The sequence below is a fragment of the Leptopilina boulardi genome, unplaced genomic scaffold (genome assembly GCF_019393585.1).
Source record: "Leptopilina boulardi isolate dan_hultmark-lab unplaced genomic scaffold, ZJU_Lbou_2.1 LbouV2_121, whole genome shotgun sequence".
Taxonomy (NCBI): domain Eukaryota; kingdom Metazoa; phylum Arthropoda; class Insecta; order Hymenoptera; family Figitidae; genus Leptopilina; species Leptopilina boulardi.
The window spans coordinates 924046-996134 of record NW_026137665.1 but is presented as its reverse complement, the minus strand read 5'-3'; the positions used below and the strand labels follow the sequence as shown (position 1 = coordinate 996134).

The 72089-nt window shown below is 28.7% G+C and overlaps 2 protein-coding genes and 1 long non-coding RNA gene across 4 annotated transcripts; 2 read left to right on the top strand and 1 right to left on the bottom strand.

The window, feature by feature from the left end:
* Positions 1-28388: 28388 nt before the first annotated feature.
* LOC127285790 (uncharacterized) lies at positions 28389-31027 on the bottom strand. The gene is made up of 2 exons (XM_051311967.1): positions 30733-31027; positions 28389-30657 (listed from the first exon to the last, which is right to left on the bottom strand). Exon 2 carries the CDS (start codon positions 29818-29820, stop codon positions 28510-28512), a length of 1311 nt encoding a protein of 436 aa, XP_051167924.1. The 5' UTR covers positions 29821-30657; positions 30733-31027; the 3' UTR covers positions 28389-28509.
* Positions 31028-41515: 10488 nt separating this feature from the next.
* On the top strand, positions 41516-47106 carry LOC127285813 (endocuticle structural glycoprotein SgAbd-2-like). Its single transcript, XM_051312002.1, has 4 exons — positions 41516-41630; positions 42866-43002; positions 44582-44726; positions 46400-47106. Exons 1-4 carry the CDS (start codon positions 41619-41621, stop codon positions 46664-46666), a joined length of 561 nt encoding a protein of 186 aa, XP_051167959.1. The 5' UTR covers positions 41516-41618; the 3' UTR covers positions 46667-47106.
* Positions 47107-69008: 21902 nt separating this feature from the next.
* LOC127285893 (uncharacterized) lies at positions 69009-71742 on the top strand. Of its 2 annotated transcripts, none has more exons than XR_007843676.1 (3): positions 69009-69239; positions 69404-69493; positions 71644-71742. It is a non-coding gene; the product is annotated as an uncharacterized LOC127285893 (long non-coding RNA). The 2 variants fall into 2 exon arrangements; XR_007843675.1 differs by lacking the exon at positions 71644-71742 and adding an exon at positions 70323-70435.
* Positions 71743-72089: the final 347 nt, after the last annotated feature.

Below are 72089 nucleotides of genomic sequence, written 5' to 3'. Positions count from 1 at the left end.
GAAAGAATAATGTTTTTATAACAATATTTTGTAACAAGTTTATATTTTGAAAATTTGTACATTAGAATAAATGACGTTTAGAAGAAAAAATAGGATAAAAAATAATTTGAAATTTTTAAAATTAAAATTATGTACGATTAGATGAAATTCAGATATAATGTGATTTAGTAATTTTTGTTTTAGGGTCAGTTGGGGTAAATTGAAACAAAATTTTTTATTTAACTGAAACAACTACCCAGTGTGCACGTTATGAAACAACTGTTCTAGAACAAAAAGTGTAACTTGTTCTAGAGCAAGTGTTACAATTTTGTTATAGAATAGTTCTGGAACTGTGTTCTACACCTGTTCTGCAACAGTTCTTCTATCTCTGTTCTATAAGGAAGATAACATTTGTTCTAGAACATTTGTGCTTAATAAGTTTTAAAATTTTTAAGTAACGTTGTTACTGCAGCGTTCTAGAACAGGGTTACAAAAATGTAACATAATAGTTCTATCACTGTATTTTATATTTGTTCCACTGTATATCACAGGAATATTCTAAAAAATATTCTAATGATATTTAGCTGACTTACAGTGCTATTTGGGCACGGTCACTTTTTTTAAGTCAGGGAAATTTTACTCAAATAAACTACAAATTAGAAATCATAATTTTACTTTTATTAAAACTGGATATATAAAAAAAAGTTCTGTAATTCTAGAATATTGTTATAGATCGGTTACAGAATTGTTATAGAATTAAAATTTTAAAAAATTTATTTTGTTATCTAATTGTTACATATTTTTTCTAAAACAATGATCTAGAACATTGTTCTAGAATTGTTACAAATCCTGTTACAGTTTTGTGCCCTCAGGGGGACGACATTTTTCTGACCTGTTCCTCACCAGTTCTAGAACTTGTTCTTTTTTTGTTATAGAACAGTTACAGAACTGTTCTGTAACTTTGCACACTGGGATACTGTTTCGATTTACCCCAACTGACTTCCATATATATATATGTATATATTGAATTGAAATTTTTAACAAAAGTTTTTTTTTAAAGTAATTCTCTTTATATAAATCCTACCTTATTTACATTTAGGCCCCAAAAAATTGATTTTAATTACAAATTATATTATTTAAAATTAGGGTACGTAATAATTAGGTTAAATAAAAATTGGGAGAAATAAATTTTAGATTATACAAACATTTCACTAATTAAAGTTTTGAAGAAACTAAATTGGAGTAATTAAAAATTCTAATCAATAAAAATTATATGAAAGCAGGAAAGAAATATTTGCTGAAAATTTTTTTCAGTAATTAATCATTTTAAGTAATAAAAATTATAATAGTAAACTCACATTCCAATAAACAAATTTTCATGTCGTTTGACATTTGAATTTTGTAAATTTGATTAAATGACTTTTAGTTCGATGCTAATCATGCGTCTCAAAAATGTTTTATTAAATTTATTAATAATTGATATTTATATTTCAACTAACATTGACAACATTTTAGTAAAGTGAAAGCAGCCGGGCGGATTATCAGAGAATTTATATTTATATCTATAAATTTTTATAATGATCTCCGAACGTTACACAAAAAATAACTTTTTAGTTTAAGAATCATGTCAAAATGTTATTGACAAAGTAAATAGAAAATAATTAGTGGAACATTCGAATTGTGCGACACAATGCAAGGAATGGTAGCTTTTTTCGATACATGGCGGGGAACCAAAATTTATAGAGAAAACTAGGGTTTGGATCATAATATTATATTCATATTATCATTAAAAGAAATACTATTATTTCTCTGTGAACCAATTTTTTTGTTAAATTAAGAATTCTTTTTTCGAATAATTCTAGAAAAATGAAAATGTTTCATTTATTACTACCCTCATAACAAAAGGATATCCCTAGGATATCCATAGGATATCCATATCAAAGGTCGATATCCTAGAATGGTCCCCAGGATATCTTGGGATATCCCTAGGATATCCAAACCACCGGTATGTGGGACATCAACAGGACATCCATAGGATATCCCTAAGACATCCACAAAATATCTATTGGATATTATATCGCAGGATATCCATGTGATATCCTCAGGATGTCCGTGGGATATTCTTAGGATATTCACGGGATATTTAATATCTCAACATATATTTTTTTAAAGATTAAAATTGTTAAGCTAATATAATGAATAATAATATAATAAAAACAAAAATCTTACGAGCTTCTAATTTATTTTAAATGAAGATTTGAAACGCATTTTTCAAAGTTTTTAAATAAACTCATGCACTTAATGTATAATTAATATTAATAGTTATTCGTTATTTGCGGGGACGAATTTATATTGTTTAAAGCCAATTTATTTTCTGACAATATTAAGCATATGAATAAAGGAATGAATCACGAATGAGAAAAAAAATTAGTTAATAATTTTTCAAATTAAACAACTTTCTCGAAAAACAAGTTGCATTTTATTTTATTTATATAAAATTTAATTCACAGAATATTCTCACTCGTAGTCTCATAATGACTTTAAAAATAGTATCCTGAGAATATCTTCTTGACATCCAGAAGATATACTGAGAATATCCTGACGATATCTATGGGATATCCTGATGATATCTGTGGGATATCCTGACGATATATCTATGGGATATCCTGATGATATCTGTGGGATATCCTGACGATATCTATGGGATATCTGGAGGACATTTATGAAAGTCTATAGAGATATCCAGAAGATATCCAAAGGATATCCAAACCGCCGATTTTTTGGATATCCTTAAGAGATTCTTTTGATATCCCTAGGATATATGCGGGATATTATCAATATATCCCAAGATATCTTGTGTTATTAGGGTATCCATTAGAAGGTGAATTGTGTGACATGTGTATACGAAATAAATCAGAATACGCGGTCAGTGAATGAGAAAAAAGTAAATATAATAGCATAATTTTCTTTATAATTTGCAAATAAATTATATATTACCATCTCTTGGTCGTATACTGGATTAGAATTCAATTAAAAAATTTCTAAATACCAAATTTTATGATAGGGTGGTAGTTATAGTTGGAGTTTACGATATTAGTAACGAGACGCGAACAAGTATAATTATAATAGTGCAGTAGTTGTAAATTCATGCGTGTAAAAACTTTTGCACGCCTTGTTACTTAATCCGCTGACTATAATTTACTTATTGGTCGAACACATCTTCAATATATATATATATACGCTTTTTCCCTGAGGCCAAATTATTGCTGGATGCCACCTTAAAGGGTCACTTGGATGAAATGAAATGTTGCGAATTTTTGTCGCTGACGCTTATTCAACGTTATATATGTATGAGACATATACCTATTCGTATCTGTAATTTGCATATACGGCGTGTAATGCTCTTGGAAGCAAATCCAATCTATTTATCAACGGGGGTCTTTTACTATATATCTCTTCGTTGCTTTTTAAACCTTTAAAATACATTTATATATTTATTAAAAAAAGTTTTATAATGATTTCTCAACTTTATAATTTATTTTACAGAATTTGTTGCATATTTAAGAATCATTTTATAATACGAAAATATTTATAATAAGCGTGATGTGGATATAATATATATATAAAATTCGATGAATATTTCTATATAAAAAAGGCCATTGCAATTTTTTAAAAGTCAATTTAAATTTATAATAAATATATATATATATATATATATATATATATATATATATAAGAACCCAGATAAATTTTTTTATTCGAACCGAATATAATGAACCATATTTATCAATCATATTTATTATAAATAAAATATAATTAAAATTAAAATTTCATTGACGCTTTTTTAAAAATGTATTTCTGTTTCATTTTCATTTCTATTAAATTTTATTCTTTGAAAGTTTCTTTTTATATAGACACAAATATAAAAATCAATTTCTATATATTTTTTTTAGTCATCAATCAAGAAAAAAAAGTAAATACTATTATTTGAAATCTATTAAAATTTCACCAATTCAAGTTTAAGATGAAAATTAATTGCCAAATTTAAGATTGATTATCTCTTCGGTAATATTATTGATTGATTGCTAATGAATGGTTGACTCAAACATATATTATTATTTGTAGATTTTAATTTTAATTTCCTGTATACATTAGTCAATTGATGAATATTTTATATTCGCAAGAAACAAAATAGTTATTTTTTTTTTTTTACATAATCGCAAATTTTTACTTTCTGATAGTTTTGCAAACTGGACTAATGTTTAAATATATAAAAATAAATTATTTGCTTTTTATTTTCAAGTAAAAATGATTTTAACTATAAATAATATAGAGTTTGAGGTTAATTTACTTAACAGTAATTTTGAGGTTAGGTTTGAGGTTTATTTTTAATCAAGCACAAAAAGCATGTAAATTAACACGAACTTGTACTTATTCGCCAAAGCGTTTAGTGTTACCGATATTGAACACTAGATGCCAACGAGCGTCACCAAACGCAACTGCGCTTGCGCTGCCACAACTCTTTTATTGGTAGAAAAAGGCGCTCTTACTTTAAATACTTCAATATATAAAAAATTGAATAGAAAACAATAAAAAAAAAATTGTAAGAGTTAATTGTATTGTGATAATTAATTAGTGAATTAATGTACTTTAATTTAAAAATTGATTTTTACAGAAAAAAGCCACTTTAAAAATTAGCAAAATTATTATTCCTACTGAAACATTATGTTTTGAAAAAGAAAATTATAAGTAACAATTAAAGGGATTTTTTATACATAGTATTTTAATAAGTTTTTTATTTTAGAGGGCCATTCAAGTATTACGTAAGCATATTTTCAAGGGTTTTGGACCCCCCCCTCCCCAAAATAAGCATATTGTAAAAAATGGAAAAAATAAGAATTTTGTATGGTGCGTAAGCAACTGAGAAACCCCTCCCTTTCCCTTTGATGCTAACTTGAACGACCCCTAGGGATTTGACTAGAATTACCGGGCGAAACACAAAAAAGAGTGTTTATTAAATTAAAATGATTTTTAAGAAAATTTATTTTAAGATTATTTAAATAAATTATTTAAAAGGATTTTTAAACTATTATTAGATGTAAAAATTTAAAAAGAATGTAGTTATTTTGTTATCACAAACAGAAGGTAGTTAATGTTCAAGATGAAGCGTTATGATAAAATATTTGTCAGTTAACCTATGGCTGCGTGGTCAGAGTACACGGCTCGCGTCCCAAGGGTCCTGGGTTCGATTCCCCATGCGAGCGAGATTTTTCAAAATTATTTTTAAGTGTTTTATAAACTTTATAAATGCAATAATCTTAATTAAAATGTAAGTTACGAATAAAAAAATGTCAAAAATTATCTACTTTAAAAAATGAAAATAATCTCACAAAATAGGTGGATTTAAAGAAAAACTGACAAGGTCCTGATAAATATCTCCTAAGTAGAGTATTGGTTGGAAATAGTTTTGTAGGGCACTCGAGAGGGCACTCGACGCATTTCAATTTCGACACAAGATATTATTTAGAGTGGAAAATGAAGTGTTAAAAAAAATTTGTAATAAGTCTATATTGAAAATTAGGATAAATATTAAATGGTAAATGGGGTCATGTATTGTGACGGTTATTACAGCACAAGATCCATAACGGTTATATTGTAAGGTGGCAGTAAAGGTGAGTCAGTGAAAGTAAATCATTAACTCTCATCTCACTTGCATAACATCAAAATATGAGGTCAAAAAGATTTTAAACAACAGATAGTACATGCATCATATGAGAAATTATCGAGTTCACTGAACGTTCCTGCCTCTGTGAGTGCAATTAACATGTTCATAGTAACCTTGACCTAGGATATTGAATTTCGTCAATTTCATCTTCCACCAGTACAAATCAGATATAATTCTCATATATATATATTTATATAAATGAGTCCATAATAACGATTCATGAACTTTGAAATTGAAACAAGAAATAATGTCCTTAAGCATTTTTTGAAAAATTTCCGCAGATAAATAATTTAATTGAAAATCCAAAAAAAGAGAAATAGGTAGTATCTGGAGTCAGAATTGCAATTATAATTAATAAAAATATACAAAAGTAATTAATAACATTAAAAATAAAAATATAATTTTGTATAATAATATAAAATGCTTGGTCTGTCCTTCTGTCCTAACTTGAAGTTGGCCTTTTCTGATTTCATGTGTTTTTTTGAATAGTAATATTATGACGTGTCAAATTTTGACAATTCTTTTTCTCATTTTTTCCCAAGTTGTATAATAATTGTGTTTCCAAATTTCGGAATAAGTTTCTTTAAAATTCCAAATTCGAAAATTCAATTCACGAAGATGAAGTACACAACCTTTACCAACGAAATTTTTTTTAAAGTTGTATATTGATTCAAAAATTGTATACAAATACAAAAAATTTATGAAGAGAAAAAAAAGCGCCAGGACATTTCGTACAAGATAGTAATTTGAAAAAAATTTATTTTTAAAAATTAATTTTTAAGGTACCAGGGGCCAACGAATACCTATTAAATATTTATTATAAAAACACAGGTCTCGAATCAACTTAAAGACACAAAAAAGTCGTTTTAGTCGATTTATATTCCAAAAAAAAGTGGATTTTTTTTTATTTTAACAAAAATATTTTACAGATTTTTAAATAAAAAAATTTTTTTTAATAATAATACTTTACGAAGGGTTAAAGTTGAAATTTTTAGAAATAATTAAATTTCAAAAGATATTGTTAATTTTCAAACAATTATTAAATTTTACAGAATTAAAAATAATTTATAAAACAATTTTTGGAAAACATTTTTTAAATTTAATTGAATTTTCAAAGATTTAAAATTGAGATTTTTGAAATTAAGTGAAACTTTAAGTGTTTTGTAATTAAAATTTTAGATGATTTCACCAAAAATTTATTAGAAAATGCGGACAAAATACACCCTAATAACACAAGATATCTTGGGATATATTGATAATATCCCGCAGATATCCTAGGGATGCCCTATGGATATCAAAAGGATCTCTTAAGGATATCCAAAAAATCGGCGGTTTGGATATCCTTCGGATATTCCATGGATATCCTTTGGATATTCCATGGATATCTGAGGATATCCACAGAATATCTTCTGGATATCCACAGAATATCTTCTGGATATCTCTATAGACTTTCATAAATGTCCTCCAGATATCCCATGGATATCGTCAGGATATCCCACAGATATCATCAGGATATCTCATAGATATCGTCAGGATATCCCACAGATATTTTCAGGATATTCTCAGTATATCTTCTGGATGTCAGGAAGATATTCTCAGGATACTGTTTTTAAAGTTATTATGAGACTACGAGTGAGAATATTCTGTGAATTAAATTTTATGTAAATAAAATAAAATGCAACTTGTTTTTCGAGAAAGTTGTTTAATTTGAAAAATTATTAACTAATTTTTTTCTCATTCGTGATTCATTCCTTTATTCATATGCTTAATATTGTCAGAAAATAAATTGGCTTTAAACAATATAAATTCTTCCCCGCAAATAACGAATAACTATTAATATTAATTATACATTAAGTGCATGAGTTTATTTAAAAACTTTGAAAAATGCGTTTCAAATCTTCATTTAAAATAAATTATAGAAGCTCATAAGATTTTTGTTTTTATTATATTATTATTCATTATATTGGCTTAACAATTTTTACCTTTAAAAATATATGTTGAGATATTAAATATCCCGTGAATATCCTAAGAATATCCCACGGACATCCTGAGGATATCCCATGGATATCCTGCGATATAATATCCAATAGATAATTTGTGGATGTCTTAGGGATATCCTGTGGATATCCTATGGATGTCCTGTTGATGTCTCACAGACCGGGGGTTTGGATATCCTAGGGATATCATATGGATATCCCAAGATATCCGAGGGATATCTTATGGATATCCCAAGATATTCTGGGGACCATTCTAGGATATCGACCATTGATATGGATATCCTATGGATATCCTAGGGATATCCTTTTGTTATGAGGGCAATAATTTGAAAATCATTTTTAATTGAAAAATGGTTTCAGATAGTTGAAATTTCAAAGAATATTATTAAAATAGTTAAAAATAATTGAATTTCCTTAGAGTTATAATTGAAATTATTGAAATTCAAAAAAAAAAATTTTCGATGGAAAATTTTAGAAATAATTAAATTTTAGATGCTTTTAAATTCAAATTATTAAAAATTCAATTAATTTTGAATTCAAATTTTTGAGAATAATGAAATTTTATTTGATTTTAAATTTGGAAAATAATTGAATTTCAGTTCATTTTGAATTAAAAATTTGGATAATTAATTTTGAATAGAAATTTTAGAAAATAATTGAATTTTATTTCATTTTAAATTGAAAACTTGGTAAATAATTAAATTTTAAATTGAAAATTTTTGATAATTATTGGATTTTTAATTGATTTTGAATTAAAATTTTGGGTAATAATTGAATTTTAGTTTATTTAGAATTGAAATTTTTAAAAAATAATTCAATTTTATTGTGATATTTTTTTTTTAAATTATAAACAATTGTTAAATTTCATAAAAATTTTAATTGAAAAATAATTTTGATATAATTGAATTTGTGATGTATTTCATTAAAATTATTAAAAATAATTAATTTAATGAAGAATCATTTTAGTTCAAAATTTGTTAAATAATTGAATCGAAGAAGATTTGAAGAAGATCTACATTTTATACTAAAAAAATGTATTTTATTTACATTTTCTTTTCAAATGTAAAAAAAATGTCGCATTTTATTAAAATAAGTCGATAAAAGTCGTATTTTTGAAAAAAAAAGTCGGAAAAAGTCATATAATCCGAGGCCAGTAAACATATAATTTTCATTATTATCATTTAACATGTAATAATATTCTAATAAATTAAATTATTATTGATAATATTAATCTTTAATTTCTTTATATCAAACAACTAAATACTCAATTTGGCGCGCTTGCGCGCGTTTAATTTTACTAGTTAAAAAATAAATGACATATTAAATTAAGTAAAATAAATAAATGATAATTAAAATAAAATAAAAATAGAAGGAAATTTTATATTAAAAAATCCTTTTGTCCGAATATTATCGTTTTGTTATTTAATCTATTCTAATATATTCTACTCGTAAGTTAAAGATTTGATAATTATTAACAAAAAATTTAATTCACGTATTTTTAAGAAACTTATGAAAATTCAAAAAGATAAATTTTTTAAAAATTCATATCTCGTAAACGGTTTATTAAAAAAAATTCATGTTGGAATGGCGTGGAGAGCCCCCGCACATATATAAAAATTGTGTAATATTCAACAAAGCGGTTACTATGCTAATTTTTTTTTACATTTTCTCACTTTTAAAACAAAATATATTATTTATTTCTTAGAGTTCTTTACGTTGGTGTTTATAATAGTTTTTGAAATCTTCAGTAAAATAAAATTTAATTAATCGATTTATTTCAATTAAATATATAGTGAGGTAATAAATATTTAATTTTGCCTAATATTTTTTATTGAAATTAAAAAAAAAATAAAATTTGTATACAAAAATAATTGATTAATAATATTCAGTATATTCAAAATTCCCTTGTCCTATTTTTTTTTAATAAAAATTATATTTGATTTTGTATGACACACAAATTGAAAAAATAAAGAAAGGAAGTATGTATTTTATAAAACGGGAAAAACAATAATATAAAAGTGATGAAAATAATTTGTCTTGTGTATTTCAAAGAAAATTACTTCATGGGATTGAGAAGACGCCCTATCTAGTTTTCTCACACCTTCAAAGTGATAGCAATCTTTCTCTGATGGATCTTTCATCTTTAGAAGATGTACAATATAGTCGTGCGCACACTCTTGATATTTGAATATCATTTTTCTCATCACCTTGCAATTTTTCTATTTATTTATATTTCTGGATTAAAATGCCAAAAAGAAATTTTTCACATTTTACTATAAATACACAGAAAATTAAAAGTCATTAAAATAAGCTGCAACGCTTATTATTTTAATCCAATTTTGCTTATTTTAATACCAAAATAAAAAAAAAATTTAATACCAATTTTGCTTATTTTAATCCATTTTGGTATTAAAATAAGCAAAATTGGATTAAAATAATAAGCGTTGCTGCTTATTTTAATGCCTTTTAATTTTCTGTGTATTTTTCATTTCATCACTTATATTAAATTTTCAAATGTTTTTATATAAATCAATTATAACAAAATTATTTTAAAGGTAGAATTAAAATTTTTTAAAATTTTACTTATGTTTAGAAAATTTAAATCTTTAAATTTCAATTAAATTAAAATTTCAATCTTTCGAAATTAAGGTTGCTTAATGTTGTGATAACCTTTTTCTGACAATATTGAGTATTTAAAACTGGTAATATACTATGGGAAATTGAAAAACAATTAATTCGTTAATAATTTTTTAAATAAAACTCTAAATTTTTAAAAACTAAAAATTTAAACTTTCTCTCTAAATTTGAATTAGTGAAAAGTGAGACTATTAATTCACATTAGTAACAATGTTTACTAATTTTTAGTAAAATATTACTATTTGATTTCAAAAGTTCAAAATTTTTTTTACTACAGTTTTAGAAAAAAGTAACTAAAAATCAGTAAAAATTCTTATTAATTTAAATTAGTAGCTCTTCACTAATTCAAATTTAAAGAGTTTGTAGAATTTTTATTATTTTTCATCATTCATTTTTTTATACACTTTTTTCATCATTCTGAACAATATCAATCGTATGGATTAAAAAAAATTCAATTTTTTCAAAAAATAAAATTTCTGCTGAAAGACAAAAAAAATTGTTAAAGAATAATTTAACCCTCATAACAAAAGGATATCCCTAGGATATCCATAGGATATCCATATAAATGGTCGATATCCTAGAATGGTCCCCAGGATATTTTGGGATATCCATAGGATATCCCTAGGATATCCCTAGGATATCCAAACCGCCGGTCTGTGGGACATCAACAGGACATCCCTAGGATATCCAAACCGCCGGTCTGTGGGACATCAACAGGACATCCATAGGATATCCACAGGATATCCCTAAGACATCCACAAAATATCTATTGGATATTATATCGCAGGATATCCATGGGATATCCTCAGGATGTCCGTGGGATATCCTGATGATATCTATGGGATATCTGGAGGACATTTATGAAAGTCTATAGAGATATCCAGAAGATATCCAAAGGATATCCAAACCGCCGATTTTTTGGATATCCTTAAGAGATCCTTTTAATATCCATAGGACATCCCTAGGATATCTGCGGGATATTATAAATATATCCCAAGATGTCTTGCGTTATTAGGGTTCATTTTTTTATACACTTTTTTCATCATTCTAAACAATATCAATAGTATGGATTAAAAAAAATTCAATTTTTTCAAAAAATTCTGCTGAAAGACAAAAAAAATTGTTAAAGAATAATTTAATTCATTAATTTACAAAGTTAATTTAAGGTTATGTGATTGTTGTGATTTTTCATCTAAATATTCTCCGCAGATTTTTGCGCGAAATATTTAATAGAATGAGTTAAAATTTTGTGAAGAACTTAAAAATAGTACATAATAATTTGATTTCATGTACGAGATTTTATTAAAATTTTTTCAAAAAAATGTATTTTTGAAAAATTGCATGTATTTGAGAAATTGACTATAATTGTAGTGCCGGCATATTAAATTTTCCTTAAATATGTAATTTTTTTAAAAATAAAGTTCATTGAAAAAATTTTTATAAACTCTGGGCACATGGCAACGAATCCCTTATACTATCCTCACAACAAAAGAATATCCTGAGGATATCCTCAGGATATCCTAAACTAAAGTAGGATATCCTGAAAACGTCCATAGGATATCCTAGGATAATCTGAGGATATCCTCAGAACATTCAAAGCGCCGTTACGTAGGGTATTTTTGGGATATCTTGGGGATATACTGAGGATATCCTGAGGATATTCTAGGGATACCCTGAGGATATTCCAGGGATATCCTAGTGATATCGTGGAGATATTCTTGGGATAAACTTGGTATATCGTTAAAATATTCTAGAAATATCGCTAAGATCTCCCTAGGATATCATTATGATTCAAATTTTGACTATTTGAGATAGCAATTTTTTTGATACAAATAGGTTTCCCGTGATTGTCAATCATCTTTCAAATCTGGGCCTTAAAGTTGATAATTAGATCATATATTTAAGTCAAAAATGCGATTTTCGACACTTTAAATTCTTTTTTTTAAGGGACTGACGAAATGAAAATTTTTTGTTCTAACACACGCACCGAAAGTACACCATTTCTTACCTGTGTAGCGGGAGAAAAGTATGTCTTTTCCGACGAGCGGGAGGGAAATGATTAGGATATCCCTGGGACGTCCTAGGGACATCCTCAGATATCCCTGGGATATCCTAACCGCCGCTACTTTGGATATCCTTAAAGTATCCTTAGGATATCCCTGGGGTATCCCTAGGATATCCAAGGGATATTTTTTGAATATCCTAGGATATCTGGTGCTGTGAGGGATATTTTTGAGTTCTCCATAAAACTTTAATTAATTAACAATTATATAATTTTAATTAATCGATTAAATTTTATAAACAAAAATTTCAAGAATTATAATTCACAAAGTTGAAAAAAAAAATTAATTTTTATCCTGACACAATAATGAAATGACAAGATGTAATTACGTTGAAAAAAAAAAAAATAATAATAAATACATGTTCAATGATCACAATATTCAGGCCACGGGGGCATTAAGTATTGTGTGAGGCAATTTTTGAAGATGCGAGAAGATGAGAAGGGATCCATGTATCATTCTTCTTATAAAATCAGGCGATGCACGAAATAAACATTTTGCATACAATCGAGCAACGTTTTAGCCGTCACGCGTCAAAGATTAGAGGTAGCTAAACATTAGGATAACACCTCTCACGAAAAAAGTATAGTAAATTTGCTCCGCTTCTTTTTTTTTTTTTTTTATTGCGATAATATGCATTCGACTGGAAGAAAACACGAAATTCATGTATATGATGAAAATCGTCAATCTAAAATCAAGATTATGTTGACCCTCAAGAATGAAATTAAAAATTCTTTCATTCTTTTATTTGATTCAGAAAAAAAGATTAAATATTTAAATTAATTATTAAATTGAAAGCCTCTGCCACTGAAGTGGTTATTAAGTAAAAATTAAATTTATAAAAAAAAAATACAATACATTTAAATTAATTCAAAATAATTATATAAATTATAATTAATTAAATTTATTACTTTCAATTAATTAATTAAATTTCTATTTTAAAAGTAATTAACAAAAGTTGAATTAATTTTATTTACATTCGTTAAGGTTTTTTTTTCAAAATTTTTTTTTAAAGATAAATAAATGTTAGGGTGTGATCATTATATATACGCAAATGTCAATTAATTTACGGTAGAGTTAAAAAAAATTCGAAAGGTCCTTTATATATATATATATATATTACTTTAAAACTAATAAGCTGTCAATCGAATAAACATTTATTGAAACACTAAATAACACAATAAACCAATATAACAATGATGCATTTCATCATATTGAATTTATATACAATTTTATTCCGGGATCACTAAGATCGCTTGAATGATTGTGCACCTCGCGAACATCTTCACGTTTATTGTTTATGTAACTCCAGTTTACTATTATCGAACAATAAAACTTGTATTCCAGAGCAATTTGATGACTTTGCAGATCATTGTTAAAAAAAAATTGTTTTGTATATAAATAGCATTTCATTTAGCGTACACTGTAATGTATATATATATACGATTGAAATATCAATTTAAAAAGACAAACTAAGTCATGAAATTATTGATGAGGTAATGATCAAAAGGAAACCAAAAAAGAAATTAGGCCAATGAATTCTGGTTTAATATCAAGGATTTCAAGATGATCCCTTTTTCTTTTTTATACTTCATCTTTCTTTATATATATGTATTACTTAAATATATAAAATAAATTATAAAAAAATGTAAATATAAAATTGTAATATTTGAAAATAAAAAAAAAATAAAATTTGATTTTTTTCATATTAATTATTTATTTAGATCAATTTTCAATTTCTTTTTAAATTTTCATTTGTCGTTTAATTAGACCTGATTTACTTGAATGATTTCATAAAATTCGAGATAAAGACACAAATTTTTTTTAATAAATAAACAATCTATGTAAATCCCTTTTTTTTTTAAATTTTATGCACCCAATCAAAAATTTACTAATGGCGCAGTACTGGCATCCAGTATTGGCGCCAGAGTTGGCGTAACTTTGGGATGATAACATTTTACCAGTATTGGCTACCAGAGTTGGCACCAGTACTGGTAACCACTACTGGTTCAGTACTGGCCGAGTACTGGCAGTTTGGTAATTTATTGTATACGAAAAGAAAGCTTTAACTGTAACAGAGATAAGTTTCACTGCAATAGTGAAATCTCTGCTCCAGGTAATACTTTTTTTTTAGGAAAAAGTGTGTGGAATTTTTAGTAACCCAACACAAATTAAATATTAATTAAATTAGTCAACTAACTAATTAATATTTTATTATATATAAAATCGAAAACACCAAGAGTTTTTATTTTTTATTAAGTATAATATATATTGCAAATTATTATTTAAAAAAATCAAAAAATAAATATAAAAATATGTTTATTATAAAACCAAAGTTTTTTTATAATATATAAAAACAGTTCAGTAAAAATAAAAATGTTTATAAAATAATTATAATGTATATAATTATATACAATTAGCTATTTAATTATTTTATTATTCACTTTAATTATTTGCATCAAAATAAATTTTTGAAAAACTTTTTTAAGAAAATAAAAGTTGTTTTTTAATGTTTAACAATTGTGTTGTCAAGAAATTTTTTTTGAATTTTTATTTTAAAAATTATTAATTTTTTTATAAAAAAATTTATTTATTTTTAGTTTGATCGTTTAAAATTTTTTTTGGTTTTATTGCATATCTGAAAACAATAAAAAAAAAACTTGCAAAATGTTTTGGAATTAGTCTCAGGAAACTTTTTGTTTAAATAATTTTACCCACAAAAAAGCAAAATAAAATACCTTTTAATTTTCAAAAATAAAATCAAAGTGAAAAAATTTTTATAAAGAAAATATTTAAACAAAAAGATTTATTAGGTTCACTCTAGAACTTTTTGTAAACTAGTATTAATCAAAAAAAAAAACTAATTGAGCCAGTACTGGCTCATTATCGGCTCAGTTCTGGTTTGCCAGGGTGGTACTACACCAGTACTGATACAATGAAAATACCAGTACTGGTTCAGTACAGACTGCCCAGCCTCGGCAGCCAATACTGAACCAGTACTGCGCCAGTAGTTAACTTTGGTATAATTCTGAAATTTTTGGTTGGGCTTAATTCTTTTATTTCTTCATTTTTCAAACTTTGGGAAGCCAAGTTGGGCCCAGATTGGCGCCCAGTCTCACTTTGGGCGACTTTGGGAAGATTTCCACACGGGATCTAAAAAGTGAATATTAAAAAAGAATTTTATTTCTTAATTGCTCTTATCAATAAACAAAATTTTCAATTTTTTTGATAAATTTTATTTTTTTAATAATTAATAATAAAAATAATTTTTCCAGGGCGTGAATAAAAAATCATTTATGTAATTAATTATAATTTTAAGTTAATCTTTTTAGAATAAAAAAAAGATCTTTTTTTATTATATACCATAACTATATATTTCACCACGCAAAGGAATCCGAATTACTGTTTATTATATTTCAAAATTGAAATCATTTTCATTTTTTATGTCTCACCGATTAAATGTTGATTTCATCAACTCTCAGGTATTTTATATGCTCTCATCACTTTCACATGTGTGTTCAACTAATACGTTCATTTGTATAATCTATGAAATGGTGATAATGTTTATTTTCAATAACTATTATAATAAAACAAAAAGAAAAAGTATTAACGATATTACCTTTTGCGCGTCCATAATCTAAATTCATTCACATAACATATTCAAAGTATTGTGTTATCTTAATAATTTTTTTTTTTCAAAAGTTTCAAACAATACTTTCACTTTTCTATTGATATCTTTAGCAGAAATATATCATCTATTTGTCAATCATAATAATTGTCTCGAATATTTGATTTAATTTTCAATTAATAAATTCAAGGAATCATTCATGTTATAAGTAATCAATTATTTCATCATTATAATATACACTCATGGTGTTTGATTGCTTTCATTCATTATTAAAATTATTTAATTTACTTTTACTTTCTTATAAGTTATAACAAAATTGATTTTAATATACATCGTCATTTTCTATTATAACATACAATGTAATAATAGGTGATATGACATGATTTTTTCGTTTTGATGCAATTTAAAACCTATATATAATAATTTAAGCAATAAAATTAAATTAACAAAATGAAAAATCAATAATTTTAATTGATAATTGTAAAATAAAAAATGAAGATAAAATCTTTTATAATTTTTTTTTTTTACTTGCTAAAGCTCATAATGGGCAATATATTTATTTAAAGAATGTAATTTAAAATATCAGTTAAAAAAAAATTAATTGCAATAATAATGAAAGTGATGTTAAAAGGGCATCAGAGGAAAAATATTAGCCTAGCCTAACAATTACTTTTGTTTGTATGCATTTTCATAATGACAAGTTGATGCAGCTCACATTGCAATGTAAGAACGTCATATCTTCTTTTTCAGAAGTCTTTTTCTTTTCTCTTCACTTAACAAAAAAAAAAAAAAAAAACGAATATATAAATACTTATAAAAAAAAAGAAACACGCCTTCTTCGGCGTGGTCGATTGATGACGAAACTAGATGTTCTTCATAGAATTTCTCTATAGACCATAATTCTATATAGCACACTTTATAGCTAAGGGGCGGATGCGCGACTGTTGCAAAATCAGAATACCGCGCGCTCTCGCTTATCCTTTCTTTGTTACTCGCGCCCTTTTGCAATGAATCGTTTAAATATTCGCACCCAATAATCGCTTTTTATCTTGATTAAAGTTTTCTTCATTCATCAAATATTTTCATTCAATATATATATAGATATATATAATAACTGAATTTTATTTTTATCGGTCAAATATCAAAGTTTATGCCACAGAAAGAAGAAATAGTAGCTTCAAAAAAATTAAGAAACATTTACTGCGACTGCAATTAATCTTAAACAAAATTAGGAAAAAAAGCAGGCGCAAAGCGCCTACATCTAGGGTTTCATGGCTTTTTAAATTCAGATCAAATGTTACTTATATTTATAATAAATAATTTATAATTACATTATTTGTGAATTAATTTCGCTCCCATGTTATGGATTTTTTACTATAAATTTATTCATAAATTAATTTCTATAAATAAGTTCTTCTCCAATGAATAAAGTAACTTTTACTACACAGAAAAAAAAACTGAGTTCATTTTTGTTGCAGTTCATTCTGAATTCGGTATCATAATGAACAACAACTAACTTCAAGTTACTCAAAATGAACCGGACCCGGATCAAATGTCAGGTTATGTTAGTTTCTGTTGAAATTCAAGATTTTAAGATTATTATGTTGGCAACAACTGCAACTTATGTATGCAGCGCCACACTGGCGGAATATTCAAATTGAAATAGTAGAAATATTTTTTACTTTAATTTAACAATAAATTTGAATATTTATAGTTAATGTATAATATAAATTATTATTATATATTATATTTATAATATTCATTTACAAACTATTATATGTATTATATTTTAAAATAGTATAATATAAATATAATAATAGATAATATATAATAATTGTAAAATATACAAGAATTACAATTAAAAAAATGGTATGGGATAAATTTATTAAAATAAGTTTAAATAAAAATTTATATATATATATATATTTATATATTACATTAATTATATTAATATTTATTTAATATTAATAATATTAATTAATATTAAAACTTTTATATTATTTGATTAGAATTATTTATATTTATATATTACAAAACTGGACTGTGGATGTAAAATAATTAAATTATACATAAAGTAGTAATTATAATCTGTCACATATTAATATTCTTAAATTAATTATTTGATTATTTTTAAAATTAAAAATATTACATAATTTAAAAATATTTAAACGTGTCAGAAAAAATTTAATTTAATTTAACAATCTAATGTGAAAAATATTATCTGAATAGGAAAAAATTGTTTTTCTGAATAAGAGTTCAAGAAAACGAATAAATATACTGTTTTCGAATTTTTCTCTTTATTAAAATATACTATTGCATTTCATGAAAATTTAAAACAGACATTCATTAATATTTATTTTATAATTATTATTATTATTATTATTATTATTATTATTATTATTAATATATGTTATAACAATCATTACATTATTATAATGAATAACACTTTATTTTTGGTTATAGTTTCAAGTTTAAATTTGGCGCCATTATCTTTGGTTTTTAGACAGTGGCGCCGTTAAATTTCATGTTTCGTGTTGCATGGTTGGTATTTATTTCTGTCAATTCAGAAGTTTCTAACCTAAAAATAATTTACTTTGTTTTCTATAAATTTTGATGCTTTTTGCCTGAAATTCAAAATGAGTTTCTCGAGGTTCATTTTTGTTGCAGTTTAAAATGAGTCGGTGGACCGACTCATTTTTTTTCTCATTGAATAAAAACTCAGTTCTGTTCTGACAATTTTTACTCCAGAAATAATAAAATTTACTATTTCAGGAGTAAATTTTACTATTTCTAGAGTAAAAATTGTCAGAAATGCGCAGAAACTGCGGACAGTTCCGGTTTTACTTTTAAATTAGTAAAAGTTACTTTATTCATTTTTCAATTTTTCTCCGTATACATATACAATAAAAGTTAATATTGACTTCCGGTTTGTAACGCCAAAGCGAAACGGTGGAGGCTTTGGGGCCTGCTAAGGTAACGTTTACTACCATGATAACGGTTGCTATGGAAACAGTTGCTATGGTAACGGTTGTCATGGTAACGGTTGCCATGGTAACTGTTGTTACGGTAACGGTTGCTATGGTAATTGTTACGAAACCCTAAAAACCGAGTTTTTAAAAATATTTTTTCTTATTTGGCATTCAGTAGAACGCGTCCAAAATACGCAATATCTTTATATTTTTCACACCTGCCTCACCCTGCTTTTCTTTATTAGGATAGTTCGTTTCCATTGTCTTCACTCGCCATTTGTCATAATTCTCGTCAACTACCGCACCCTGTTTTAGTAAAAATTTAGTGACTTTATTGTTAAAATTAACAGTTACTATAAAATTACTAAATTTTTACTAGAGCAGGGTGCGGTAGTTGACGAGAATTATGATAAATGGCGAATGGGGTCTAAACACCAGACTACTCCCTTAATATATTTCGTTTTTAAAAAATAAAAACGACCCCCACAGCACCGAAACATTCCTAAAGATTTATTTGAAATGTTCGGAACATTTAATTGCAATGTTTAGTGGAAATTGTATAAAGATTTAAATATCCCACTTGAATAAGTGTTCAGGAAAGTTTCACAAAGTTTCACACTAAACGCATTTATTTAATCGTGACATTTAAATTTTAACACAATTTGCACTAAACATTGCAATTAAATATTCCGAACATTTCAAAATTTAGAAAAGTTTCGGTAATAGTAGCTTTTAATTTACTTCTATAAAAAATTTGGCAAGTTTTTAGGCTATGTAGTGAGATGTCAATGACTGCACTGTAAAAAAATCTCCTTTCAAAGCTTTTAATAATTTTCAAAAATTATAACAGAAATTATTTTTTGCAGTGTGAGACCTGCTATAGGTACCCAATAATAAAAAAAATTAATATAAATTATATAAAAATAAGAAATAATAAAATGAAGTTGTCGAAATAAATATCGGCCTTCTTCTTCTTCTTCTGTCTGAACTTGCTTCATTTCCAAATCGATGATTCCAGAACACACAATATTCAAGGCCAAACCAGAAGTAATTTCTTCGAAAGGCAGTTATTTTTGATGCATTCATTGACCTAGTTTGAGATTACAATTTCCGCGAGAGAGGGACATTTTGGGTGGTAGATTGTATAATATATATGTATATAATAATTATTGATGAAGAACACGACACCTTTACTGACCTTAGGAGGGAATATTGAGTTTTGCTTTCTGTCCAGTATTCCAGATCGTTACATGAACCAGACCTGACCTTTCTAGTTTTATTAACCACATCGGTTAAGACAGGTATGCCTCATCATCATCTTTGCGCGCACAGTCTCTCACAGAGTCGCGAATCGCATACCTTCGGGGTCCTCCTCCCAAGTCTCTCCCTCGAAGGAATTGTGCAAACTTCTCTTTCTATCTCATGCTCTTGTAATTTCTTAAATATGAATATTATATAAATACACACATTTCTTAGAAATGTGTTTCTAACTTTTCTTTGTCTTCTCTTTCTTCTTTATATTATTATTATAAGCACTATTGTTACTTTTTTTTTATTATATATATGATTATAATATAATTTCTCTATAATATTGATATAATTATAATGTATAATTAGAATAATTAATACAATATTCTGTTATGATTTTTTATGCAAATATTTTAATTTTTATTTAAAGTTTAAAAAACACATTAAAAAAATTTTCTAAGATTAAAATTTCAATTTATTTAAGAATTTAAAATTGTGTTTTATAAGTTTGGTTCAATATTTTATATATCAACAACAAAATAATAATTATAAACGAAATTTATTTTAAATGTTTTAAAATTGGTTTTCAATATTTGGAAATAACCTTTGAATCGTTAAGGGCGCACTCACATCTTTTTGGCTGCCTGCCTACCTGCAGGAGTTGTCATGGCAACGTGTAGGAATAATAGAGATAGTATATTTGAATTTTCTCTCTCTCTCTTACTCCTGCACGTTGCCATGACAACTCCTGCAGGCACGCTGGCAGCATGAAGTAGTATAAGGAGGACTCACTCTATAGGCCGTTTTTGAAAATTCTTCCCCAGCCTTTCCAAATTTAATAGAAGCATTTACATATCCCCGATACTAACAACCCTAGCGGAAAAGCGAGGGAATTACAGGTCACGTCGTACATTGTTATATAAGTGTTTGTGTATAACTGTCAGTTGGCGTTTTTTTTTTTTTTGAAATGTGTTTGATGCGAGTTAATTTTGTGTAATTATACATAAAAAAGTGAAAAATGAGGCTGCTAAATTGATCAATGAATCAGCATTAAGGGGGGAACACCAGTTGTAACTTTCGAAAAATCGATTTTTTTTTGTGAATTTTCTTAAAGTATACATATTTAGAAATGTGTCTGTAAATTTCAAAGTTGATCAGGTGAAAAATAAATGAGATTTACAGAACACTGCAGCGGCGCGTCCCGTGGCTTCATACAAGGTGGCCAGCCATACCTGACCCTAACGACAGATGGCAGAAAATTGGCATTTTTGAATCGACAACCACTGCGGAAGAGTTATTATATGGTCCAGGAATCGATGACTCTTTGTAACTTGGAAACAAAATTTCTTCTGAACAAAAAAAAGTAAGTTGAAACTTTGAATGCGTTTTTCTCAAAATGACATTTTCCAAGTCGGTGACCACGATTACTCGAATACCATTAAACCGATTTATTTAAAATTTAGTGTTCTTCATTTACACATATAAGTCTAGTTCGTGATCGAAGGATTTTTTTTTATGCAAAACTTTTTTTTCTATAGCTGAAAATCGACTGTATTTTTTAACGAAAATCATACTTTTGACTTTGACAGGTCGCCATTTTGTCAAATTTTTTTTTTAAATCCTTCGATCACGAACTAGATAATCTTATAATAAATGTAAATCAATTTCATTTTTGTATTTCAGACGAAGTATACTTGCAGAATGCTGGTCACCGCAATTCGCCTTTTTTCTTAAGGCGCCACTTCAATGGCTCATATCTCCAAAAGTTTTTGTTAAAAAATTTTTTTTTTCTTTTAAATTACAGCTTTTTACATGTACTTTTAACTAATAAATGGTATTCTTTAAAAAGATTCATTGTGCTTTTGGAAAATATTCTTGTAAAAAGCATTATTTGTTGAGTTACAACTGGTGTTCCCCCCTTAACACAGGCAACTTTACTTGATACAAATTATTTTGTATGTATTTGAATGTTAACAAAATACTTGCTGAACTTGTCACTATATTTTGTTTGTTTACATGTAAATATAACCTAAAAATAAAAATAATTAAGAAATTTCGTTTGAAATATATACGGCTACAATGAAAAAAAATTAATTATATTTTTATTATTTTTATATAACTTACAACAAATTATTGCAATAATTCCTTTATTATTTCATTATAAAACATAATTGAAAACAAATATTTTAAAAATCTAAATTATAAATTCGTATATAAATAAGCAAAAACTTAACAATTTTCAAAGAATTTATGTTTTATTTAAAATTTTTGTGTGTAACTTTTTTCTTTCTTTAGACTTTTTCTAAAATTATTATATATATCACTTTAAGGCCTAAGCAGAATAGATTCTTGAACGGGAACGCAATCGTAAACGGAAACGTAAGAATGTGTAAGAGAAGGATAGCAAATATCTTTATTCTTTTCTCACCCATTCTTACGTTTCCGTTCACGATTGCGTTCCCGTTCAAGAATCTATTCTGCTTAGGCCTTTAGACTGTTTACTATATGAAATACAGCTGTCACTAGGCGCAGACATATTTTAAAAACTTCTAAGTACACCGCTTTTCCGCTAGATGCATCATAATCGGAGATATGTAATTTCGGATTTATTCTCATGCAGAGGGCCTATAACCTTAACAAGCAGTGAGTGCTTCTTATACTACTTCATGGCTGGCAGCCAAGACGTGAGAGTGCGCCCTAAATCTAAAGAGGTTAATTTGAAAAATTCAAAATGGTGGTTTCAATATGGCGGAAATTTTTTAAATTGATGCGTCTCGTTTGAAACTTGTTAATTAGAGGTTTTCGGAATTGTTGAATATATAATTGTAGCGGCTAACATATACACACTAAGTAATAAATATTATTTAATTTGTTATTAAACAATTCACCTTTTAAATATTTTACTAAATATAATATTCACTGTCAAATATAATTTCAATATGAGTATAGTTTGAAGAAAATCATGTACCTTTGGTCTCTGCTACACTCAGGTAGGCCGCCAGGCGACCGCAATAAAAGTCGGTACATTCAGGTTGTCGCAAACATTAGAATTTGAGCATTTTGTAGTTGAAATAATAAAGTAAAATAATTTCGAAATATTCATCGACCAGTGTTGCCGATTCTACGGAAAATGCATTTTCAGTAATTATATAAATGACCACGGCAACATTGCCCTTTTTGGGTACGAAATGTACAAGCCCTTCTGGCGGAGTCAGTACTCTGCTGACTACAAGCTACTCGCTACATTTTCTTAAACTCTCTCTCGTGTTCAGCACTTTATAAATTTATTGAACTTTTAATAAATATCGTTTGTTTTTAGTGTAACCTTACTTTGAATTCTTTCTCCTTCTTTATTTATTTAATAAGCAAACCGTAGGATAAATACCTACAATAATAATAATAATAAGAAAATTAAATTAATTTAAAAAATACAAAATGTCAAATCTAGTATGGTGACCAAAAATTTGAAAAAATCACCTTATTTCCTTGAAACTTGTTACTCGGGGTTATTTTTTAAGTAAATTGAAAGCATTTTTCAAAAAGAACTAAAATAATTTTTGTTTTGTAATTATTTTTTATGGATATAATTATTATAATATTCTAAAAAAAAATCAGCCAATAAAGATTAAAATTTATTGCATTCCATAAAAAGATACTCTTTCTGTAAGGATATATTTGATTTGATATAAGAAAGTTTCATAAATTAATTTAATTATCAATACTTTGATAATTAATCGGTTAAAATAGACTCTCCCTTTACTTTAAAGTTAAAATATTTAAATATAATAAACGTGTATGTTACAATATATTATTAATGTCGGAAGGAGATTAATAATGAAAAAAGAATTGGACAATAAATTTCTGGTAATCTGAATTTAATAAATAAATCGTCTGGTTATAAAACAATAAAAAAGTTGAACGTGATTATGATTTTAACAAATAGTATGCTCTAATCTTTTATCAATGCAAAGTCACTCCACATGAGACACATACAATTTAAATAAACGATATCTGTTGAGGTACATTACCAGATATAGAAATACCCTTTCGCATTAAACGAACAATGTTCGGTTTCGCACACCCTGAGAACGTGATGTTCCGGTGAGAGGTAGAGAGAGAGACTCTTCAACCAAGTTGACAAAGTGGTGTAAAAGAAATCGTGCAAATGGATCCGGATCCCAAGATCCAGAGGCCCGTGTTATATTGCTCCGTTCAATATGGTGAATCGATAGCCTCTAATGAAGTGCCACACTATAACGACATTTTCTTAGTAATTTGCCTTTAATTAGATTTTACATTTATTTATTTTATTTTCTTTATATTTACCTCGGCATCGGAGAAATTAACTCCTTAAGATCATTAATCTTCTTTAAATACTGCGCGAATCTGGCACTTCACTTTAAAAATAGTTTATAATAAATTACAATAAAATTTAGATGACAATAGTCATACTGTTTAAGAGTGATTATAGTTGAATGGTTCAAATTAAAGTGAAAAGTCTCTCTCCTCGAACCATTCTCACACCCTGGCCAATTCAATCGTCAAAATTCGCATTCTCCGAATATTGACGAATCGACCACGCCTATTATCATGCATTTCACATACATCATCAATTGACTCACTACATCAGCCCCCTTTTAACGAGGATACAATGATATATGTCATTTTGAATCGTTAAACATTTAATTTACATAGTCTTACAAATTTGTTTCTACATTATTTACAACCACTCACAATACACTACATATTATCACACTATCTCTCTTTCCTAAATAAATTACTTTTCTTACGCTTACGGAATAATTGTACCTTAAGTGAATTCTTTAATCACTTTGCGTCTTATATATTTTAAAATCAATCCGATTGTATACTCCTTTTATCTCTAAAGGATCGTCCCGCTCTGCCAATTCATATGCATTTCGATTAATGACTCTATGAACCTTATAAGGTCCATGGTAAATATGAAAAAACTTCGATATTACGCGATCTTCTTTATCTGATCTGTGAGGAATCCTTAACAGTACAAGATCGCCTTCATGGATAGGTGTGTCATTAAATGAACTTTGTTTTTCACGTCGTTTCTTACACACTTTATCAATCTTTTCGCGCGCGATTTCAATTTTAATCTCTGGCGTCTCCGCAATTTCCGGTGGAAAGTTCAAAATTTCTCGAATTTTATCTTTTTGCGATTTTCCGTATTGCAGTTCGAATGGAGTGTATCTCGTAGTACAATTTACGGATAAATTTACCCAATCCATGATTTTATTAATGTACCTAGCCCATCGAGTATGTTGCTCACTACAATACGTACGGAAAAATCTCCCTAGCTCACGCATCACTCTCTCGGAGGGATTAGATTGCGGATGCCTAATCGAGCACAATACCTTCTCCACACCATTTTCGAGTAAAAACGCGCCGTATTGATGGGAGGTAAACTGGGTACCGTGATCCGACAGAATACGCTTGGGAACCCCATGAGTCTCAAAATATTTCGCCAATTTTATAGTTGTCATTCGAGCCGTAGCTTTAACCATTGGATACAGGGTAACAAATCGCGAAAACGCATCCAATATTACAAGGATATATTGTACCCCCGCGGTTGACCTTGGCAGCGGACCATAGAAATCAATGCACAAGAGTTCATTCGGTTTTTTCGCGCTCACATGCATATATGACCCTTCCATGGTAAAATTTTGAGTCTTGACACGCTGACAAAGATCACACGCAACAACGCGTTTCTTTACATCCGACTGTATCCCCGGCCAATAATATGTTCGGCTCAATTCGGCGTATGTTTTATATGCCCCGAGATGACCCATTCTCTCATGAACCTCATCGATAAGATTTTTTCTCAATTCTTGTGGGACCACGAGCTTCCACGTTTTATCATTTCGTTTTTTGTAATATAACACGTCATCTCGCACGCAATACGGTTCCGTTAAATTCTTTCGATTGACTTCATCAATTGTATCGCGAATTTGTTGGTCCTTTTGTTGCCAACTTTTTATATGACCCAATTCCGGAATATCGATCTTGTTTATCGATCCAACCATTAACTCGGTAGTATTTGAGCTTTCCGCTAGCTCATCACGATATCTTGCCAACACCGACACTATTACATCAGCAGCATGTTCATTCAAATAAACATCTGGCATGATTCTACTGAAATAATCAGCAACCAAATTGTCTCGACCCGAACAATGGCGGATATCAAAAGAATATTCCTGTAAAAACAAGGACCACCTGATCAAACGCGAATTATGATATGGAGTCTTAATCATAAATGTCAGTGCTGCATGATCAGTGATGATATGAAAAAACGTACCCAACAAGTACATTCGGAATCTAATTAATGCGACGATGATTGCCAGCAATTCGATTTCCGTTGCCGTATAATTAATCTCGCATGAGGTCAAGCATCGGCTAATCACCGAAATTATTCTTTCATCACCCTGATCATCTATTTGGTAAAGAATTGCACTAATCCCTTTTTTTGATGCATCGGTTTGCATTCGGAATTCTCTATTTGGCAAATAATTATCCAACGCCACTACTTTGATAAAGCTTTCCTTCAATCTTCTAAATTCGCTACTATGATAATCCGTCCATTGAAACCGATTCTTTGTGTTCAATAAATCGCGAAAAGAATCTAAATAAGTGGAGTATGCTACAACAAAACGCCGATAATACCCGAAAATTCCGAGAACTCTCTGTAATTCTAATCTTGACGTTGGTTCCGGAATATTTTGAAGCGCTTTGAGTTTTTCCGGATCCGCTTTTACCCCTTGCGGTGTCAAAATAAATCCAAGGAACGGTACTTCCCGTCTACAAAAGGTCGTTTTCTCTAAATTCACGGTTAGACCGACTTCTCGCAATCGCCTGCAAACCCTTCTCAAATCATGAAAATGTTGTTGAACGTCCTTGGACGCGAGCAAAATATCGTCGACATAAATCGTGACAATTTCCGCAAATGATTCATCAAACACGGCATTCATAGCTCGAATAAATATTGCTCCCGATATTTTCAAGCCAAATGGCATTCTACAAAAAACGTAACTCTGACCCTCAATCACGAAACCAGTATATTTCATTGATTCTTCCGATAATTTTATTTGATGATACCCCTTTAATAAATCCATTATTGTAAAAATCGTTTTGCCATGATGCTTTTGTAACAAGGATTCTATAGGCGGCGGACCCTCGTTATCATTTATCAAATATTTATTTAATCGTCGAGCATCAAGACATAATCGCACAGAATTGTCCTTTTTCGGGACAACGCGAATCGGGTTGCAAAACGGTGTAGCTGCCTTTTTTATAACTTTTGCTTCTTCCAACCGTTTTAATTCCTTTAAAACCCCTGGTTTATACGCGATAGGAATTTGGTAAGACGTGCGAATGCTCGGATGTGAATCAGATAATTCTAATTTCAATTTAAAATGACGGAGCGCTCCCAATTCATCGGAAAACACGTCGGGAAATTCGTCAATAACTTCAATTAATTGTTTTTTCTCGGATTCACTTAAACTCTCTATCCCATTTACCTGTTCGACTACTTTATGAATTGCATTAATTCTAATATACGATAACTGTTTTCCATCGGAGTCATCAAAATATCCATCTGACAGTATACACTCGAACCGATCTTCCGAATTATCCGACAATAATGATTCATTCAAGTCAGCTGACTGAGCAGACTCAATCAAATGAATCCCATTATTAACTGTAACGGTATCGAGATCATAAGCAACTCTAGGTAATTGGGAATCAAAAGAAACTCGAGGACTACAAATTTCTCGATCCTTTAGAGTTATTGACTTATTCTGATAATTTATGCTAACCGCGTACTCTTCTAGCCAATCAGTTCCCAGAATAACATCATAAGCGAGTCCCGGGACCACTAGCAAAATTGTTTCAAGATTGCGTCCATCGATATTTATATTTACATACACCTGTTTCTTAATTTTACAAATTCGTTTACCGAACGCTGCGGTTATGGCTAAATTACTCACGGGCATGACTTTCCAAAGATATTTACTTTTATTTTCATTATTATGATTCTCTAATCGATCAAACATTATTTGAGAAATACACGTCGCGTGACTTCCTGTGTCCAATAACGCTTGAATTTGGATACCCATTAACTCGAATACGATTCTCGGACTATGAGATCCCCGCTTTTGTATGTTAGGTGGTTTCTCCTCTCCTAACGCATCATATACCAGATCCTTGTATGATAAAATTTCGTTATGGCTCGGAGCAGGACCTAATCCTCGCGAGCCACTCTGTCGTTTCCCGACATTCGTGAATTTTCGTTATTTGTCGATAAATCCCCCACATCCTGACTATACTCATCCCCATAATTTCCATCTTCGTTAGTGGGGACATCGTCTATCCCACTATTAATCGCGCCTACATTACATGCCAGGTTACGAAGATTCTCGAGGCTTCCCGAACTATCTAGCTCCTCCCGCGTGTCAACGGCAGCGACGTTATTTGGTCTTGTACCCCCAGAATTTGCTTTTGGCGGATACCGGTTCGAATTGTCGTAATTTCTATTCCCATTCGTTTGGTTTCTCGACGGCATATTTCCCCCACGATTATTCGAATTTTGAGAATTATTTCGCCATGTAGATCCCTTACTCTGATTCTCATACCTATTTGCCGATTCCGTTTGTGCTTTATTTTCAGCCGGTCGCGGTTCAGGCGGGGCGCGATATGCACTCGACGTTACACTGCTGAACTGCGAACTTCCCCGCGCACTCCTATCGTCCCTATTAGACGATTTGTCGAAATTTCTTTGACCGGTGTTCGCATTAGCGTCATCAATCCGAGTCAGAGAATGCACTACCTGTTTGACATTTGATAAATCGGATCCAGCCAACGCGACCTGAACGTTAGATGGCAATTGTGATATAATAATTCGATTTATCTCGTAATTCGACATGGGTGGTTGAATCCGCATACCCTCACTGCGCTGATTATAAAAGAAATTAACCAACGTTTCTTGATTTGGATAATATTTCAAACTACGCCACCGATCCCTTCTGCGTTCCTGTACATCTAGCGATAAGAACTCCTCTCGAAATCGGTCACAAAATTGATTGAAATTCATAATGTCATATTTATTGGCATCAAACCAAGTCCGGGCATGACCCTTGAGAGAATTTTGTATAATTTTAGGAGCATACTCAAACGGAACTTTTTTGAAAAGCAAATATTGGTCGATGTCGCGCAAATACTCCTGTGGATCATCGGATAACTCTCCCGCGAATGTCGGGAGTGTCATCTCGTATCGTGCTAACCTTGACCAATCGAAACTCGAATCAATCTGATTTTCGCGAGAAGACGCAAAATGATTAGGATATGAACCCTGATTAAAAAACAATTCTTTCAGTCTTTTGACTTCGTTTTCTAAAATTTCTATACGTAAATTAAGGACGTGTACGTCCTCTTGTCTGTGCAAATCGTTCGTCTCATACATATGAGATCTGTCACGCCTATCATCACCTCGATTTGAGTATAAATCAGACCAGGGCTTATTTCGATTCATATTATCATTAAAATTTCGTTGCATTATACTAAATAAAATTCCGCTTGATAAAATTCACAAATATTTCAATCGAACAAATTTAAAAACAATTATAGTAAATATTAGAAAGAGAGAAAAGAGAGACAATCACACTCAATTCGCTTTCATACAATAATTACTTTTCATACACAATATTATTGATTTGATCAAATGACTAATTAGTAATTAGAAAGTGAAATGAACAATACAATCACAACAGTCCTGAACTGTATTGCCCCACGTTGGGCGCCAAATGTAAGGATATATTTGATTTGATATAAGAAAGTTTCATAAATTAATTTAATTATCAATACTGTGATAATTAATCGGTTAAAATAGACTCTCCCTTTACTTTAAAGTTAAAATATTTAAATATAATAAACGTGTATGTTACAATATATTATTAATGTCGGAAGGAGATTAATAATGAAAAAAGAATTGGACAATAAATTTCTGGTAATCTGAATTTAATAAATAAATCGTCTGGTTATAAAACAATAAAAAAGTTGAACGTGATTATGATTTTAACAAATAGTATGCTCTAATCTTTTATCAATGCAAAGTCACTCCACATGAGACACATACAATTTAAATAAACGATATCTGTTGAGGTACATTACCAGATATAGAAATACCCTTTCGCATTAAACGAACAATGTTCGGTTTCGCACACCCTGAGAACGTGATGTTCCGGTGAGAGGTAGAGAGAGAGACTCTTCAACCAAGTTGACAAAGTGGTGTAAAAGAAATCGTGCAAATGGATCCGGATCCCAAGATCCAGAGGCCCGTGTTATATTGCTCCGTTCAATATGGTGAATCGATAGCCTCTAATGAAGTGCCACACTATAACGACATTTTCTTAGTAATTTGCCTTTAATTAGATTTTACATTTATTTATTTTATTTTCTTTATATTTACCTCGGCATCGGAGAAATTAACTCCTTAAGATCATTAATCTTCTTTAAATACTGCGCGAATCTGGCACTTCACTTTAAAAATAGTTTATAATAAATTACAATAAAATTTAGATGACAATAGTCATACTGTTTAAGAGTGATTATAGTTGAATGGTTCAAATTAAAGTGAAAAGTCTCTCTCCTCGAACCATTCTCACACCCTGGCCAATTCAATCGTCAAAATTCGCATTCTCCGAATATTGACGAATCGACCACGCCTATTATCATGCATTTCACATACATCATCAATTGACTCACTACATTTCTCAATAATTGATGCGGATTTTGATTTTCGATAAAATGAGTTTCATAATAAATGGTCACGATATTATTCTTCATTCGAATTGATTTAATGATAATATGTATAATATTATAGATTTTAATTTAATCAGAAAATATGGACGATAACTAATTAAGATGCGCAAGATGAAAGATATTATTGAATTAAAAAACTATATATTTATAATTGAGAATACTATGTCACTTGGGTTTTGATATAGTTAAAATATTGCGGTCTTTTAAATTTTAAACTACATATTTATAGTCTCATAATTTTATATGGGAAATAAATATAAATATAGGTAAATATTAGCGTAATAGGTATATGAAATGAAGTAACGATGTCTCAAAAATGTTAGTAAGACAAATTACGTGCAAATTATCTATATGCAAGTTGTAATAATTAGTGAAAAAAAAGTTCATAAAAAATTATTATGAAATATGTTTCTACAACTTTCAGCAATATATCATTCTCATACAACTGTATGTAAATATAAAAGTAACAGCTTTCGATTTTAATTGAACACTATTTAAGTATATAGAGTCAACTGTTATTTATTCTGGTATTATTCAGTTATTATTTTGGTTATTCTGGTATACCTAATAAAAGTTAAACTTCACATTATTGTACAAATATTTTAAATAAAAAAAATTAATAAGTTTTTCAGTAAAAATTTTAGCCATTTTAATTTTTACCACTTCTAATAATTAAAATTTTCATTTGGATGAAGATTAAAATTTGACCTCAACTTTAAAATTAATTTGTTAAAATTTTCATTTGACAGCATTTCATTATCTAGAATTTACATTTAGCCGAATTTTTATTTTATTCAATTTAAATTTGAAAGAATAGTCGATTTTATAGAATTTTTATTTTACAGGAAAAATATATTAGAAAGAATTTTTTTTCTAGTTCTAGCTTTTTTTTAATTTGTTCGAATTTACATTTGATAGAATTCTTAAAACGTTGATTTATTTCTTAATTTTTAAATTAGAGCATAAATTTTTCAGCCAGATATTTATTCGGACAAATGAAAATTTTGTAAAATAAAAATTCGTCATTTTAACAATATTCTATCAAATGTAAATTCGAACAAATGAAAATTGATTCGGCTAGAAAATGAATTCTTTCTGTAAAATAAAAATTCTTTTAAATCAACTCTTACTTTGTCTAATGAAAATTCAAGCAAATAAATAATTCTGACGACAAATATATATTAACTTTTGTTTCGATTCTTTCTCTAATAATTCATCTTTACATTCTCCTCAGAACAAACTTATATTTACTTATAAATAAATAATAAATATATAACCATACTTTAAGTTGTTTCTAACATAAAATTAACTCTAAAATTATTTTTTCTGTTTAATTTAATTTAATGTTATAAAAAATTTCCCGTTCTCATGGCAATTGATTATACTACACAAGATTTGATTACAGTATAAAGTGCATTTTAGAAGCAATACTATTATATGTATATAGAGAAAGGAACTGAAAAGAAGAAAAGAACCATTCTCTTCCTATATATATATATATATATATATATATATATATATATATATATATATATATATATGTATGTATATATGTATATATATATATAGTAAATAATTATTCTTCATATACTTATTAAATATTTCGCGAATTATTTAAATAACACCATATACAAAGTGTAAAGGCAAATTTTAAAAAGCATTTAATTCTCACTGTAAACTTCTTGTGAACTTACATTTTCTTTACAATATTGACAGAATTTATTACTCTTTTGAAATATCTTTACATTTATGGTTCATAATTTACATTAAAGTATAGAAATTTCAATTATACTATCAACAAGTTTAATTTATAATCATAAAATTGGTAAACAATTATTTCTTCGAATATTACATATGTTCAGAAATATAATTCGAATGAAGTGTTAATTAAAAATACGTATACGTAATATTGTTTTTTTAAAGATACAATAAAATAAATCGTAATTAAAAAATTAAATTATAATTGTTCTTAATATATCTATTATTGACAAAAATTATTTAACATATTATAATAAACTATATTAAACAAAATATTTGGTTTAATTAATTCAAATTATATAAAAAAAAATTTCCTTGTATTATTAAACATTCTTTATTTGTATCTAAAAAATATTTAGATTTAAATAACTTCAATTACACTTTGAGTGACACTTATTTATAAATACAAAATAAATTTTTAATTAGTTTAAGCAAATAATTAATTACATCTAATATATAAATTCTTTTAACAAAATTAAATAAATGTTTGCAATTCACTGAAAAAATTTTGGTACAGCAGCTATCTCAAACGAAAAATTTCTTTATTCAGTTAGATTCACTCATATAAAAACTCATGGTAAATATTAAGTGTGAAGTTCATTGAATATTAAAATTTTTCGTTTGGGGCAACTGTTGCACCAAAATTTTTTTAGTGAAATAATTTATTTATTTCTCTGGAAATGTTTAGTTATTTAATGTAATTAAAAACTATTTGACACATAAATGTAACATTTTTCTATATAAAAATTAATTAAACCTTCGCCTCGAAAGGTCCAGGAGTTACAATGATCATTTTACGCCTCAAAGTCATGCATTTAAATGTTTAAAGATTTTTATCTTGAAAACAAAAAATAACGCCAAGCTGAAAATTTCAGAAAGTCTTCATTACATTATCAACCTTTATTCATAATTTTTTTCATAGTTGAGAAACAGGAAGAACATGTTTAAATCTCAAAATTCAATTTAATTTTTTAAATAAATTAATTAAAATTTAATAATTTTTTTTCATAAATTTCAACATTTTTAGAGTAAAAAAAAAATTAAGAACTTTTTTTCGTAGAATCAAAAGAAATAAGAAAAAGAGAAAAAATGTAGCAATAATTTTTTAATGCAAATATCTCTAAAAATATTATAAAATTGATTTATAACATTGAATATAATGAATTTTTTTTAATTACCAAATTTTTTTCTCACTGTAGTGATTAGAATTAAAAAGTGTTAATTAAAGCATGGGGAAAAAAATTGAACGAAATTAAATTTAAAAGCGCAATAGGTATAGTATATGATTTAAATTCTAATAGTTATTCATTATTCTGAAAATATCTGATTTTAAAAGTGTTAAGTGAAGGCTCTTTTAAATTTTTATTACAATATTAATTGATTGACATGAATGTGCATGTGTTAGAAAATGAAGATCCTCCTGGAAGTGTGATTAAATATTGTTTTCATCGTTTAGTTATATTAAATGACTGTTAAGGATGATTTACAGGATAATTGCAAGTTCAGAAAATAGAGTCCTTCATTAATATAACAAGTAATTTACTTGTACGATTATTTCATTATTTCCAAGAACAAAACAACTGATTGTCAAGCATGTAAATCACAATTATAAATATATCTTCACATCTAAGAATAACATATATATATATATATGTATATAAACATCCAATATGAAAAATGATTTATACGATGATAATTTTAAGACACTACAAGATTCTTCTTTATATCAGAATTCAAATTAAAGAAACTTTCACTCCACAAAAAAATGAAAATAAAAACAACTCTTCTTTTTTTGTGACTTGAGAGCCAAATTAGAGGGTCAAATGTGTAACATTGTACTTTTATTTGCATATATATATATATATACTTTCCCTTTCACTTTCACCTTGATTTTTGATTTATTTTGCATTTTTTTTAATTTATGGACTTTCAGGGGGTTTTTTCCACCTGGCCACACGCAGAAGCATCACTTTCGCACATATATATATATATATTTATTCATTCGCAGATAAAGCATGTAATTTTATTTTTACAAGGAAAAGAATGTTACATATTCGACAAGTGAGTATAAAAGAAAGAAAGAGAGAATTTTTTAAAAGGGTAGAAAGTATAATGCGAGGTGTGCGCTTCATCAAAAAGAATGTTAACCTTGGAGAATCATCAGATTCATGACAAACGGATCATCATTCTCAAGGACAGATTGCAGTGAAAAAAAAATTATGACTTTAATAAGTTAAAAAAAAAAAACAATTCACTTCTACCGCAAGTTTTAAATTTTTTTCATCAAGAAATGATTATAAGGGCTTGACTGATGAGTATTTATTGAATGTGAGAATTATTAAATCAAGTCATATATACGTCAAGATTTGAATCATCCCAGGAAGTGTATATATGATTGCAATTTTAAATCTACATTTCTAATTAATTTTATGGAAATAAATTTTTTTTTAATTCTATATATGACAAATATATATATATATATATAAGAATTTGAATTATATTCTTGAAATAAGAATCAAAATTTTAAATGACAGACTGTTTTTTTATAAATTAGTTAAATTTTACAATAATTGATAAGTGAAAATTTGTTTTACTCATTTTATCAGTAAAATTTAATAAATTCATCATAGCAAAAAATTGTACGCACCCTAATAACACAAGATATCTTGGGATATATTGATAATATCCCGCAGATATCCTAGGGATGTCCTATGAATATCAAAAGGATCTTTTAAGGATATCCTTTGGATATCCCATGGATATCTGAGGATATCTGAGGATATCCACAGGATATCTTCTGGATATCTCTATAGACTTTCATAAATGTGCTCCAGATATCCCATAGATATCGTCAGGATATCCCACAGATAGAATCAGGATATCCCATAGATATCGTCAGGATATCCCACAGATATTTTCAGAATATTCTCAGTATATCTTCTGGATGTCAAGAAGATATACTCAGGATACTGTTTTTAAAGTCATTATGAGACTATGAGTGAGAATATTCTGTGAATTAAATTTTATATAAATAAAATAAATCCAACTTGTTTTTCGAGAAAGTTGTTTAATTTGAAAAATTATTAACTAATTTTTTTCTCATTCGTGATTCATTCCTTTATTCATATGCTTAATATTGTCAGAAAATAAATTGGCTTTAAACAATATAAATTCTTCCCCGCAAATAACGAATAACTATTAATATTAATTATACATTAAGTGCATGAGTTTATTTAAAAACTTTGAAAAATGCGTTTCAAATCTTCATTTAAAATAAATTAGAAGCTCATAAGATTTTTCTTTTTATTATATTATTATTCATTATATTAGCTTAACAATTTTAACCTTTAAAAATATATGTTGAGATATTAAATATCCCGTGAATATCCTAAGAATATCCCACGGACATCCTGAGGATATCCGATGGATATCCTGCGATATAATATTCAATAGATATTTTGTGGATGTCTTAGGGATATCCTATGGATGTCCTGTTGATGTCCCACAGACCGGCGGTTTGGATATCCTAGGGATATCCTGCGGACCATTCTAGGATATCGACCATTGATATGGATATCCTATGGATATCCTAGGGATATCCTTTTGTTATGAGCACATGATTATGTTCTAAAAATCATTAGTTAGAATTTTCATTTTAGGGAATTTCATTTGTCATAATTATTTTTGAGCCGAATTTTTATTTATTCGAATTAGTATTTTAAAGAATTTTCATCAAATCGATTTTCTATATTACAGAATTTTTATATAACCGAAAATTCAATTCACAGAATTTGTATTTATTTGAATTTTCATTTAACATAATAGGCATTTTAAAGAATTTTTATTGGGTAGAATTTCATTGCATAGAATTTATATTTTATTCTTTCAGATGAATTTTTATTTGCTCAAATTATTATTTGATAGAATTTCCATATAACCGATTTTTAACATTACAGAATTTTTACTTAACCGAAAAATCATTTAACAGAATTTCTAATTGATAGAATTTTCATTTGTCCGAAATTGCAAATGGCCGAACAAACAATCGATTTTGGCGCGATTTTTAAAATCAACCAATCACAATTTTATGGATAATTTTTGATTGGCTGATTTTAAAAATCGCTCTGAAATATATCTTTCTGTCGATTGTTTGTTCGGCCATTTGCAATTTTGGACAAATAAAAATTCTATATAATAATATATAGAATAATTATTATAAAATAATGTATATAGATATATAATTAAATATATAAATTATGTGTAAAATAATAATCTGATTTTATATGTGATCGGTAACAGATGTTTTTACACAAGTAACAAGCATTTCATGTCAGCCGACTGATCTTTAATAGGGCATGAAATATGTTCCTCCATGCATATTTACAGAAAGGTCAGAACATTGTTACAAACTGAACATCCGAACAGAAGAATATCTATATATATATATATAGTAATACATATACCTATATATGATTGACGCTAATTTATGCGAAATATCTTAACAATGATCTGTCACGACTTAAATTGCTGAGAAATTCGTGATCTTGATATTATAAATTTTTATTTATTGATCAAGTTTATACTTCAAATGCATATAATTAGTCGTAATTTTATACTTGGTAGAGATTAATCTGTTATTTAAAATATTACAGTTCCTCTCTAAATTCAAATTAATGAAAATTTCTATTAATTTTTAGTCAATTTTTACTAACACTTTGGTAACCAAAAATATCACTAAATCAAATAGTAATATTTTAGTAAATAACTTTACTAATTTAAATTATTGAACGAATTCTCATTAATGACAAATTAGAAAATATAATTATATTATTGTTCTTATTCTTGTTTTTGTTATTATCGAGACACATTAATAATTTCTAAAATTAATTTTTGTTAGAATTTTTATTTGAAAGAATTTTATTACATAGAATTTTTTTTTAGTCGAATTTTTATATTTGTTTGAATTACTTTTTGACCCAATTTCCATTTAAACCAATTTTCTAGAAATTTTATTTAGACGAAAATTAATTTGCCAGAAATTAAATTCGATTAAATTTAATCGAATCTTAATTTGTGGGAAACATTGTCTCATAGAATATTAATTTTGTTTGAATATTAATGATTAAGAAAATTCAAATGGTCTAAAATCAAATTTGGACAGAATTTTTTTATTTCGGCGAAAAATAATTTACCAAAAATTGAATTTTGATCGAAAGGTTGCCTCATAGAATATTAATTTTGAAGAATTTAGTAATTTAAAAGAATTTTAATTTTGCAGAAAGAAGATTTAGAAAGAATATTAATTTTTTACAAATTGCATCAAATTTAATTTCTTGTAAATTAATTTTCGTCTAAATAAAATTTCACCAACATTGATAATTGGTTTAGTGAAAATTGTGCAAAATTAATATTTTAACAATTTAATATTCTGAAAAAATAATATTCTATAGAATAATATCTAAAAAAAAATTGATTTAGAGCTTTTTCATGCGTCTGATTTATCAAACTAAATTTTATTAATTTTTTATACTTAGAGTTGTTAAATGATGAAATTACTATTGTTCGCAAAACCGATATTTTTTCAAGGATTATATATTATTGGGCGGCAAGCTTGCTGTAAGCTTACATACTATCTGGTAGTGATCGCTGAGGTGCGTGCATCCATTGACAACTATATAAAAAATTTATTCATTTCACGTGTTGCATTATTCCTAGAATTTCAGCTTTCTTATTAATAAACATCTTTTTGTTGAAGTCATATAAAAATTGTATTGTTAAAGAAAATAATAGTTTTATATCCTCATAGGTAAAATATTTTCTTTTTAATTTTAAGTACATTTCATGATAATTTGATGAATGCTAATATCAATATTATATTTAAATATTGTCTTTGTAAGTACATATATAATATATTACACAGTATTAATTTTTATTCTTAATTTATATTTCTCCCTCATAACAAAAGGATATCCCTAGGATATCCATAGGATATCCATATCAATGGTAGATATCCTAGAATGGTTTCCAGGATATCTTGGGATATCCATAGGATATCCACAGGATATCCCTAAGACATCAACAAAATATCTATTGGATATTATATCGCAGGATATCCATGGGATATCCTCAGGATGTCCGTGGGATATTCTTAGGATATTCACGGGATATTTAATATCTCAACATATATTTTTTTAAAGGTTAAAATTGTTAAGCTAATATAATGAATAATAATATAATAAAAAGAAAAATCTTATGAGCTTCTAATTTATTTTAAATGAAGATTTGAAACGCATTTTTCAAAGTTTTTAAATAAACTCATGCACTTAATGTATAATTAATATTAATAGTTATTCGTTATTTGCGGGGAAGAATTTATATTGTTTAAAGCCAATTTATTTTCTGACAATATTAAGCATATGAATAAAGGAATGAATCACGAATGAGAAAAAAATTAGTTAATAATTTTTCAAATTAAACAACTTTCTCGAATAACAAGTTGCATTTTATTTTATTTATATAAAATTTAATTCACAGAATATTCTCACTCGTAGTCTCATAATGACTTTAAAAACAGTATCCTGAGAATATCTTCTTGACATCCAGAAGATATACTGAGAATATCCTGAAAATATCTGTGGAATATCCTGACGATATCTATGGGATATCTGGAGGACATTTATGAAAGTCTATAGAGATATCCAGAAGATATCCATGGGATATCCAAAGGATATCCAAACCGCCGATTTTTTGGATATCCTTAAGAGATCCTTTTGATATCCATAGGACATCCCTAGGATATCTGCGGCATATTATCAATATATCCCAAGATATCTGGTGTTATTAGGGTTGAAATATTACTGAAATTAGGGAAATGTCCGCCTATAAGAAATATTGCCTTGTAATTTTGCTGAAATATTTCATTAAAATATTATAGAAAATTTCCAACTTAAATGATGCGCGAAAAAAGTTTCTAACTTTCTTTGAAATGTTTCCTGAATATTGCAGAGTCTTCATGTGTAATATTGCAGGAGTATTAAAGTGTAATATTTCAGCAAAATTGCACTGCAATATTTCTTATATAGGCGGACATTTTCCTGTTTTCCTCAACATTTCATGAACCTTGCATTGAAATATTTCAAATATTTCAATGAAATATTCATGAAATGTTGAGGAAATATAATGTGCTGTGTGGGTTTTTTTTGCAAAAGCTTGCTTGTCTTCGCAATTTGCAGCACATTTCTTCTTAAAAAAAAAAAAAAAAAAAAAACTTTTTACTTTTGAGGATATGAAACTTTTATTTTCTTTTAAGGAGGTTTTACAATAAGTGCAAAAAGCAAGTGCAAATGCAAATCCCATGAGTGCAAGAGAGATAGATAGTCTATCTATTTCTCCTTCACTCATATATTGGGTTTTGGACTTGCACTTGGCTTTTGCAAATAAAATAATAATTTTGTCCCGTTCACTTTTTTTGAATAAATAGATATTATTTGTGTCAATTAAATGGTAATTATTTCAAATACAGAAATTATTGATTCAAAAATACAGTTTATTTTGTTCAAGAAAATATTTATTTAATACACGGAAAAGAAAGCGCGAAATTGTTTACAGACGCTAACTGATACTTGCTATCGGATCTATAAAAATTAGTAATTAGTAATTAGTAATTAATTAGTATTAATTAATTAGTAATTTTTGCTATGACAACAAAAAAGTTTGCTGTGATAAACAATATATCAGTCTTAATTTTTTAAAATTTACTGCCACAGCAAACTTTTTTGACCCCACAGCAAATTTGTTTGCTGTCCCTAATATTAGCTAACGTAGTTTAATGTGACAGAAAATATTTCGCTGCTACAGCAAACTTTTTCTACGCTTGTAACAGTCAAGTAACCGATTATTTGAATCAAATAATTCTTTTTTTGTAAAGTAACTCATTACTTTAAAAAAAATGCAAGAAAAAGTGTTATAAGCGGAAACAATTATATATATATATATATATATATATTTACCAAATTATAATTTTTAATATATTGATTATTATCTCGCCTGTAATTCTCGCCAAAAAAGAAAAAATCTTATATTTAAATTAAAAGAAGTAATTAATGGATCTTTGAAACAGACGATCCCATATTTACGCACTTATTAAATGAAATAAGCTTTCAAAAGTAAATTTATTATATCAACGAATATAAGAGGCAGAGATTTTTTTTCTCATGCAACATGTTTACATCTTCTTTTCAATATATATATATATATATATATATATATATACTATGAAGTTATAAGGGGGAAAGTTATATGCAAGAATATATAAAAGAAGGCGCACATGTAATGTGATAAAGTGAAAGAAATCGAAATTAAATGTCGGAGTATGGATTAAAAATGAAAAAAAAAAAAAAAAATGATAATTTAAAAAGGTTTCTTTTAAGTGATAATACTGTATGACTATATGGGTGTCAGAAAAGTTGACGTCTCGCAAAAGCGAAAAGAAGTGAAGTTGACGGCGTTGATGATCATATTGATCTTCCAGCGCAGGATGAGGCACATACACAGCATCTTAAAAAGGGAGGTGGGTGGGGGTGGAGATCTTTATGAATCACTACCACATTTATATTACACACACACATATATATAATACATGCGCAAGACCCAACAGAGAATGGGAAGGGAAATGATCTGGGCCTTTTGGTATAAATGCTGGGCACTGTTCGTCTTCAGGATGCAGATTCCAACTGACCCAATCTCGTCTCCACAATCCGTGGCAAATTTTTCATAATGCGTACTTTAGTGAGTGTTTGCATTTATAATATCGTCTTATTGTTTTCTCTCTAGAAAAAAAACAACTGTTTCTCGTTCCCCTTTTTAATTTTTCTTTTATACAAATTTCATATCCTTCAAAACGTGTGTGTGAAACGTGATTATATATATTATTTCGGCCGGTATATAAAACGCGAGTGTGAAGTTGACAAATTTAAAAAAAAAAAAAGAAACTATTTTTTTAGCTTCTTTAAAATAAAAACATCATTTCAATAAAAATAATAAAAATATTATTCAAAAATTAAATTAGAAAAAAAATTAGAAAAAATAAAATTTGGATTTAGAAATTAATTTTGGAAATTGATAAAAAAAATTTTTTTTTTTAAATTTTAGCAAGTTAAAAGTTGTTGCATTTTTTTATGGATATCAAACAAATTTAATTGAAAAAAATAAACTATTTTCTAACACAGAAATTATATTTAATTAATAATTAACTTATTATTTAGAAATTAATTTAACATATTAAATCATGAAAAATTAAACTATTAAGAAATTTATTTATGTTAAAATTTTAATACTTCTTACTCTCTAAATCTGAATTAGTAAAAATGTTTACTAATTTAAATTAGTTACTCACTTTTTGCTTTAGAATTAGTTAAATTTTACTAAATGTTAGTAAAAGTTACTAATAATTAGTAAAATTTTACTAATTTCGAAGCAAAAAGAGAGTCACTAATTCATTTCATTTCAGTTTACTAATTCAGATTTAGAGAGTATTATGGATATCAAAGAAATTTTTCTAATTAAAAAAAACTATTATCTATCATTGTAATAATATTTAATTATAATAATTAAATTTGGAAATTAATTTAACATTTAATTAAATATCAAAAAATTAAATATTTTTTTAAAAATTTATTTGTCAAAATTGTAATACATATTATTATGGATATTATAAACAATTTTTTTTTAATCAAATAAAAAATTCTCTCTCGAACAGTGATAAATAATATTCAATTGATAATTTTAGGTCTTTTTTTTTTATTATTCTATTTAATTTGTCTAAAATTTGTTATTTTATATTATTATTTACTGATTTTCAATTATTTGGAAAGTGGGGACTGTATAAATATTTTTCTTCCTTTTTTTTTTGGTTTTTGTTTAAACTGGGTAATTTTGAACAAATATTTTTTGCGAATTTGCGAACAAAAAAAAATTAATTAATTTTTGTGGAAAAAAAAAGTGAATCTGTGTGATATTTGCAGATTATTGTCTTTGCCGTGATTGGCTGCTCATTCGCACAGTTTGGAGGCTATCGTGGTGCCTATCAACAGAATCAACAACAATATTATACGACACCTCAACCACAATTTCAACCCCAATATCAACAACCACAATACAAGTAAGTATTGTAATTTTTTCAATTTTTTTTTTTTTTAAATCAAAAAATTATAAAAGTATTATTATTATTATTATTATTATTATTATTATTATTATTATTATTACTAAATTATAATTATAAAAATAATTATAATAATAAATAAATAAATTTCTTTACATTTAAATCAAAAAAATTTAATCAGAAAAAAAATATATTCTCAATTTTTTATTTGAAACAAATTCGTTCACTAATTGAAATTAGTAGAAATTTTCACTAATTTTTTAGTAAAGTATTACTATTTGATTTAGTAAAATTTTTTTTTACTATAGTTTTAGTGAAAAATGACTAAAAATTAAAAGAAATTTTCACTAATATTAATTATTGAACGAATTCTCACTAATTCAAATTTAGAGAGTATATTTGCCTCAGAGCTAAATAAATAATTATTTATTTCAAGGAAATTTTTTTAAATAATTCTTTCGTTCGAATAAAAAATGTTATTCATTCTAAGAAAAAAGATTTTGAAATTTTGAACTATTTAAAATATTTAAAAATTCAAATTCAAAATTTTCGAAAATTATTTAATTTTGAGACAAATATATTTTTTATATTTAAATTCATTTTTTTTTTTGTTCAAATAAAAACTTTTCTATCGCACTATTCTTACAAATTTGTCACTTTTTTTTTTTAATTTTTCGAAAGTACTTTTTTTTCAATTTGAAAAGAAGAATTTCTTTTATTACCTTAATAATACTTTTACTATTTATTTGTACATATTTTTGTTTGTCTATTCTATTCCATTCTAAAAAAAATGTTTCCTAACAATATAAAGATTGTGAAATTTTAACACTTTATATTGTGTTTGCTTTTTTGAATCCATAGTAAAATAGAATAAAGTGTAAAGTGGATTTTAATGTTTAGATTTTGGCACATAAAATCACATATTTTTTGCGAAAACACATCAATTTGTGTTTTTTAAATATTAACATATATATATATATTCTTTTGAAAATTTTTAGAATTGCTTTTTTTTAAAGTTATTATATGATTTTACGAATTTAATTTCAAAATAGAAAAGAATTTTTTTTTTTTTAATATTTCAATTGTAATAAATTATAAAACATAAAGACAAAATTTAACAACTTGAGTAACAGAAAATTAAAATAAAATTTAAATATTAATAATTATTTAATTTCTTTTAGTTACAATAATAAAATATTATTAAAAATTGATTTAAATGCAATTCTGATGTATTTCTAAAATAATTTTTTTTTTATTATTATGCATTTGTTTTCGATTTAAAAATATTTTGCTTCATTCAAAAACAATTTATTTTTTAAATAAAACTTGTTTTTCTTCTAAAAATATTTTATTTTTTAAAAAAATTGAAAGCAATTTGACCATTTTTTAAAAATTAATTATATATTAGGATGTTATCAAAATTTATTTATTTATTTTATACAAAATCGCAAAAATAATAATTAAAAAAATTTTAATAATCAAAAAGTAGAAGGACAAAATTTTCTTTTTTTTTTAAATCAAAACAAAAACTTTTAATTCATTTAAATAATGAATTTGTATTTATAAATAATTTTTCAAGTGCTGGACGACAAATAGGAATTCGTAGCCAATCGCACGATAGTTCACCTGACGGTTCATACGCATGGCAATATGAAACAGAAAATGGTATTTCTGCATCTGAAACTGGTTCCCCGAAAGCAGGTGGACCAGAAGGTCAATCAGAGGTAATTCCTATCATTTTATTAAAAAATAAACATAGATTTAAAAAAAAAATATAAATAAAATTTTAATTAATTAAAAAAAAAAATTCAGCAAATATACTGACGTTGATTCTATTTATTCATTCATTTTCAATTTACTTATATAATAATTTTATTTATTTAAATTATTTTTAATAATTATTAATTATGTATAATGTAGGTATGGTAATTACTAATTAATTTTTAATTTTGTATATTTTTTTAATTTTATTCTATTCAGAGAAAATTTTTTTTTTTTTTTTTTAATAAAGTTGGAACCAACGGAATACAATGTTTATATAAGCACGTTGGTACGAACGAACACAATAATAAGTAGAAATGGAAGTTTATAGTCAGACAAAAATTAGCGAACTGATTAAATTTAATGCCACATCACTTTCAAATGAATATTTTAGCTAGATTTATAAGTATTTATTAATTTAATATTTTCTGATATTTATTTGTTTAATTAATCTATTTTTTTTTTTATTATTACTTTTATTTTAATATGACGAATTTTATTTTGATTATGTTTTTAAATTTAATGATTAAAACGTCAAAAAATATTATTTAAATATTTTAAATAATAATAATAATAATAATACTAATAAATATTATTATTATTATTTAATATAATATTTATTAATAATAATATTTTAATAAGAAAAATATATTTTTTGCATGGGATGAATTACTACTTTATATATATAAATATTCCTTTTTTTATTTACTTTTTTTGGGAAGGGGAGATTTTTGTAGCTTGGATTCTTTTTATTTAATTTTTTCTATTAATAAAAATTTTCACACTTATTTTATTTTTTATTTAATTTTTTTTTTTTTTGCTAAAATTTTACTTTTCTACCTATATATTATTTATTATTAATTTTTTTCCAAAAATGTTCTTTTTTAATTCTTTTTTTATTTCAAAAAAAATTATTTTATTTTTTTTTAATTTTCTCAAAATATAGGTTTAATATTTAGGCAGAAAGAATAAATAAAGATATAATATATAGCGCATTTCACATGAAAATGTTATTCAAAAAAAAATTTTTTTTTTACTGGAACATTTTTTTACGAAATTTTTGTGGAAAATCGCAAAAAAAAAGGTATATTTTTATTTCTCTTATTTAATGAAAACATTTATTAAAGTTATAATTTTTTTCATTCTTTCATCTGTTAGTAAGACAGAGAAAAATACATTTCAAAATTAATCTACTTCTGTTAACATGAAATTTTAAAAAATTATAACTTCCATAATTTTTCTTCCATAAAGATTTCAAAAAAAAAAAAAAAATTATTCAGTCAAAAAAAAAATGTTCAATGAAAATTTTACGTGTAATGCCCCCCCATCCCGAAACGCATGAATAAGTTCTAAAATTAATTTATTAGAATTTTTACTTCATCGGATTTAAATTTAATAAAATTATTGTTTGTTGCGTTTAAATTTGTCTGCCATATATTTATTCGAACAAATGAAAATTCTGTAAAATAAAAATTCGGCGTTTTAAAAGTTTTTTAGAATATAAATTCGAAGAAATGAAAATTCGGCTTAAAAAAAAAATTTCAATACTATAAAAATTTTGAAAATTGTCAAAAACATTTTTAAAAAAATTTTTAATTTACAAATTTTTTTTTTTTTTTTTTTTTTGCAATTTTAGGTGGTTCAAGGAAGATATTCGTACACAGCTCCCGATGGAACACCAATAACAGTTGAATATATTGCCGATGAAAATGGTTTTCGAGCAAGTGGAGCACATTTGCCAACACCACCACCAATTCCCGATGCAATTCAAAGAGCATTAGCCACACTTCCACAAACTAATGAGGGTGCATACGATGAACAACAATATAATCGACCACAACAACAATACAACAGACAACAATATAATAATTATGGATCAAATCCTTATCGTAGATACAAGTGAGAAAAGAAAAATATATTTAAACATATAATTTTTTTTATAAATTTAAAATTGTATGTATATTTATATTTAAAATATCACAAAATAATGAAACATCGCATCATTGCAAATATTCTAATTATGTGAGTCAATTCGTTTTAGAAATGCTCGTGTCATATAATAAGCTTTTCTAAAATTTTACTTGACTTTGTTGTAAACTATTGTTATGAAAAAAAAGGAGAAAATTTAACAAAATTCTCTTTATTTGAGAAAACGTTTTTTTTTTAGTAAGAAATGTTAAATTATTAGAAACAAAGGTTTTTTTTTTTATTATTATTTTTTCGAATCATCATTTTCTAAAAAAATGTGCTTTAATTTTTTTTATACTATTATATATTATATACATAGATGTATAGTTAATAAGTGTATGAAATTATAATAATAAACATCTTTTTACTTCATAATTTTTATATGGTCGATTTTTTTATTTCCCTTTATTCCAAGAGCCTCAGTATAGTTTTTTTTTTAACTAGTTCATATGAACAAAAAGTCGATCACTAATTCAGATTAATTCAAAATTTTTTACTAATTTACATATTAATTTAGAGATATGTAATTTTTAAATTAGACATTATTTTATTATTTTTTTCATTTATAAATATAAATACCTAATAATAATAACAAAGAGAAATATATAATTGACTTTGACACTTTTGATTTGGCTACAATTTAAAAAAAAAAATTTTATATACTACGAAAATGGGTTCTAATATGTTTTTCAAATTTTTTTATCAAACCGTTTACGAGATATAATTTTCCTAAAAAATTTTCAGTTTTTTAAAGATCTTTTTTTTTGAATGTTCATAACTTTTTTAAAAATGCATTATTAAAAAAAATTTTTCATTTTGAAATTTTATGTCAATTTTTCAAAAATTTGATGCAAAAAATTACCGAAAAATAATTTACTAGATTTTTTGTAATTTAAACATTAAGTTGATGGCACATATATGTCCAAAAAAAGTCGTGCCACCTTTGTGATTTTGGACACATTAGAAAAAAATACTAAACATAATAATTCAATTTGAGTGTCAATGTCCAAAAAATTAAAAAATTAACTAGATTTGCATAAAGATGGTTCCTATAGGGTTTTTGGGGTCGCTAAATACAAATTTGAGGTCAGATTTAAAAAATTAAAAACGGCGGCCACATAATGGCGGAAAAATTTAAAATTAATTCGATTCGATCAAAATTTGGTTTTCGGGGGTTCTTGGGGTCAAAAATCCAAATTTGACCTCAATTTTGGATTCAGCGACGCCAAAAACCCCCGAGTACCAAATTTTGAACAAATCGAATCAACTTAAAATTTTTCCGCCATCTTGGGTCCGCCATTTTGAATTTTTTAAATCTGACCTTAAATTTGGATTCAGCGATCACAAAAACTTTTAATACGATGATATGATATTTTTTTGGAAACTTTTTTTTTGACCGTTTTGGACCTACAAACGATTTTTCTACTAGACTGTGAAGGGGTTAAAACTTTTATTGTATCCTTAGAATTTTTTCGAAAAATTTTCAAAAAAAAAAAACGATACGATTTTATACCAAAATTAATCATTTTTTTTATGTTTTTTAGATAGAATATGCAAATTTTAATTTTCATATCGAATCCACTGGAAACAAAAGAAAAAATTCATTTCTAAAATTTTAAAAATTAATTCATGTCAATTGTTTTATTATTTTGACATTAAAATTATTTTAAAATTTGTTTATTTAAATTTGAATTTATTATTAAATTATTAAATTTCATTTAAAAAATATAATTTTATAAAATTTATAAAATATATTTTATTTAAAAAAAAAATATTCTTAAATCAACGTATAAAGAAATTCTGAGTGTATTTCTTTAGATAATTATTGATAATCGAACTTTCACATATAGTATGAAGCATTCGATACTTATATATATATATATATATTTAGTATATTATGAAATGTTATGAAATTCAGTGAAGATGTAATTATCGATTGATATTACTGGACGAACTTCATTTTCTCGATTTAAAGTGCGCTCAAGTTGTTTATAACTACAGTTATTAAAAAAAAATACACATTGAACTCTTATTTATTACTAATAATCAACGCGTATAAATAAGATCTTCTTACACGTTTATTTCATTCAGTTTATTAGTCATTTCAATTTCCAATAATGAAATTTACCTTATAAGTTAATTAATCAGTAAGTTATAATTTTCGAATTAAATTTTTATTTTATCTAAATCGTGTAGAAAATTTTTAATTTATCAATATTTCAATAAAAAAAAAAAATTAATTATTAACATTCCAAGTAAATTAATTAATTACACATTCTCGATTAGAATGTATAATGTAAAAATAAAAATGTAAAATTTCTTTCAAACTGTTTTAATTATAAATTTGTTAATGATGTTTAGAGGCCTTTTACAGTTAAGATGTTTATTTATTGTTTGACATAACGTTGTTACTACATGTTTCACCATGGATTCTTAAATTTGAATTTTTTTAAATTTTAAATTTTTCAAATTTTTAATTTTTTAAATTAAATAAATTAATCAAACTAATAAATTAAAATAATGTGATCGAACACGTGGTAAGTCTTTTATTCTTTTAATTTTAATAATTTTATTTTCTAATTTAATAAATAATATCGAAATCTATTTATTACAGATTTTGTTTTACTTACGTGTTTGTCTTATATGTTTGTTATACTTATACTTATTTGAAAAGTGCATTGGCTTACCTAATGAGGGCTAAATAGCCGAAACATGTCGTAACAACGTTATGTCAACCAATAAATAAACATCTTAACTGTAAAAGGCCTCCCACACAGCACATAAAATTTCCTGAATTTGTCCTGAATATTTCATTGAAAGACTCGAATATTTCAATGAAAGGTCCATGAAATTTTGATGCAAGCAATGAAATGTCCGCCTATAAGAAATATTGCAGTTCCGATTGTACGAAAAATTTCAGCGAAATGTTCAGAAAATGTAAGGATGAAAAATTACTGACATATTATTTTTTAATATTTGCAAAATAAAAAAATGAAATATGTTACAAATTTTTAAGTGAAATATTTTGAAAAGATTATTCATTAAAATTCTAGAAATATCGAAAGGAAATATTTCTAAATTGTTAAAAATACATATTTAGGCAATATCATCCGGATATATTTGTAAAAAATAAAAAAAATGAATTACAGAAATAAATTGCGGTAGTGATTGTGAAAATATGTGACAAAATTAGTTGACCGATAGTAAACACTTAAAAATTTGTAACATATTTCATTTTTTTATTTTGCAAATATTAAAAAATAATATGTCAGTAATTTTTCATCCTCACATTTCCTCAACATTTTACTGAAATTTTTCGTACAATCGGAACTGCAATATTTCTTATAGGCGGACATTTCATTGCTTGCATCAAAATTTCATGGACCTTTCATTGAAATATTTTGAATCTTTCAATGAAATATTCAGGACAAATTCAGGAAATTTTATGTGCTGTGTGGGCTCTAAACATTATTAACAAATTTATAATAACAGTTTGAAAGAAATTTAACATAATATATATATGGGCCAAAAAATTCGTATTATTGTTAAAACAACATACATTTGTATTGACAACAATCCGAATTGTAATATTAACATTTCGAATTGTAATATCCACAAATCTACTGATAACAATCCAAAAATTGTTTGCACAACAATCCCATTTTTCTCCGTGTATTAAAAAAATATAAATATTTACAATAATTTATTAAAAAAACTTTAAAAAAATTTTTCCACGTTCATTTCAAGCTTAATAACAAATTGATAATGACAAGCATTATAAATTCGTAAACTTTAGAATTGGAATTTAATTTCTACCTGATCATGAGGTCATCAACACTCGATATATTAATCGACGAATATATTTAAACCTGCGAAGTGGAGTGCACGCTTCGGGGCTTATATATCACATTTCTTGATTTATTAAAACGATCGAGCTGCACTCTGAAATGTCTTGTAACTTTTGTATATATATATATGACAGAATATAAAGAGAATGTCAGTCAAAGAGTATTTCGCTCAATGTTTCATCTGGGATAATTTCAAGCGTGATGTGTGTAAATATGTTTAGAAACAATGATAAATTCTTTCTTCAATTGTTATAAGAAGCAATTTGAAAAAGTCAGGTGAACTTGCCCCGGGGGTCTAAATTGCTTTGAACCTCTTACAAGAATTATTATTGTTTACCCTTTTGTATATTATATATATTATGCATAGTTCGCTAATTTGAAAAAAATTTCAATATTTCAATAAATTTTCTGAGTTTAAAGAATCAAAATTTTTCAGTTATAAATAAAAATTTAAAAAAATAGAACAATCCCTAATATCCCTAATATCCAAAAAATCGGCGGTTAGGTTATCCTCTGGATATCCCATGGATATCCTGCGATATAATATCCAATAGATATTTTGTGGATGTCTAAGGGATATCCTGTGGATATCCTATGGATGTCCTGTTGATGTTCCACTGACTGGCGGTTTGTATATCCTAGGGATATCCCAAGATATCCTGGGGACCATTCTAGGATATCGACCGTTGATATGGATATCCTATGTATATCCTAGGGATATGCTTTTGTTATGAGGGATAATTTTTAAATGTGAAATTATTACAAAATTTAAAGGAATTAAAATTCAAATAATTACTTTAAAGAATTCTATAAAGTTGTTGTTGTTAACAAGTTTTTTATTATCGATTTTATTTTTTATTTATATAACCATTGTTCTTTAAAAATAAATAATTTATTCATATTTAATGTCTTTAGAGTGTCAAAATCAATTGACATTTGATAATGAGAGTTTGTAGAAATAAAAAAAAAATTATGTGCATTGTCAGGAAGCCATGAGATCATGTATTTATGATAAAAGATGATCTTATATATAAATAATCACATCGGAAAATCATCGTCACCTTGGTATAAGTAATTACTGGATCACTTTAAAGAATCAATCATCTGGAACTTGTTTTCACAATTGGAATCTATTTACTATTGTACATGACCATTTCAGATGATTGTAAAGATGCTATACACGATAAAATTCAACATTTATGGGCGAATCACTGGAACTTTTAACATGATCGTGTACCTGATACTTTTTAATTAAAAAATTGACAAAAATTTCAATTATCCCGTTGCCTGATGTCGCTGACGCATATGAGGAGCTGGAAAGTAAAACTCGCTCTCCGCTCGGATGGACTCCGTAGAGCCAGTCAAACATTTGAAAAAGTGATAAAAATTGAAATTCAAAATTTTGAATTTTGAAAAGTACTACATTATAGGAAATTAAAAGGCGCATCTTTTTTTCCTTTGAAATTTTTTTATAAAACGAATATTTTAGTTTCTAGAGACCAAAAACTGAGAAATTTAAATTGTTAAATTTAATTAAGTTTTAAAACATAAATCATCGTATCTCCGACAATTATTAATGAATTTGATTCAAATTTGAGATGTACACGTAATAGGGTCTACTAAAGGCGACAAAATAATGAAAAATTAAAAAATCATTAATTGTTTAAATTTTTTTTAATAAAAATTGTGACCAGTTGATAATAACGTTTTCTTACTTTCATCGACAAAAAGTCTGCTTTTTTATGATTTTCGATTTCTGGGTTGGATGACATTTTGGTGGTAATAGGTCTCTTCCTCTACTCGTATTTGGCTGTCAATTTTTTTCTACACTTTTAGGAGTATTTTGTGCAAGAATTTGCATTAAAATCGTCCGCCTAAGTTAGATTTGAATTTTTTTGGGAAGTTTTTTATGATTTTGGGTTTATAGGTTGGATGACTTTTTGGAGGTAATAGGTGTCTTCCTCTATTCGTATTTGGCTGTCAATTTTTTTCTACACTTTTATGAGCATTTTGTGCAAGAATTTGCATTAAAATCGTCTGCCTAAGGAAAATTGAATTTTTTTGGGAACTTTTTTATGATTTTGGATTTATGTGTTGGATGACATTTTGGTGGTAATAGGTCTCTTCCTCTACTCGTATTTAGCTGTCAATTTTTTTCTACACTTTTAGGAGTATTTTGTGCAAGAATTTGCATTAAAATCGTCCGCCTAAGTTAGATTTGAATTTTTTTGGGAACTTTATTATGATTTTGGATTTATGGCTTGGATGAATTTTTGGTGGTAATAGGTGTCTTCCTCTACTCGTATTTGGCTGTCAATTTTTTTCTACACTTTGAGGAGTATTTTGTTCAAGAATTTACATTAAAATCGTCTGCCTAAGATAAATTGTATTTTTTTGGGAACTTTTTTATGATTTTCGATTTATAGGTTGGATGACTTTTTGGTGGTAATAGGTGTCTTCCTCTACTCGTATTTGGCTGTCAATTTTTTTCTACACTTTTAGGAGTATTTTGTGCAAGAATTTGCATTAAAATCGTCTGCCTAAGTTAGATTTGAATTTTTTTGGGAACTTTTTTATGATTTTGGGTTTATGGCTTGGATGACTTTTTGGTGGTAATAGGTGTCTTCCTCTACTCGTATTTGGCTATCAATTTTTTTCTACACTTTGAGGAGTATTTTGTTCACGAATTTACATTAAAATCGTCTGCCTAAGGAAAATTGAATTTTTTTGGGAACTTTTATGATTTTGGATTTATAGGTTGGATGACTTTTTGGTGGTAATAGGTGTCTTCCTCTACTCGTATTTGGCTGTCAATTTTTTTCTACACTTTTAGGAGTATTTTGTGCAAGAATTTGCATTAAAATCGTCTGCCTAAGTTAGATTTGAATTTTTTTGGGAACTTTTTTATGATTTTGGGTTTATGGCTTGGATGACTTTTTGGTGGTAATAGGTGTCTTCCTCTACTCGTATTTGGCAGTCAATTTTTTTCTACACTTTTATGAGTATTTTGTGCAAGAATTTGCATTAGAATCGTCTGCCTAAGGAAAATTGAATTTTTTTGGGAACTTTTTTATGATTTTCGATTTATAGGTTGGATGACTTTTTGGTGGTAATAGGTGTCTTCCTCTACTCGTATTTGGCTGTCAATTTTTTTCTACACTTTGAGGAGTATTTTGTTCAAGAATTTACATTAAAATCGTCTGCCTAAGATAAATTGAATTTTTTTGGGAACTTTTTTATGATTTTGGATTTATAGGTTGGATGACTTTTTGGTGGTAATAGGTGTCTTCCTCTACTCGTATTTGGCTGTCAATTTTTTTCTACACTTTTAGGAGTATTTTGTGCAAGAATTTGCATTAAAATCGTCTGCCTAAGTTAGATTTGAATTTTTTTGGGAACTTTTTTATGATTTTGGATTTATAGGTTGGATGACTTTTTGGTGGTTGTTTATATTTGTGGAAAGAAGAAGGAGATGGATTTTTTCGTATTTTTCTTGTAGCACAAAAACTAAATTTATTTTACAAAATAAAATAGCGGATTTACAAAAAAGAGATGCGTACACTGCAAAGATTGATTTAATATTGATTTTATGGCGTCATGGTGTCGCTCACCACACACATCACACATGCAAGTCACATTCTGCACACCAGACGGCGCTTCGGCAACGGCGCCAAAGTTTGGATAAAAATAAAAAAACAGAAAAACTCAACTATGAATAATAATCATTCCAAACATACCGGCCACCTTGCGAGATTGTTTTAAAGATCGCAATAATAATTTTTAATTTTACAAAGATTCTTGAATTTACTAAAAAACGCAGAGAACAATTTTACAATATCTTATCATCAATCGAAGTAGGTAACAGAACAATTTTTGAAATCGGACGAACAAACTCGGAGTTAGCCGTTTTTAAATGCACAACTCTTACCACCCCATCTCGTCCCGATATGCATTTGATAATTCGTGCTAAATCCCATTTAGATGGCGGAGAATCTTCATTTTTAATCAAGACAATATCACCAACTTTAATGTTAGGTCGGGCTGAAAACCATTTGGTTCGTTGCTGCAAAGTTTGTAAATATACTCGAGACCAAGATCTCCAAAAATGCTCTAGAATGCGTTGGTAAAATTGCCAACGAGTCAGACGGTTTTCAGGTACATCAAGATAGGAAGGTGTAGGTACTATTTTCAGAGCGGAACCCACTAAAAAATGTCCCGGTGTGAGCACGTCGCAGCTCTCCGGATCCTCGTTGATCGGAACGAGGGGACGCGAATTTAAACAACTTTCAATTTGGCACAAAAGAGTGGTGAGTTCTTCCGCGGTCGGTGTCGAATTAGATAACAATTTACGTAAATGCCCTTTTACACTTTTAACACCCGCCTCCCATAATCCGCCGAAGTTGGGAGCGTACGGTGGCATAAAGTGCCATGTAGTACCATCAGAAGCGAGTTGAGCTGCAAGAATAGGATCTTTTAGGAGAGTCCGGAAAGTCTGCGAAAGCTCGCGATCAGCGCCGCGAAAATTCGTACCATTATCGCTATACAGGTCAGACGGAATTCCACGGCGTGAAGTGAAGCGCCTAAAGGCCGCAATAAAAGTTGCTGTCGATAAATCATGAACCAGTTCCAAATGGATTGCTTTTACTGCAAGGCATATAAAGACTGCAATCCAGGCCTTGTGTGACTTAGAACCACGACCTGAGGACGATCGAACCAAAAATGGTCCCGCGTAGTCAAGACCGGTGTGGGAAAACGGACGGGAAGGAGATATTCTGGCAGTTGGAAGGTCACCCATTATTTGGGTTTCAGTTCGAGCCTTGTGTCGGACGCAAGTAACGCAACGGTTGACAACTGCATTGGTTTGACTTCGACCGTTGATTATCCAATATTGGGTACGCGACATGTACAAGGTTAATTGTATTCCGGAATGTAACAAGTTTTTATGAAACTGTTCTAAGATCATTCGAGACAAAACATGTTTAGGTAGAATAGCAGGAGGCTGCTGATAAATTGACAAATTAGATTGGAGCAACCGTCCACCAAGACGCACAATTCCATTATCATCAATAAACGGGTTAAGTCGTTTAAGCGGAGAGTCTCTTGGTAGTAGATTGTTAGATTTAATTGCGTCGGTCTCTCTAGAAAAAGCAGTGGCTTGAACGTAACGAACCCAAAAAATAGAAGCCTCTCGAATTTCGATTGCTGTCATAGGAACTTTAGGTTTAACCTTAGTTTTGAATACATTAATCGCTCGCAGAACATAGGCAGTGACTCGTAACAACCGAGCCCAAGAAGACATTTTTTTTATCAATTTTAAATGCCAGTCTTCTTTGTCTTGAGTAACATTGTGCGAGGTCATCCGTTTTTCTTGTTCGGTGTTGAGAATATTCGAATCACGTTGTGGCCAATTACCTGACGAGTTAGATAACCATGGAGGGCCTCGCCACCATAAGGTAAACGAAGGTAAATTTTCAGCAGATAAGCCACGGGATGCGCAATCAGCCGGGTTTTCTTTTGATGGAACGTGATTCCAAAGAGCAGAAGGTAAACTTGTTTGAATTGCGGAGACGCGATTTGCAACAAACACTGTCCACGTGACAGGTGGCTTTTGTAGCCAACTCAAAACCACAGACGAATCTGTCCAACAATAAATTGGAACATCAACCAGATTTAGCGACCTTATAACAAAAGAAAGTAGAGTTGTTAGTAGGCTTGCCGCGCACAACTCCAATCTAGGTATGCTTATTGTTTTTAACGGAGCAACTTTAGTTTTTGCGGTAAGGAGACTTACTAAAATTGTTCCCGACGCAGTTACAACTCGACTATATACGACAGCAGCATAGGCAACACTCGATGCGTCAGAAAAACCATGTATCTGCAAGTTGGAAGAATTATTGTCCAGAGCGATATACCGAGGGACAGAAACTTGTGATAACTTAGAGAGTTTTATACGAAAGTCATCCCATTCGTGAGCAAGATCGGAAGGGAGTAAATCATCCCAATCAAGTTTTCGAAGCCAGAGCTTTTGAAGTAGGATTTTTGCAGAGATAGTCACTGGCGATATCCATCCCAGTGGGTCAAAAAGTTTTGAAGCAGCCGAGAGTAACGAGCGCTTAGTAGGATTATCTGAAGGAAGTGCAGAGAACCGGTAGATAAAGGCATCAGCCGCAGGATCCCAAAAGATGCCTAGAACTTTAAAACCAGAGGAATCACCGAGAGGCATTTCCATTGCAAGGCCATGCTCCACGTCAGGCAATCCCTCAAGCAACTCCGGTTCATTGCTAAACCACTTGCGCAATGGAAATCCACCTGAAGAAGTTAAAGCAATCAACTGATCTCGGGCTGTTAAGGCGGACACTTTATCTTTTCCTCCAAGAAATGTATCGTCAACGTAGGTGTCATTCAATAAAATCGGAGCTGCGATGGGGAAATTCGCTTCTTCATCCTTCGCCAATTGACGTAACACTCTGATTGCTAAGTATGGTGAACTAGCCATACCGTACGTAACTGTATTTAACTCATACACTTGAAGAGAGTCAGCAGGTGAATCACGCCAAATAATACACTGATATTTGCGATCATCCGGGGATATTAAAATCTGACGAAACATGTTAGCGATATCAGCACATAAAACGTATTTATGCTGACGCCAATTCAAGATTATTGTCGAAATCTCGTTCTGTAGTTTAGGACCCACGTGTAAACAATCGTTCAGGGAAATCTTGGTTGAGGTAGGACTTGAAGCGTTGAAGACTACTCTCAGCTTCATTGTTTGACTGCAATCTCGTAACACTGGATGGTGAGGAATGAATACGTTTCGCGGATCACATTCATCCAATGTGCCTAGCAGAGACATATGACCCATTGCTTTATAATTAGTTATAAACTCTTGATAATTTAAAGCGAGTAGTGGATTACGCGAAAATCTTTTTTCTAATCTGTCAAACGAATTAAGAGCAGTAGATAGCGAATCTCCGAGAATATTGGGATCTTGATCGAAGGGAAGCTTAACCGTGTATTTACCAGACAAATCCCTTGAATGAGTCTCAGCAAAATGATTTTCACAATCAATTTCTTTTTTTGTAAGAGGAATACTGTGAGGAACTTCTTCCAATTCCCAGAATCGAGCAATTGATTGATCAACAGAGGCATTTAGTGCATGATGGACATTAATGTGGAGTACGTGAGAAGATAAATTTGGAAGAGGTCCAGAAAGAATCCATCCGAAGATGGTTGATTGGGCAATGAGGCTACCAGAGGTACCAGGACAAACTCCCTGTTTCAAGGTTTGACTGTATAAATCGGCACCAATCAATAAATCAATGGCGTCACTTGAGCAAGGACAAGGATCAGCGAGCTCTAAGTTTTGTAAATTTGAAGGTATTTTGGATAACGCGAATTCTGTAGGGACGTAGGATGTGATCTTTGGAAGGATGAATGCTTGAGTCGTGAGAAAATCAGTACCAGGTTTGACGGGCTTTACTAAAATTTGCGCGGAATGAATGACTTTATTTGACGAGTTTCCTCCTAATCCAGATACCATAACATTAACATTTTTGCGAGAGAGATGTAATAGTTGCACGACCGATTCTGAAATAAAAGTGGCTTCGGAGCCTTGATCAAGTAAAGCTCGAATTTGTACTCGACGACCGTTAGGCGCTTCTACTATCACACGAGCCGTTGCTAATAAGACAGCTCGCCGACTTTCAGTCTCATGCAAATGAGACGATACAAGTTTTTCAATTTTTGATTGATTTTGTGAGCTTGAAACATCCGAACTACAGTCATTATCATTTGATTTTGAAGTAGTATTGTTAGAATTATAATTGCCTTGCTCGCGATGCAAGAGAGAGTGATGCGGTTTACCACACTTTGAACAAACATTTTTGCTTACACACGCATTACGATAATGTTTACCCAAACAGTTAGTACATCGATTATTTTCACGAACGCAGTCATACCTCTCATTCGCGGATTTTGCTTTAAATTGCGGACAGGAATACAAATTATGTTCTCCCTTGCACAGGCAGCAAGACAATTTGGACGAGCTTTGATGAGAAAAAACTTTAGGCCGAGAATTATTATGGGGATGCGATGAGTTAGTCGCACTTTTGTTGTCAAAACGTTTCTTAACAGTTACAGATGCCTCAAGCGCACGAATACGCATGTCCAAAAATTTAGTAAACTCATTTAGAGAGGGAGGATCCGTCGAATCACTTACCACTAATTCCCATTGATCTCGCGAACATTTGTCAAGTTTATTAATAAGAATATAAACAAAGAGATCATTCTTCTCATCGATTGGGCGATTTAAATTTGTCAAAGCAGTACTCACAGTAATAATAACATTACGCATGTGTTTCAAATTAGCAAGAAAATCTGAGGTAATATCTGGAAGTTCTACAATCTTTTTTAAATAGTCAAACACCAAAGCTTTACAATTATCGTAACGAGATTCTAAATTTTTCCAGATAATTTGAAAATTATTAGCTGTTCCGGGTTGATTTTGCGCGATTATTAAAGCCTCGTCGGCAAGACTAACTTTTAAATAATGTAAACGTTCAGCATCCGAAAGAGATTCATTTTTAATTACCAAAGATGTAAATAAATCGCGAAAAGCAAGCCACTCACTGTACTCACCCGAGAATTTCGGAATTGTGATACGCGGTAAATGAACTGATGGCGCTGTTGGACGGTGATGACTGTCTGGTCTGGATTGTCCGGGAACTTCTTGGTGCGGAGCAGCTTGGATGACTGGCGGTTCTGGGAGTTGAGACAAAATTAAATCTATCGCATCCTCATAGATTTCCTCTGTTTCGTTGAATTTAGCAGGATCATAAATTTGTAGATCACTAGCGTCTTCATAATCGCTCTCGTGAACGGAATTTCCAGGAGCGACAGGCGGATTTGCTATTAACAGCACATGATTTTTTCTGCACCTTTCCCAAAATTCTTGCAGATTTGATAGACGTCCAACCAAAAATTGACGAGATGGATTTTCCTGGTTCCTCACTCGTCTAGTAATCTTGATAATAGATTCGAATAAAACCTCTTGATCTTTCAGAGTCAATACGTAAGAGTCACTCGCCATTTTTATGAGCACTCGGTGATATCTATTTACAATGGCTTAGCACACATTGAACAAATAGATATTTTCCACAATGTGACCAAAAGCAATACTTTGGCTGTATTGAAAAAGCAAGTTTGCGAATAAAGTGAATTAAATACACTTTAGAAAATACACTGGTAGTAAAAGTCACGTTTTGATAATGGCGTTGCTATGAGACACTAAGCGACGCGCAATTTCGTACAACAAAAATCACTTTTTTCCTCTCCTCTTCGAATCCAAGCTCGAAGGACCATGTTTATATTTGTGGAAAGAAGAAGGAGATGGATTTTTTCGTATTTTTCTTGTAGCACAAAAACTAAATTTATTTTACAAAATAAAATAGCGGATTTACAAAAAAGAGATGCGTACACTGCAAAGATTGATTTAATATTGATTTTATGGCGTCATGGTGTCGCTCACCACACACATCACACATGCAAGTCACATTCTGCACACCAGACGGCGCTTCGGCAACGGCGCCAAAGTTTGGATAAAAATAAAAAAACAGAAAAACTCAACTATGAATAATAATCATTCCAAACAGTGGTAATAGGTGTCTTCCTCTACTCGTATTTGGCTATCAATTTTTTTCTACACTTTTAGGTGTATTTTGTGCAAGAATTTGCATTAAAATCGTCTGCCTAAGTTAGATTTGAATTTTTTTGGGAACTTTTTTATGATTTTGGGTTTATGGCTTGGATGACTTTTTGGTGGTAATAGGTGTCTTCCTCTACTCGTATTTGGCTATCAATTTTTTTCTACACTTTGAGGAGTATTTTGTTCACGAATTTACATTAAAATCGTCTGCCTAAGGAAAATTGAATTTTTTTGGGAACTTTTATGATTTTGGATTTATAGGTTGGATGACTTTTTGGTGGTAATAGGTGTCTTCCTCTACTCGTATTTGGCTGTCAATTTTTTTCTACACTTTTAGGAGTATTTTGTGCAAGAATTTGCATTAAAATCGTCTGCCTAAGTTAGATTTGAATTTTTTTGGGAACTTTTTTATGATTTTGGGTTTATGGCTTGGATGACTTTTTGGTGGTAATAGGTGTCTTCCTCTACTCGTATTTGGCAGTCAATTTTTTTCTACACTTTTATGAGTATTTTGTGCAAGAATTTGCATTAGAATCGTCTGCCTAAGGAAAATTGAATTTTTTTGGGAACTTTTTTATGATTTTGGATTTCTGGGTTGGATGACTTTTTGGTGGTAATAGGTGTCTTCCTCTACTCGTATTTGGCTATCAATTTTTTTCTACACTTTGAGGAGTATTTTGTTCACGAATTTACATTAAAATCGTCTGCCTAAGGAAAATTGAATTTTTTTGGGAACTTTTATGATTTTGGATTTATGGGTTGGATGACTTTTTGGTGGTAATAGGTGTATTCCTCTACTCGTATTTGGCTGTCAATTTTTTTCTACACTTTTAGGAGTATTTTGTGCAAGAATTTGCATTAAAATCGTCTGCCTAAGTTAGATTTGAATTTTTTTGGGAACTTTTTTATGATTTTGGATTTATGGCTTGGATGACTTTTTGGTGGTAATAGGTGTCTTCCTCTACTCGTATTTGGCTGTCAATTTTTTTCTACACTTTTAGGTGTATTTTGTGCAAGAATTTGCATTAAAATCGTCTGCCTAAGGAAAATTGAATTTTTTTGGGAACTTTTTTATGATTTTCGATTTATAGGTTGGATGACTTTTTGGTTGTTATAGGTGTCTTCCTCTACTCGTATTTGGCTGTCAATTTTTTTCTACACTTTGAGGAGTATTTTGTTCAAGAATTTACATTAAAATCGTCTGCCTAAGATAAATTGAATTTTTTTGGGAACTTTTTTATGATTTTGGATTTATAGGTTGGATGACTTTTTGGTGGTAATAGGTGTCTTCCTCTACTCGTATTTGGCTGTCAATTTTTATCTACACTTTTATGAGCATTTTGTGCAAGAATTTGCATTAAAATCGTCTGCCTAAGGAAAATTGAATTTTTTTGGGAACTTTTTTATGATTTTCGATTTCTGGGTTGGATGACTTTTTGGTGGTAATAGGTGTCTTCCTCTACTCGTATTTGGCTGTCAATTTTTTTCTACACTTTTAGGTGTATTTTGTGCAAGAATTTGCATTAAAATCTTCTGCCAAAGGAAAATTGAATTTTTTTGGGAACTTTTATGATTTTGGATTTATGGGTTGGATGACTTTTTGGTGGTAATAGGTGTCTTCCTCTACTCGTATTTGGCTGTCAATTTTTTTCTACACTTTTAGGAGTATTTTGTGCAAGAATTTGCATTAAAATCGTCCGCCAAAGTTAGATTTGAATTTTTTTGGGAACTATTTTATGATTTTGGATTTATGGGTTGGATGACTTTTTGGTGGTAATAGGTGTCTTCCTCTACTCGTATTTGGCTGTCAATTTTTTTCTACACTTTGAGGAGTATTTTGTTCAAGAATTTACATTAAAATCGTCTGCCTAAGATAAATTGTATTTTTTTGGGAACTTTTTTATGATTTTCGATTTATAGGTTGGATGACTTTTTGGTTGTTATAGGTGTCTTCCTCTACTCGTATTTGGCTGTCAATTTTTTTCTACACTTTTAGGTGTATTTTGTGCAAGAATTTGCATTAGAATCGTCTGCCTAAGGAAAATTGAATTTTTTTGGGAACTTTTTTATGATTTTGGATATATGGGTTAAATGACTTTTTGGTGGTAATAGATGTCTTCCTCTACTCGTATTTGGCTGTCAATTTTTTTCTACACTTTTAGGTGTATTTTGTGCAAGCGTTTGCATTAAAATCGTCTGCCTAAGTTAGATTTGAATTTTTTTGGGAACTTTTTTATGATTTTCGATTTCTGGGTTGGATGACTTTTTGGTGGTAATAGGTGTCTTCCTCTACTCGTCTTTGGCTGTCAATTTTTATCTACACTTTTATGAGCATTTTGTGCAAGAATTTGCATTAAAATCGTCTGCCTAAGGAAAATTGAATTTTTTTGGGAACTTTTTTATGATTTTCGATTTCTGGGTTGGATGACTTTTTGGTGGTAATAGGTGTCTTCCTCTACTCGTATTTGGCTGTCAATTTTTTTCTACACTTTTAGGAGTATTTTGTGCAAGAATTTGCATTAAAATCGTCTGCCTAAGTTAGATTTGAATTTTTTTGGGAACTTTTTTATGATTTTGGATTTATGGCTTGGATGACTTTTTGGTGGTAATAGGTGTCTTCCTCTACTCGTATTTGGCTGTCAATTTTTTTCTACACTTTTAGGTGTATTTTGTGCAAGAATTTGCATTAAAATCGTCTGCCTAAGAAAAATTAAATTTTTTTGGGAACTTTTTTATGATTTTCGATTTATAGGTTGGATGACTTTTTGGTTGTTCTAGGTGTCTTCCTCTACTCGTATTTGGCTGTCAATTTTTTTCTACACTTTTAGGTGTATTTTGTGCAAGAATTTGCATTAAAATCGTCTGCCTAAGGAAAATTGAATTTTTTTGGGAACTTTTTTATGATTTTCGATTTCTGGTTTGGATGACTTTTTGGTGGTAATAGGTGTCTTCCTCTACTCGTATTTGGCTATCAATTTTTTTCTACACTTTGAGGAGTATTTTGTGCAAGAATTTGCATTAAAATCGTCCGCCTAAGTTAGATTTGAATTTTTTTGGGAACTTTATTATGATTTTGGATTTATGGCTTGGATGAATTTTTGGTGGTAATAGGTGTCTTCCTCTACTCGTATTTGGCTGTCAATTTTTTTCTACACTTTTAGGTGTATTTTGTGCAAGAATTTGCATTAAAATCTTCTGCCAAAGGAAAATTGAATTTTTTTGGGAACTTTTATGATTTTGGATTTATGGGTTGGATGACTTTTTGGTGGTAATAGGTGTGTTCCTCTACTCGTATTTGGCTGTCAATTTTTTTCTACTCTTTGAGGAGTATTTTGTGCAAGAATTTGCATTAAAATCGTCTGCCTAAGGAAAATTGAATTTTTTTGGGAACTTTTTTATGATTTTGGATTTATGTGTTGGATGACATTTTGGTGGTAATAGGTCTCTTCCTCTACTCGTATTTGGCTGTCAATTTTTTTCTACACTTTTAGGTGTATTTTGTGCAAGAATTTGCATTAAAATCGTCTGCCTAAGAAAAATTGAATTTTTTTGGGAACTTTTTTATGATTTTCGATTTATAGGTTGGATGACTTTTTGGTTGTTATAGGTGTCTTCCTCTACTCGTATTTGGCTGTCAATTTTTTTCTACACTTTTAGGTGTATTTTGTGCAAGAATTTGCATTAAAATCGTCTGCCTAAGGAAAATTGAATTTTTTTGGGAACTTTTTTATGATTTTGGATTTATAGGTTGGATGACTTTTAGGTGGTAATAGGTGTCTTCCTCTACTCGTATTTGGCTGTCAATTTTTTTCTACACTTTGAGGAGTATTTTGTTCAAGAATTTACATTAAAATCGTCTGCCTAAGGAAAATTGAATTTTTTTGGGAACTTTTTTATGATTTTGGATTTATAGGTTGGATGACTTTTTGGTGGTAATAGGTGTCTTCCTCTACTCGTATTTGGCTGTCAATTTTTTTCTACACTTTTAGGTGTATTTTGTGCAAGAATTTGCATTAAAATCTTCTGCCAAAGGAAAATTGAATTTTTTTGGGAACTTTTATGATTTTGGATTTATGGGTTGGATGACTTTTTGGTGGTAATAGGTGTGTTCCTCTACTCGTATTTGGCTGTCAATTTTTTTCTACTCTTTGAGGAGTATTTTGTGCAAGAATTTGCATTAAAATCGTCTGCCTAAGGAAAATTGAATTTTTTTGGGAACTTTTTTATGATTTTGGATTTATGGGTTGGATGACATTTTGGTGGTAATAGGTCTCTTCCTCTACTCGTATTTGGCTGTCAATTTTTTTCTACACTTTTAGGAGTATTTTGTGCAAGAATTTGCATTAAAATCGTCCGCCTAAGTTAGATTTGAATTTTTTTGGGAACTTTATTATGATTTTGGATTTATGGCTTGGATGAATTTTTGGTGGTAATAGGTGTCTTCCTCTACTCGTATTTGGTTGTCAATTTTTTTCTACACTTTTAGGTGTATTTTGTGCAAGAATTTGCATTAAAATCTTCTGCCAAAGGAAAATTGAATTTTTTTGGGAACTTTTATGATTTTGGATTTATGGGTTGGATGACTTTTTGGTGGTAATAGGTGTGTTCCTCTACTCGTATTTGGCTGTCAATTTTTTTCTACACTTTGAGGAGTATTTTGTTCAAGAATTTACATTAAAATCGTCTGCCTAAGATAAATTGTATTTTTTTGGGAACTTTTTTATGATTTTCGATTTATAGGTTGGATGACTTTTTGGTGGTAATAGGTGTCTTCCTCTACTCGTATTTGGCTGTCAATTTTTTTCTACTCTTTGAGGAGTATTTTGTGCAAGAATTTGCATTAAAATCGTCTGCCTAAGGAAAATTGAATTTTTTTGGGAACTTTTTTATCATTTTGGATTTATGGGTTGGATGACTTTTTGGTGGTAATAGGTGTCTTCCTCTACTCGTATTTGGCTATCAATTTTTTTCTACACTTTGAGGAGTATTTTGTTCACGAATTTACATTAAAATCGTCTGCCTAAGGAAAATTGAATTTTTTTGGGAACTTTTATGATTTTGGATTTATAGGTTGGATGACTTTTTGATGGTAATAGATGTCTTCCTCTACTCGTATTTGGCTATCAATTTTTTTCTACACTTTGAGGAGTATTTTGTTCACGAATTTACATTAAAATCGTCTGCCTAAGGAAAATTGAATTTTTTTGGGAAGTTTTTTATGATTTTGGATTTATAGGTTGGATGACTTTTTGGTGGTAATAGGTGTCTTCCTCTACTCGTATTTGGCTGTCAATTTTTTTCTACACTTTTAGGTGTATTTTGTGCAAGAATTTGCATTAAAATCTTCTGCCAAAGGAAAATTGAATTTTTTTGGGAACTTTTATGATTTTGGATTTATGGGTTGGATGACTTTTGGGTGGTAATAGGTGTGTTCCTCTACTCGTATTTGGCTGTCAATTTTTTTCTACTCTTTGAGGAGTATTTTGTGCAAGAATTTGCATTAAAATCGTCTGCCTAAGGAAAATTGAATTTTTTTGGGAACTTTTTTATGATTTTCGATTTCTGGGTTGGATGACTTTTTGGTGGTAATAGGTGTATTCCTCTACTCGTATTTGTCTGTCAATTTTTTTCTACACTTTTAGGAGTATTTTGTGCAAGAATTTGCATTAAAATCGTCCGCCAAAGTTAGATTTGAATTTTTTTGGGAACTTTTTTATGATTTTCGATTTATAGGTTGGATGACTTTTTGGTTGTTATAGGTGTCTTCCTCTACTCGTATTTGGCTGTCAATTTTTTTCTACACTTTTAGGAGTATTTTGTGCAAGAATTTGCATTAAAATCGTCTGCCTAAGGAAAATTGAATTTTTTTGGGAACTTTTTTATGATTTTGGATTTATGGGTTGGATGACATTTTGGTGGTAATAGGTCTCTTCCTCTACTCGTATTTGGCTGTCAATTTTTTTCTACACTTTTAGGAGTATTTTGTGCAAGAATTTGCATTAAAATTGTCAGCCTAAGAAAAATTGAATTTTTTTGGGAAGTTTTTTATGATTTTGGATTTCTGGGTTGGATGACTTTTTGGTGGTAATAGGTGTCTTCCTCTACTCGTATTTGGCTGTCAATTTTTTTCTACACTTTTAGGAGTATTTTGTGCAAGAATTTGCATTAAAATCGTCTGCCTAAGGAAAATTGAATTTTTTTGGGAACTTTTTTATGATTTTGGATTTATGGGTTGGATGACTTTTTGGTGGTAATAGGTGTCTTCCTCTACTCGTATTTGGCTGTCAATTTTTTTCTACACTTTTAGGTGTATTTTGTGCAAGAATTTGCATTAAAATCTTCTGCCAAAGGAAAATTGAATTTTTTTGGGAACTTTTATGATTTTGGATTTATGGGTTGGATGACTTTTTGGTGGTAATAGGTGTGTTCCTCTACTCGTATTTGGCTGTCAATTTTTTTCTACTCTTTGAGGAGTATTTTGTGCAAGAATTTGCATTAAAATCGTCTGCCTAAGGAAAATTGAATTTTTTTGGGAACTTTTTTATGATTTTGGATTTATGTGTTGGATGACATTTTGGTGGTAATAGGTCTCTTCCTCTACTCGTATTTGGCTGTCAATTTTTTTCTACACTTTTAGGTGTATTTTGTGCAAGAATTTGCATTAAAATCGTCTGCCTAAGAAAAATTGAATTTTTTTGGGAACTTTTTTATGATTTTCGATTTATAGGTTGGATGACTTTTTGGTTGTTATAGGTGTCTTCCTCTACTCGTATTTGGCTGTCAATTTTTTTCTACACTTTTAGGTGTATTTTGTGCAAGAATTTGCATTAAAATCGTCTGCCTAAGGAAAATTGAATTTTTTTGGGAACTTTTTTATGATTTTGGATTTATAGGTTGGATGACTTTTAGGTGGTAATAGGTGTCTTCCTCTACTCGTATTTGGCTGTCAATTTTTTTCTACACTTTGAGGAGTATTTTGTTCAAGAATTTACATTAAAATCGTCTGCCTAAGGAAAATTGAATTTTTTTGGGAACTTTTTTATGATTTTGGATTTATAGGTTGGATGACTTTTTGGTGGTAATAGGTGTCTTCCTCTACTCGTATTTGGCTGTCAATTTTTTTCTACACTTTTAGGTGTATTTTGTGCAAGAATTTGCATTAAAATCTTCTGCCAAAGGAAAATTGAATTTTTTTGGGAACTTTTATGATTTTGGATTTATGGGTTGGATGACTTTTTGGTGGTAATAGGTGTGTTCCTCTACTCGTATTTGGCTGTCAATTTTTTTCTACTCTTTGAGGAGTATTTTGTGCAAGAATTTGCATTAAAATCGTCTGCCTAAGGAAAATTGAATTTTTTTGGGAACTTTTTTATGATTTTGGATTTATGGGTTGGATGACATTTTGGTGGTAATAGGTCTCTTCCTCTACTCGTATTTGGCTGTCAATTTTTTTCTACACTTTTAGGAGTATTTTGTGCAAGAATTTGCATTAAAATCGTCCGCCTAAGTTAGATTTGAATTTTTTTGGGAACTTTATTATGATTTTGGATTTATGGCTTGGATGAATTTTTGGTGGTAATAGGTGTCTTCCTCTACTCGTATTTGGTTGTCAATTTTTTTCTACACTTTTAGGTGTATTTTGTGCAAGAATTTGCATTAAAATCTTCTGCCAAAGGAAAATTGAATTTTTTTGGGAACTTTTATGATTTTGGATTTATGGGTTGGATGACTTTTTGGTGGTAATAGGTGTGTTCCTCTACTCGTATTTGGCTGTCAATTTTTTTCTACACTTTGAGGAGTATTTTGTTCAAGAATTTACATTAAAATCGTCTGCCTAAGATAAATTGTATTTTTTTGGGAACTTTTTTATGATATTCGATTTATAGGTTGGATGACTTTTTGGTGGTAATAGGTGTCTTCCTCTACTCGTATTTGGCTGTCAATTTTTTTCTACTCTTTGAGGAGTATTTTGTGCAAGAATTTGCATTAAAATCGTCTGCCTAAGGAAAATTGAATTTTTTTGGGAACTTTTTTATCATTTTGGATTTATGGGTTGGATGACTTTTTGGTGGTAATAGGTGTCTTCCTCTACTCGTATTTGGCTATCAATTTTTTTCTACACTTTGAGGAGTATTTTGTTCACGAATTTACATTAAAATCGTCTGCCTAAGGAAAATTGAATTTTTTTGGGAACTTTTATGATTTTGGATTTATAGGTTGGATGACTTTTTGATGGTAATAGATGTCTTCCTCTACTCGTATTTGGCTATCAATTTTTTTCTACACTTTGAGGAGTATTTTGTTCACGAATTTACATTAAAATCGTCTGCCTAAGGAAAATTGAATTTTTTTGGGAACTTTTATGATTTTGGATTTATAGGTTGGATGACTTTTTGATGGTAATAGATGTCTTCCTCTACTCGTATTTGGCTATCAATTTTTTTCTACACTTTGAGGAGTATTTTGTTCACGAATTTACATTAAAATCGTCTGCCTAAGGAAAATTGAATTTTTTTGGGAAGTTTTTTATGATTTTGGATTTATAGGTTGGATGACTTTTTGGTGGTAATAGGTGTCTTCCTCTACTCGTATTTGGCTGTCAATTTTTTTCTACACTTTTAGGAGTATTTTGTGCAAGAATTTGCATTAAAATTGTCAGCCTAAGAAAAATTGAATTTTTTTGGGAAGTTTTTTATGATTTTGGATTTCTGGGTTGGATGACTTTTTGGTGGTAATAGGTGTCTTCCTCTACTCGTATTTGGCTGTCAATTTTTTTCTACACTTTTAGGAGTATTTTGTGCAAGAATTTGCATTAAAATCGTCTGCCTAAGGAAAATTGAATTTTTTTGGGAACTTTTTTATGATTTTGGATTTATGGGTTGGATGACTTTTTGGTGGTAATAGGTGTCTTCCTCTACTCGTATTTGGCTGTCAATTTTTTTCTACACTTTTAGGTGTATTTTGTGCAAGAATTTGCATTAAAATCTTCTGCCTAAGGAAAATTGAATTTTTTTGGGAACTTTTATGATTTTGGATTTATGGGTTGGATGACTTTTTGGTGGTAATAGGTGTGTTCCTCTACTCGTATTTGGCTGTCAATTTTTTTCTACTCTTTGAGGAGTATTTTGTGCAAGAATTTGCATTAAAATCGTCTGCCTAAGAAAAATTGAATTTTTTTGGGAACTTTTTTATGATTTTGGATTTATGGGTTGGATGACATTTTGGTGGTAATAGGTCTCTTCCTCTACTCGTATTTGGCTGTCAATTTTTTTCTACACTTTTAGGAGTATTTTGTGCAAGAATTTGCATTAAAATCGTCCGCCTAAGTTAGATTTGAATTTTTTTGGGAAGTTTTTTATGATTTTGGTTTTATAGGTTGGATGACTTTTTGGAGGTAATAGGTGTCTTCCTCTACTCGTATTTGGCTGTCAATTTTTTTCTACACTTTTATGAGCATTTTGTGCAAGAATTTGCATTAAAATCGTCTGCCTAAGGAAAATTGAATTTTTTTGGGAACTTTTTTATGATTTTGGATTTCTGGGTTGGATGACTTTTTGGTGGTAATAGGTGTCTTCCTCTACTCGTATTTGGCTGTCAATTTTTTTCTACACTTTCAGGTGTATTTTGTGCAAGAATTTGCATTAAAATCGTCTGCCTAAGGAAAATTGAATTTTTTTGGGAACTTTTTAATGATTTTGGATTTCTGGGTTGGATGACTTTTTGGTGGTAATAGGTGTCTTCCTCTACTCGTATTTGGCTGTCAATTTTTTTCTACTCTTTGAGGAGTATTTTGTGCAAGAATTTGCATTAAAATCGTCTGCCTAAGGAAAATTGAATTTTTTTGGGAACTTTTTTATCATTTTGGATTTATGGGTTGGATGACTTTTTGGTGGTAATAGGTGTCTTCCTCTACTCGTATTTGGCTATCAATTTTTTTCTACACTTTGAGGAGTATTTTGTTCACGAATTTACATTAAAATCGTCTGCCTAAGGAAAATTGAATTTTTTTGGGAACTTTTATGATTTTGGATTTATAGGTTGGATGACTTTTTGGTGGTAATAGATGTCTTCCTCTACTCGTATTTGGCTGTCAATTTTTTTCTACACTTTTAGGTGTATTTTGTGCAAGAATTTGCATTAAAATCGTCTGCCTAAGGAAAATTGAATTTTTTTGGGAAGTTTTTTATGATTTTGGATTTATAGGTTGGATGACTTTTTGGTGGTAATAGGTGTCTTCCTCTACTCGTATTTGGCTGTCAATTTTTTTCTACACTTTTAGGTGTATTTTGTGCAAGAATTTGCATTAAAATCTTCTGCCAAAGGAAAATTGAATTTTTTTGGGAACTTTTATGATTTTGGATTTATGGGTTGGATGACTTTTTGGTGGTAATAGGTGTCTTCCTCTACTCGTATTTGGCTATCAATTTTTTTCTACACTTTGAGGAGTATTTTGTTCAAGAATTTACATTAAAATCGTCTGCCTAAGGAAAATTGAATTTTTTTGGGAACTTTCTTATGATTTTGGATTTATGGCTTGGATGACTTTTTGGTGGTAATAGGTGTCTTCCTCTACTCGTATTTGGCTGTCAATTTTTTTCTACACTTTTAGGTGTATTTTGTGCAAGAATTTGCATTAAAATCTTCTGCCAAAGGAAAATTGAATTTTTTTGGGAACTTTTATGATTTTGGATTTATGGGTTGGATGACTTTTTGGTGGTAATAGGTGTCTTCCTCTACTCGTATTTGGCTGTCAATTTTTTTCTACACTTTTATGAGCATTTTGTGCAAGAATTTGCATTAAAATCGTCTGCCTAAGGAAAATTGAATTTTTTTGGGAACTTTTATGATTTTGGATTTATGGGTTGGATGACTTTTTGGTGGTAATAGGTGTCTTCCTCTACTCGTATTTGGCTGTCAATTTTTTTCTACACTTTTATGAGCATTTTGTGCAAGAATTTGCATTAAAATCGTCTGCCTAAGGAAAATTGAATTTTTTTGGGAACTTTTATGATTTTGGATTTATGGGTTGGATGACATTTTGGTGGTAATAGGTCTCTTACTCTACTCGTATTTGGCTGTCAATTTTTTTCTACACTTTTAGGAGTATTTTGTGCAAGAATTTGCATTAAAATCGTCCGCCTAAGTTAGATTTGAATTTTTTTGGGAAGTTTTTTATGATTTTGGATTTATAGGTTGGATGACTTTTTGGTGGTAATAGGTGTCTTCCTCTACTCGTATTTGGCTGTCAATTTTTTTCTACACTTTGAGGAGTATTTTGTTCAAGAATTTACATTAAAATCGTCTGCCTAAGGAAAATTGAATTTTTTTGGGAACTTTTTTATGATTTTGGATTTATAGGTTGGATGACTTTTTGGTGGTAATAGGTCTCTTCCTCTACTCGTATTTGACTGTCAATTTTTTTCTACACTTTTAGGAGTATTTTGTGCAAGAATTTGCATTAAAATCATCCGCCTAAGTTAGATTTGAATTTTTTTGGGAACTTTATTATGATTTTGGATTTATGGCTTGGATGAATTTTTGGTGGTAATAGGTGTCTTCCTCTACTCGTATTTGGCTGTCAATTTTTTTCTACACTTTGAGGAGTATTTTGTTCAAGAATTTACATTAAAATCGTCTGCCTAAGATAAATTGAATTTTTTTGGGAACTTTTTTATGATTTTGGATTTATGGGTTGGATGACATTTTGGTGGTAATAGGTCTCTTACTCTACTCGTATTTGGCTGTCAATTTTTTTCTACACTTTTAGGAGTATTTTGTGCAAGAATTTGCATTAAAATCGTCCG

What these genes read in the sequence shown, in the direction of transcription:
- LOC127285790 (XM_051311967.1), bottom strand. Translation starts at nt 29,820, where the DNA reads ATGCAACGAAATTTTAATGATAATATGAATCGAAATAAGCCCTGGTCT.
- LOC127285813 (XM_051312002.1), top strand. An exon ending in TATCAACAACCACAATACAA is followed by an intron (nt 43,003 to 44,581) that starts GTAAGTATTGTA and finishes TAATTTTTCAAG; the next exon opens with TGCTGGACGACAAATAGGAA. An exon ending in GACCAGAAGGTCAATCAGAG is followed by an intron (nt 44,727 to 46,399) that starts GTAATTCCTATC and finishes TTGCAATTTTAG; the next exon opens with GTGGTTCAAGGAAGATATTC.